This window comes from Dipteris shenzhenensis, chromosome 2, assembly GCF_047967505.1.
Source record: "Dipteris shenzhenensis isolate YYH24624 ecotype China chromosome 2, Dip_SZ_1.0, whole genome shotgun sequence".
Lineage (NCBI taxonomy): Eukaryota > Viridiplantae > Streptophyta > Polypodiopsida > Gleicheniales > Dipteridaceae > Dipteris > Dipteris shenzhenensis.
In genome coordinates, this window is record NC_141597.1 from 63,157,751 (window position 1) to 63,229,839 (window position 72,089).

Here is a 72,089-nt window from a genome sequence, read left to right on the forward strand (position 1 = left end):
TTCTCCATAGATCCATCGTTAGGATCCTCTATAGCAGCCCAACTGAGCTCCTAAACCCTTCAACAAGGTGACCAATCACCTACAGCAACAAACTCGCAGCAACGCCAAGCTCCTATAGCAGCTCCAACGGCTCCATCTCTGCACATCAATGGAATCTTCAGAAGAGTCCATCAGAATCTCAAAAGATTCTAGTCGCCCTCCTAGCGCCACATGGCAGAGAGGGAGGATATCCCTTATCCTCAACCTCACCACACATTAAGGTGTGGTCAGCCAAGTGACACGTGGCCCGTGTGCCACATCATCACCTTATCTCCAACTGCCACATCAGTAGCCCAATGAGGCTACCACATCATCAACTCATCTGAGCTGCCACATCATCAGTGTCGCATAGGTAGGCCACGTCATTCTACCATGTCATCAGGACACATCATCTTACCATGTCATCAAGCCACATCATCAGTGCCACATCATCACAACCACATCATCATTACCACATCACCTTGCTGACATCATCATTTGTGCCACCTCAGTAATGCCACCTCAGTTGTCCAGTCAGCACTGACCCCTGTAGACACAGTTACCTCTTCACAGTCATTGCATGTGACCACTCCTGCCACCTCAGCACAGTTCTTCATAGGTACACCTCTTGCTAGGCACAGTGCCACATCATCACTGCATGTGACTCACAGTGACACATCATCATTGAGCACCATTTGCACTCCTTTTGCCCCTCCACCTAGATCAAGTCATATCTCTTGATCTAGGAAGAATTTGAGGGTGCTCCAAAAAGGAAAGTCGATCGTTTTTTCGTGCTCTATGCGCTCATCACATCACGCACACATTTCGGTGCAAGTTACACTCACATTTAAGCCTTGCCGAAAAAACCACTTCCTTCACGCACATTTGCCTCTACATCGACGCATCTGACCCAACACTTAAAAAGAACAAAAGAAAAGGAATTATTTGCTCTTCTTTCATCGATCGAGGGTTGGTTTAAAAAAAGATCAGAGTAGACTAGATCGCCATAGAGGGGACGCTTTGAATTTTCCCAAGTTGCCAATCTAAGCCATGCCCAAAATTCCCGACTAGTACCTACTCGGACTCAGTCCATACGCTCACATATGGTTTCACATCATTACATTACCTGAAACCTTACGTTCATCAGTTCAGTGAGCAGACTTCAGAGTTCAAAGGCATTGCAGATTGTTTCAGTGGGCAGATAGCATTTGATTTCACACACACATGCCACCATTGTAAAGCCTATTCGGCTATCTCACGGCATCGTGCACATCATTTTAGCCTTATAAAGCCTCTTGGCTATTCCCGGCATCATTGCCACAAGCCTTGTAATATAGATCAAATTTTATATACTGCAGTTCTATCTTCACCGACAGTTCAGAGATTTCACTTGGCATAGACAATGTATTTGCAATTGATTCATACAGAGATTTTCACGACATTTTCGAGTACATTTCTTGCACCATGTCGATGAGGATTACCAAAAGGCAAGCGACAGAAAGCGGGCGAGCCAAAAAAAGCGAGCAATAAAAAACAATAAAAGATTTATAAATCCCCCATTTCAATAGAAAAAAATAATAACTTATTCAAAAGTCTATATGTTTCCTCAATGCTAGAAGGTTAAATATGCATATAACTTTCTGAGCCACTAACACTAATTTCACATCATCCATGAGATAGTTTGTATGTTCAATTTCCAATTCATTATTTGTATTAAAGACAAACCCTATAGTAATTGCAATCAAGTTCTCTCTTTCCACTAGAGTAATTGAGATCATCAATGCAACCTTCCACACAGGTGGGGTGTTTCCAAGGACTCCTTGCATGGATTAGTCTAGATTCCATGCATATGTAAATGCTTAGCTTTTTTAACTCTGTTCACTCTTGGAATGAAACCCATGTTTCTTTGTTACTAGAAAAATATTCTTCCCTAATGATTTATTCTTACCTCCCACTAATCTAACCAATGCAACAAATTAACAACAAATTCATATTTTGGTGCATTAAATTTTATGAGGATTACCAAAAAGCGAGCGAGAAAAACCAAGCAGAGTCATTACACCGTGCGACAAAACCGAGCAAACCATGTAGTTTGAAGCTTTTATCCTTGTCTATCTATTTTCTAGGTTTAAGCATCTTTCAATCTAGACAATCCCTTGTAACAAATTCTTGAATTAGCTCTTCCTTCAGTGCAATGCCTTTTGTTGTTATCTAACCTAACAACTCGTGTTGGTCGGATTCCTTTGGCTTTCATGCAGTGCGATTCATTAAGGCAAAGTTGATCTTAAGAGACAAGTATCAACAGTCTTGTGAGCTCCCCCATCAATAACATCACAATTGACGCAAATGTAAATGATTTGAAAGAAGGCATCACTAGCTGAGGGTTTTCAACGTTGACAAAGTTCTTAGGCTCCTTTATGAGTGCAATTGTATCTGCTTTTCTATTTGCATGAGCAACTATAAGTCATACTGTCTTGCCTTAAGGTTTTGGTTGCTTTTGGCTCAAAGCTGTCAGTGCTCTATACAGCCTCCATTCCTACAACCTACATGCATCTTGCTTCACACTCGTTTGTTCCCAAACAAGAAGCCCATTCCTCCATTCTTTCTTCCTCCAAAACGAAACCAAAACAAGTGTCGGGCATGAATGAAACCAAATCAAATGTACAAGCAAAACCAAAACAAATGTCGGGCATGAAAGAAACCAAATCAAACGTCGGGCATGAAAGAAACCAAATCAAACGTTGGGCATGACCAAAACCAAAACAAACGTCTGACATGGAGACCCATCATTGGGTGAGTAACTTCATCTCGGCGGCAAAACCAAAAAGATGATGCCTGGCATGAACGTAACTTATGGAAGGTAAGCAAAGCTTAATCAAAGAGTAGTCACGGCCTAATTCATGACAACGTCTGTGACGCCATTGAAGAAGGCCTAGTGTCTTACCCTGCGATTCCCTGCACCCTCTTCTTTCTTGCAATCCTGCATATCCCGCGAGCGATTCAGATTTAATAGGAATGGAACATAAGTGCGCGTTGGTCCTGCAGAAATTCTTGTTGATCATTTGTTGCGACTTGTATAAGAGTATTGTATATTTATCAGACTTGTGAAATGAAATACCTCAGTGACCTCACCTTGAAATTGCAATATTTCACGTTGAAAAGAGCTGAAGACATGGGAAGTACAGAAGCTAGCTAGCTTGATTGAACATCCAAAAATTCTGTCATACCGAATGAGCCGTCTCAGATTTCAAAGCATTCCCCAGTCGCACAGTCGTGCGTTGATCATTTTTGGTTTGGTCCCCATGAGAATCAAGTCACTGAAAACCACCTCCATGTCCTGCTCGGTGTTGTCTGAGTTTATTTGCGGAAGGAGAACTATCTCTTCCATGATTGCAGCAAGGCTTTGGTCAAAATCAAGCACACTTTTCATTCCAGTTCTCCAAAGGCTTCAACCACACCAATCCATTCTATCACTCTATCACAGTAGTTTGAGGTATGCAGAAGATACACAGAAGATGCGTAGAAGAATACCATCACAGAGCTACGGAGAATTAGTACGATTGCCCGATTCCATCTCCTCCACTTGCACCCACGCTCCCACTGCCCCTGCCACTACTCCGTTGGCTGCTTCCCTTCCCTAGGATCTCCATTGGCTACGTCTAACTTGCTCATTCGTTTTTGCAGCTACTTCTTAGTCGACCCTTTCAACTCCTCCAGATCCTCCCTTTTGCATCTCGTCGTTCATCACCAGGTAAAGTGCCTCCCGGTGCACCCATATCAGTCTCTGGAACTCCTAGCCAGGTCGTTGTACATCCCTGTAGGACTCCTCTTGCCGACTATCTTGGGCTTCTCCTAGTTCTCCCTCAGGTAAGGCTTTCATGACTTCAGCACCGCATATTAACACGCGGTGCCAAGAGTTGCAAATTTTCCTTTTTCCAGTGATTCAACCCTTAGTTTTCAAAAACAATTTTGCTAGGGGAGGCAATAATTTCACTCCTAGAGCACTGCGTATTAATACGCAATAGTAAACTTTGCAAAGCTAGCTTTTTTTCCACTTGTCTTTGGTAGCAATTTTGCTAGTAGGAGGGAGTGATTTCAATAAGGAAGGACTGCATAGAGCAGAATTCAGCCTTGAAGTGGAGACTAAGGCAATTTTTGCTAGCGATTAAAATGGCTACAAAGGTAACGATTTGCTAGTTGGGACACCGCATATTAATATGGTGCTTCATAGCATAGTGATTTGTTGGCTAGAGCAGAGCGTATTAATACGTGGTTCCAAACGTTGTGATAATTGCATATTTTCCCTTTAGGAAGGCAAGATTACATAGGGCATTAAAGGAAGCAATTTGAAGGTTGTAGCATTGCGTATTAATATATTGCTCCAAAGGTTGGACCTCTTGCAGATTCACGATTGCATTATAGTGTTGCGCCCGTGCCTCATCTTGGAGCCATTTGCTATGGCTCAAGCAAATAGGTGAATTTTGGCTTGCCTTTGATGGTGGTTTCTACTTTTGAAGCACAAGTCTGTATTAATACCATGTTGTGGAGACGTGGCTTTTACAAAAGTATTATTGGTGTTTAGGGAACATAGCAAGACATTGCTTGGAGCTACTCTTGCATGCAAGAACACAATGGATTAATACACTACTCCAAACCCATCTCACACAAGTGAGTTTCTAGAAACAAATAGTGATCAGACAAACAACATACTTTCAAACTTCATATAGCATAGTCGAGGTATCACAAGATAGCATATTTTTACAATTGCTTTCATGATTGTTGCGATAGGAACATGCTTGTAAAATAACTTTCTCTAGTTCTCTCTAGTTCAGAGTGATGGGTTTGTTTTTTAACCATGGATTGTTTTTTGATATCGTTGGGTTTCAATCTTTGAATCATGGTCAAGAAGAGGGTTTTGAAACTTGGCCAAAAGGATAAGCCTCCTCTTTCCACTCTTGCAAGGGCACAAAGACAAAAAAGAGAGTGCCCCCTGGTCCTTAAAGTGGAGAATCTTATGTGATATTGGTCAAACTATGAAGTGCAAATGATAATTTTAAAAAAATTGAAAGTCAAATGCAATGCTTTGGGATGAATACTTGTGATACATATGTTTTGAAGGCAGGAATGGAGCATGATGTGCTTAGGTGTATGGTCTAATATGATTAGAATTCTTTGCTTGCACTTTTAAATGTGAGTGTCTCAAAAATATATCAATAATGTTGAACAATCAAATAGTTATCTTAAATGCAGTGCTATTTGTACATTCATATCTATTTGTAATGTATATTGTGTGGTGAACTAGCGTGCTATGAAGGCTATGAAGAAGCAATGGCAAGGGAAATGGTGAAAAGGGATAAGAATGTTCAAAGGATCAAAGAGAAGAAACAAGTTCATTACATCTTTGTTGATGATGAATGCTCAACAAGTTCGACTTGAGCTGGAGTTTTCACCACTCACTTTTTCTGGCAAGCAATGCAACCTCTCTTGGTTTTCACTGCTCACTTTTTTGCCTCGCTCGGTTTTCCCCGCTCACTTTATCGACTGCCTCGTCTACAAATAGTAAGAATGGTTCAAGTGTTCTACAAAAGTGTTAGGTACCTCTTAGTGGCTAAAGGGAAGGAGTGATGATATCTCAAGTGTTCTACAAATAGTAAGAATGGTCTTGTATTAAGAGGTGATGATATCTCAAGTGTTCTACAAATAGTAATAATGGTTTTGTATTAGGAGCTGATGATATCTCAAGTGTTCTACAAAACTATTAGATACCTCTTCGTGGTTGAAGGGAAGGGGTTGGAAGTATGCGCAAAATCTCTAGGAACTACAGGATGGTTGCAATTTTGAATGTCATAAATGACACTTGGGTTTTTTCAACATACGGGTGAACTATTTTTAAACATTCACTTCTTTCATGGTTGATAACACTTTTAATAAGAAGAACCATTTTGAATGTCATAAGTGTTGATGCAATCCCATGCTATGAAGTCTACAGACAATTTTTTTTCCTCGCATATGGGTGAAGTGATGTTTACATTACTAAGTTCAACATATCAAGCAATGCATTTGTTTTGATTATTGAAGGAGTTGTGATAATAAGACCCATTTCAAATGCAAAAGAATTGTTGTATCAGTAATGGAATCCGCTTTGGAGTGGAAATTCGGTTTCTTTCAAACCCACATACTATTGTTGCATAATGTGAGTATGGCTCCAATTGTAAGTTAAGGTAGACTATAATTCGCAATGTTGGTATAGTTACACATAGTAACATAAGTTTTATTTTTGAGAATCTTCTCAAATAGTGGTTTGCACAAAGCTATGTTGAGTACCGCGATAAGGAAATTGTGGAAAAGCTCGCTCGCTTTTTTGGGCCCGCTCGCTTTTCCTCACTCGCTCTATCGACTGCCTCCATGTCGACTAGCAACCTCAATCTGGAGGCGTCTGCTAAGTTAGACAACTCCAATTACGGTACATGGAAATACTGAATGGAGACCATTCTTGTGCTTCAGGACAAATGGGAGTATGTCGATGGGTCTACACCTAGACCATTGGCCGATCCAACCACAAGTAGCTCTACTCCATCTGTTGTCACAACACCAGCAACGGGATCTACATCGAGATTTACATCTATACAAACAGTTTCCGCACCAGTAGTAGATCTTGCCATAGCCCGAGCTCAAGCAGAATGGGATAAGAAAGACAAGTATGCCTATCACCTGATCAAGCCAAATGTGCAAGATGTCATGCTAGGACAACTCAACACAGTCAAAACATCAAAAGAAGCATGGGATATGTTCGCAGCTCTCTACGAGTCCAAGAACACATCTAGGATTCTCACACTGAGAAACCAAATCAACCAGAGTTTCTGCAACAGTAGTGAAATCGGTCATGCTTATGTACTCCGCATAAAAGACTACAACAATCAACTTGCAACAGTAGGAGAGACTATGAACCTCGCAGAAATGGTTCAAGTAATCCTGAATGGACTAGGAGAGGGATATGAGAATCTAGTCCAGAGTATTGCCATACAACGGCAAATTTCGACACTGGAAGAACTTCAGTAAGTTCTACTTGGTGAAGAACTCAGGTATCAGGCAATTCAAGCACATAAAGGTCATTCTAATGATCAGGCATTCATAGCTTCAAACAGAGGCAGAGGCAAAGACAGAGGTAGATCATACCCAAAAAGTGGTCATCATCAACAAAATCAAAGTCAGCATCAACATCATCCTCAGCAAAGAGGAAATCATTCCAATTGAGGAAGATTCCAAGGACGAGGGAATTTATCCACCAATGTGTCAAACATTCACTACAAATACTGTCACAAGTTTGGACACTATGAAAGAGATTGCCGCAAGAAGCAATACGACCAAGGCGGTCAATGGGTTCACTTTATTACTTGACCTTCATCGATGACTACAGCAGATATTGTTGGGTCTACTTTCTGAAAGAGAAATCTGAAGTGTTTTCCAAATTTCAAGAATTCAAAGCCATGGTAGAAAACCAGACAGGCAGAAAGATCAAGGTCATGAGATCAGATAGAGGAGGTGAATACATGTCTTCAGCATTCATGAACTTTTGCAAAAATCACGGCATACGAAGACAATTCACATGTGCAGATACTCCTCAGCAGAATGCAAGAGCTGAAAGGAAGAATGGGACTTTAGCAGATAGTGCTAGAGCAATGCTTAGTGAAAAGCATCTTTCAAATCAGTATTGGGCAGAAGCAATAGCTACAGCAAACTACTTGCTTAATCGGATTCCTACCGAACCGATACAGGGTATGACTCCTTATGAAGCATTCACTGGACACAAGCCACACATTGGGCATCTCCACATATTTGGTTGCATAGCATATGCCCACATACATGATGATCATCATAGGAAATTGGATGCAAAGTCATGCAAATGCATCATGGTTGGCTACAGTGAAGAAAGCAAAGCATACAAATTGTATGATCCCATCAACCGCAAGGTCATTATCTCCAGAGATGTAATCTTTGATGAGGAATCAGAATGGAAAACCTCACCTACACAGGAGATAGCAGCATCGACTTCACAGTCATCTACAGAACAAGTTGATGAAGAAGAGCAAGAATTGCCAGCAACAACCCAAGCAGAGCCATAGCAGCTCAGACGGTCTACTAGGGAAAGCAGACCTCCAGCCAGATTGACATATGCTCGGAAAAACAAAGCAATTTAGGTGGAAACCACCAACTATGCTCTTATGACTACCATCATGGTTACAGAAGAGCCAGTGTACTTCGAAGACGTAGTCGACAAGCCAGAATGGCAAACTACTATGAATGAAGAAATGGATGCTTTGTATAAGAATAATACTTGGGAATTATGTGACCTTCCACTAGGAAAGAAGGCCATAGCCAACAAATGGGTATACAAAGTGAAGTATAATCCAGATGGAAGTATTCAAAGATACAAAGCCAGACTAGTTGCAAAAGGATTTGCACAACAATATGGTCAGGACTATGATGAGACCTATGCTCCAGTAGCAAAGATGGATTCCATATGGTTCTTGATATCACTAGCGACACTCAGTAAATGGAATGTGTACCAGCTCGATGTCAAGAATGCATTTCTCAATGGTTATCTAGACGAGGAAGTCTACATGCAACAACAGCAGGTTACGTTGAACGAGAAAAGGAGAATAAGGTTTGCCATCTCAAGAAAAGTCTATACGGCTTAAAACAAGCACCCAGAAGTTGGTATAATAGAATTGACAAGTATTTTGCTGATCTGGGATACATGAAATCCAATGCAGATCATACTCTCTACTACAAAGTTCAAGGGGAAGACATTACTATTGCACTTTTGTACGTAGATGATCTGATTGTGACAGGAAGTAAGGATAGCTTCATCAGAAAATTAAAACAAGACTTATCTGCGGAGTTCGACATGAAAGATCTTGGACTTATGCACTATTTTCTTGGAATTGAGTTCTGGAGAGATTCAGATAGCACATTCATGAGTCAGCTCAAGTATGTTGACAGTCTCCTGAAGAAGTTTCATATGGCATATTGCAAGATTGTAGCCACTCCCATGGAACAGAGTTTGAAACTTACTAAAGATTCAGAAAAGCCTATAGTCAATGATAGATACTACAGGCAACTCATCGGATCTCTTATATATCTGACAATCACACGGCTAGATATTTGTTATGCAGTAAGCTCACTATCACAGTTTATGGCAAATCCAAAACAGTCTCACTGGAATGCAGCCAAAAGAGTCTTGAGATACATTAGAGGTACAAGACAGTTTGGGATAGAATACAGAGGAAGTCATCCACGGTTGCATGGATACTGTGACAGTGACTATGTCGGAGATCATGAGACCAGTAGATCGGCACAGGGATATGCATTTTTCTTTGGTCAAGGTGCTATATTATGGTTGTCAAACAAACAACCAATTGTTTCTTTGTCTTCGACTAAAGCAGAATATAGGGCACTCACTACAGGTGCATGTGAGGCTATATGGCTCAGAAGACTATTGTCAGAAACAGATTACTTTGATGAGTCAAAACCAACAACAATATACTGTGATAATCAATCGGCTCAAGCATTGGCCAAAAATCCAGTATATCACTCCAGGACAAAGCACATTGATGTCAGAGAGCACTTCATCAGAGAAAGAGTGTTACTTGGTGACATCACACTGCAGCATTGTGATAGCAAAGAAAATGTTGTAGACATCTTTACCAAACCACTTGGTAAAGAGCTTTTTTGAGAAACACCGATTAGCTCTTGGTTTGATGCAGATAAAGGAGATTCCCATTAAAGGGGTGTGATGGAATGTAATGATCAGTCCTTCTTCGATTCCCCAGAATCATCATCTTGAGGGAAGGCCTACTTCATGATGTTGATCTTGAGGGAAGGTGTTGAGAGTTCACGCTCAACATCATGTGATCATGTGTGCATAGCACCATCACGTGATCATATGTGCATAGAACTAACCTTATAGAGTGCTATAAAGGAAAGGGCTAGATCCCCTAACCCTAACCTTAAAAGGGTTTGTATATATTCTATTTTTTCAACTAAATCTAGTGTACAGTTAGTCATTTGTGGTGTGATCTCTAGCTATGCCCTCTCTCCTCATCTCCACTCTTCTCCTCTCCCCTATTCATATTTTGTCAAGAGTCCTTGCGCGACAGGTAATGGAATCTAGGCTTCGTTGCTATAGCAGATTTCCTCATAAGTGCCACAACTAGGACTTTGTACTCTTAAGGGTATAACCAAGTGAATAGTCTAAAAGAAATGTGAGGTCCTTTGTTCAATGTACGGTCCTTTTAAGCATGAAACGTATTAATTTCAAAGTAAAAACTATATTACCATAGTCCTAGTTGTTTGATCTTACATTAAAGGCCAATCGGAGCAAGGCACTTACCATTAGAGTACGTAGGGGGTATCCAAGGGAGGAAAAAGAGCTCATGTACCTTGGCTCATTAATGGTAATTTGGCACCATTTGCAGACTTACTATGACATATAGTGGAGGACAAGCCTAGATTATAGGTGACTCCTGGAAACATGTAGGAGAGCGAGTTAAATATAAACATTGGATGCCATCAATAGCGAAAAGGAGGATCTAGCATGGTAAAGTAGTGAAAACTCATGCAGAGGATAAGGCATTGAATGCATACTCCCATAATTGAGTGTGTGTGCTAATTAGGTTAGGAATGTGTGTGTGTGTGTGTGTAGCTACTCCCTCCCTCTAATCTGCACCCTATTTACCTACCCTATGTTGGAGTTACCTTCTTGCTATTATGATGTCTATCCCTCCATATTCTCTCTATTACAAGCTCTTCATTGTCTTGCAAGCATGGTGAGTAATAGAACTACAATGCCATGCAATATTGTGTCCTCTTGTTTGTTCCACAACACCAAAATTGCATTGGATGTGTGGATCACTTGCACCTATGGCTTCAATGAATAGATAGTCATGAAAGGATCTACCAAGGGTCCACATAAGCTTCCCAAGAGCAAGATGGATGATGTTTTGCATGAGTGAAAGTGCCAGAAAGGATCACTTGCAAGGTGCAACATGTCTACATGGGAAAAGACATGTGCCTATGTCCATCACTCAATAAATCTAGGATATTATTACATTGAAAGTCTTTCTATTTGTGCACCTTTTTTACCTATGAGTGTCATGAGTACATTTCAAAATTTTACACTAATATTAGACAATCACTTATTCATGGCAGATGTATAGCCTTTGAACTTTGAGTAGTGCAATCCAATTGAGTCATTCATAGATAAGTTCATTGTGATTCATGAGGATTTAGGTAAGTAAATGCATGCTTGAGATAAGTCTTTCTCTTTGCTATAGAGGAATGTGTATTGGTATAACGCAACATACATTATGCAAAGTCAAGCATCAAGCTATGGCCATCTTCAAACAATTGCACGACAACTTCAATACATGGAATATAGCATGGTGGACTCAAGGACATTGTAATCATACAATGACAAGATTGCAAAGGATGTGGGTATGGCAATGAAGTTCACATTTGGCTCCAAATGGGAAAGTTTTCTTCATTTGTGCCTTTACACTTTATTTTCCTATTTTCACAATATACAGATGCATGAAACAATAAGATGTGGTCATGCAAGCGTGTAGATGAAAATATTCTTGAAAATTTACTTGGGATGAATTTGGGGACCCTAGCTAAGACAAACAAAGGGTGATGTGTTTCAATGTCACACATGTAAGGACAATGTGATTGTTGCTAGGTACCCCATATCACCCCCAATATTGTGTTTAACTTTCCAAGACACGTGCTAGAAGACAACATGTGGCTATTGGCTTTCCCTTGATGCTAACAATGATAACAATATAGAAGAAATCTTATCTATTGATGTTGATCAAGGAGGTGTTAAGAATGAGACCATCAAATCACAATGGGCTCTAAGATATGTGTGAGAACACCTATTTGTCATGGAGGATGGCATGTCAAAGTCGTTCAACTTTACCCTGAATGGTGAAATGGTAGGAAGGCATGTAAAGAATTGCATACACAGTGCCGATTTTTCCCTCTTAAAACATTAAAGATTTGTAAACAATATGTTGACTAGTCCAGGCATTAAATTCACGATTTTGGATTCTGGATTTTGGCATTTGCAAGTCCTTGGATCAAGGATTGGAGGATCATTTGCAAGTCCTTGGATCAAGGATTGGAGGACATAGAAAAATGTGGTATAATTTATTTGGATGTTTTTACTACTTGGTCTCATGTCTAAAACTTTCCAATAATACTTGGGATTTATTTTGAAATTTTCATTTTTAAGGTTTGGGTATATATAGAAGTAAGGGTCAGTTTCACTTTCACTTTTCACTTTCAACTTTAGAGAGCCATATTTCTCTTACTCTCAAAATTACCTCACTTTCTCAATTGTAATTTGGATTAATCTTCCATGGATTCAGCAAGATCTATGTTGTATGGCTTAATGTTCCATGGATTTCGACAAGAGCTACATTCCATGATTTCAGACTCCAACTTGTAGATAGGGAGGAGGAGCTTTTTTGAGTGTTTAACAAGACCTAGGTGTCCTAGATATATATATATATATATATGAGAGCCAAGGATGTCCTCAAAGATTCAATCAAGTGCATGCAAGACAACTTCATTTATTTTCATCAAGTACATGCAAGTTTCTTGCGAATAAGCTACAAAAAAGCCCAAGAGGAGGAAAGAGTGCCACAGTAATTTATACTATCTCAAACTATTGTTTAGAGAATAATCATGAGATTTTCCCTTAACTGACATGATTATTGAGGCTTCTTAATTAAAGGGTTTCAAAACCTAATAGAGTAGGTCCACTTGAAACTAACCATGATTCTCATTTAAGCTTGTACATTAGATCACACACTATCACTTGTACTGGACATAACTCGTGATAGACTCCAAACATATGTGTAGTCAAATTTCTCATAACTTTAGTGATTTTTCATATCAACTTGATGAGTCTGCAAAAAGATGATTCTAGTAGATTACACTGTGTACCTTTACTTAGAGGAGCCCAAGTTTGCCAATTGCTTAGGTAATTTTGTGCTAATCTTACACACGATGGGTCTAGGGTTATACATGTTGATGTCCTCCCACAATTGGTTATCATGAGGGACACAAGCATACGTTTTTTTATTGGGAGATGACCTACATCTTCCTTCTCTAGAAAGAAACTTAAAAGAAGAATCCTCACCCTCAAGCACTTCCTCTACAAGCCTTATTGATATCCTTATCCCCAAAGAGTACTATGAGCTGTACATGGAAGAGACTCTTAACCAAGAAAGTGAGAAGAGGGAAATAGATGAGGTGTTTGGACATACTCCAACATGTTTCTATTAAGCCCCCTACTAGTATTAAGCATGCATCTACATCGGAGATGTCCCCCTTTCGAGTGCATCAATTTTACAAGCAAAAACCTATGAGCAGGTTTATCCGAGCGTGTTTTTCAAGATTTAAAAAATTATATTTCTTTAGGAAACATGGTTTTTACACTTTTATTTTCACTAGAACTAAATCCCTTTATCATAAAAATATATAGAATTGTTACTCATTCAATTTTACATAACATAAATTTTCTTCTTCATAGACATCCTTTGTACCCCTATTATTACCTTTAAAAAGTGTTGAAAAATAATTCCTTTAAGAAGCATCCCTCGTAATCACTCTCAATGTAATAATATTATACATATATATTTAAACACATTTATATCAATATGGTGAGCTTTCTAGTGCTTTAATAGCATAAATAACAAGATATTTATGCATATGTTCCTAAAGAAGTTTAAATTAGTATAAATAAGTATTAACTTGGGCTTATATATCACTCTCATAAAATACATGTAATATTTAATTCTATATATGCAAGATTTTCCAAGATAACCCCATAGATGTGCTCAAATGGGGTTTTCTGATCAATTTGAGTGGCTGAATGACTATATTTGGACATTCGATGTGAAAGTTATGCCATGTTTAAAAGTGTTATCCATGGTAGTTTCGCCATCGAAACTACCTTGGAAGATCGCTGGCGAAACTACCTTAATGGCTTGCTTCAATGAGGTTTCTTTGGATGAACCCTTTCATGAGGCTAGGTTGAGAGAGGGTTTTCAATGTCACCCCCTATTAAGTAAAAGTTGTAAGAAGGAACATAAGGGAATTTTCATAGAGAAGTCTATGCTACATGTGGGTTTCTTCAAAAGCCATTGCATTATTCTACTCACCATTCCCAAATATTTGTGTATAAAATAGACATTGCTATAATACTTTGCATATTTCTTAGTGAAACTATGTTATCTTCTAATCTATTTTTGCCATATTTTTACATAGTTGGAAGCTTTTTTTTCCCTTCGCTCAGATGCTCAGAAGATTTTGCTCAAAGACGCAGGCTAGTCAGTATATGACTTGCTTCTTGATATGTGGCCCTTTGATGCAAAAACTTCCATCTCTTAGATGGAATAGGAAAAAGCTTCCACCTCTCCAAAAAAATGGAACAAAGTTCAGAGATCGATGCTACGAGTATTGACCGCCTTTTGATGCAATTTTTTATGGAAAACACAATTTTCTTGAAAAAAACACTAAGGGGGAAGTGTTGATATTTCTGTAGCTATATCTTTTGGAAAAAAATTGTCGATATTTCCATCAGAATTTCCATTGGGGCATAATAGAACCAACATTAATATATCCATTGGCACCCGACAGAAATACCAACAGTGTGGGATTTTGAAAAATGAATAGTGAGACAGAATGGGGCTTGTTACAGCCCCATTCTACCTCGCTATATATTGTATTACAAGGTAGTACAAACATGAATACATGCCATCTAAGCTACAAAATTTCTGAAAACTCTCTCATCATGTATTGTCACATATACAAAAGTTTACCCTTCCAAAGAGGATAGTACAAAAATTAATGAAAGATACAAAATGACAAAATGTCTAAGTGTGGCTGAATCAAGGTAAACTACTACTACTCCTCATCGTCATCTCCTCCTTCACCGCCTCCTTCATCTCACAATATCTTTGTTCCTACCACCTTTGATCTCATCTCCTTGCTCACTTATATCCTCGCTTGGGTCAATCATGCCACTCTAAGAATATTGCATGAAAAACTTTTGAAAAAATAACTAAAGCTTGGTTGTAAGAATGGAAAGTTCAACATGAATTCTCGAACAAGGAGGCTTGAGACTTACATGATGAGCTCCCTCCCTCTCGATCCAACTTCTTAAAGAGGACTCTCAGTCCATGCACAAATGCATAATTATATTCATCATCTGTAGGAACACAGACAATCCTAGCATACTTGTTGTGAACCCAAAAAAAAAACATTAGATGAAGTGCTATGAGCAAAAAAATATTCAAACCAAACTAAATTTATAAAAAAAGTATGCTACAACACACATATACTTACCACCCATGCCTCAATGCCTTTCCTACCACCACTCTCAAGGTTGAAGTGCCTCGAGTCTACATACTATTCATTGGTTGTCCCACATACTTGGATTCTCTTGAAACTCTTTCTTTCATTCTTCCAATCCACCCCAGGTATATGTGGAGGTCTCGGTCTACCCTCCTTCATCACTTTGTGGATGTCTGACCTGTGGTGTTTGAGTACATTGCCCAACTGTCAAAGTATGTATGCATCATCAACCATGTATTCAAGTGGGTTCAGGCACTCTTGCTTTAGTTGGTCTAAGATTTACATTCTTTCTTTTTGTCTTGCTTGTGCCAATCATCAAAAAGCTCCCCCTCAAATGCGCCATGCAAAAGCTTCCTCATGCAACCATCATGGCAACCCCTTTATCATCTTCAATGATTTCCTTTGACTTATTGGTATGATAATACAAGTTCTCATTTGGGGGATTCCAAAAGGGGCTAGATGGGGTTGGGGTGCTAGAAGAAGGGGTGCCTATGCTGATGGGAGGGGTGGAGGTAATGCAAGGGGTGGTGGTGGTAGTGGGAGAAGTGGAGGTGGAGCGTCAGGGGTAGAGCAAGGGGTGGGGTCTGTAGTAGGGTTGGCTATGGAGCCAATGGCAGACTGTGTCTCAGGATCTCTATCTTGGCCAAAATGTGCCATCTCATTTACATCAATCAGCCCCCTGCAACATCCCAGACTCTTCCTAGGACATCAACCCCTCCCATTTGATGATGCCTCACTACTATGGAGAGGTAACCTCTCTCCACTAGGGAGAGGAGGCTGAAGAGGCATGAGATGAGGTCATGCGAGACTAAAGATCGCATTGTAGTGCCTCTAGCTAGCATGGACTCACATGTCTAGGATCATCAGATGCATCTCAAATGGCTTGACTCTGATGCTAAAGATCGATGTGAAGACATATTTATTATAATGGAAAGACACCCCCAAAAAAAAACTAAATTAACAAAATTGAATAAACAAACAATTGAACATATTGAATTAACAAACAAATTAACAAAGTGCACGATGAAGAGAGGAATACTAAAAGCTAAATATGGAAAAGAGAGAAATGTGAAAGCGGAATAGGAATGCAAAGGAGAAGTGATAAGGGAGTACAAAAAGCCAGAATATAGAGTGCAAAGAAGAATTAAAGAGGGAATACAGAATGCAGAAAAGTGGAAAGTGGAATGCAAAAAAGTGGAAAGCAAAATGCAAAAAGTGGAAAGCAAAATGCGAAAAAGTGGAAAGCGAAATGCAAAAAAGTGGAAAGCAAAATGCAAAATCATAAATATATGAGTATTTTTAACTCAAATTTGGTGTACATACTCTTACAATTTACTTCTTAAAATGATCAAGCTTGCAAGTTGTAAATTCCATTGAGGAATGCCATAGTTGATACAGAAGTCAGAATATTAGTCAGTATATGTTTTACTAGAGTCATTATACCACTGATATAACCATCGATATATCCATCGATTATGGACGATTATAACAATGGTAATATCGACAAGTAGTATTAACAATAATACTGATGATTTTTGTATATAAAAACTTACCAAAAAATCATGTAGCTAGGGCACAAACAAAAATTTATAACACCCGCAAAACATTGACAAGTAAGCATAAAAAATAGATGGGTGTGTTGTAGTGTGATCAACATTGGAATAGAGGAAAGAATAGAAGCTAACAATGCTATAATGGTAAGCAATCATGAGCTTTGAATTGAGTGTCTTGGTGGTCTTCTAGTATAATGTGTTTTGTTGGTCTTTTAACCTAATTTTTGTTGAATTGTTGTAGGAGGCATTTGAGGTCTATGAGTTTTCACCTTGATGATCCACTGTTCATGGCACATTTGGATGAGATCACACTTTAGCCCATTTGGATAAGATCACACTTTTAGCCCATTACCTCAAGCAAGTGGCAGGACACATTGTGGTATTTTGTAGTAAATTTTTACCATAACGGCCTATGGAGTTGCTAAAGTGCAAGGAGTCATTGCGTGTTGTTGCATTCTAGCATCACCACTCAGAATGCTGACAAGGTAATGTTGGTCCACCATATGGCTGCCAACAATGCATTTGCCTCAAATATTCATGGCATGGCATTGATAGCAATAGCTATATCCTTTTCCCCAAAGGAGAGGATAGCCTTAATGGTCTTTCTAATAGGTTTAGATCTAGGAACCTGCTCAAGGATTCAAAGGCCCCTATTTTAGATGCATTAGAATTAGCTATGAAGAGAGACATGCTATAATAGAATTTATATACATGACATTTAATTCACGATAATCTTCTCATCAATTTTATTCTCATTCATCCATGGATAAATGGTGAATCTTTTATATGTAAATCTGTCAACTTTTCTTCTTTTATATTTAAAAGTTGAGTTACAGCACAAAGTTATAGTTCTTTTAATTAATCATTGTTGTCAATATTGCATCTACTATTATGTCATATTCTGTGCAATTGAATTTTGTCAATATTTCATCCACTATAGTTGTATTTACATGGAATTGCTTTGTTACAAGAAAACTTGGCTTTGGATATTAATTCATTGGCTACATGCTCTCCAAGGGTAAATTTGTCTATAGAGAATCTGGAGTAGACTCTTGTGATGCTTCTTGTGGAGGCTGTGATGCCTTTGGTGAAGACTGAATCTCTACTTTTTGTAAAGGCTATGATGCTTTGGGCATAGATTAATCTCTACTTCCTCAAGAGGTTGTCATGCTTTGCACATATAGTGAATCTCTACTTCATTTGACTTTCGTGCTTTATTTATATCAATAGACCAGAACTTGATGAAGCCTTTGAGTGATAATTTGATTGACTCTTCTATTTATTGATAAGTTTTCCCAAAACTCAACATATCAAACAAATGTAAAGGTGCTTATACTGGCATAGTAGCAATTGATTTTGGAGCTAGGCTGATCTACTTTCTCTTTTCCTTTTCATGATACTTGCATACCACTATCTGCATTGCTTTGAGGAGATCCTCCTGATCTCAATCTGCCTGTCCATGGCGAAGTATGTGAACCACTGCTAGAGGACACTATAGGTCCACTAATATTTTGTGATTGCTGCTGTGAATTCTGTGCAACATTACCATTTTGTGCATCTACATCATCAATCACATTTATTGGTTTATACCAACTGCTCATCTCATCAAAAACAACATCTCTGCTAGTTTTGGACAAGTTTTTGAAGAAGATGCTACATAAGATGCTATTCTAGCATTTCTGGTTCTTTGAAACTTTCAATAACATCAATACAAGTGTGGTTTCAGTTTTGTTTTGAATTGCTAGACCTGGTTTTGATTGGAAAGTATTCATTTTAGCCACCTCTATGAAGCATGTAAGAAGAAGCATCATTGTTTGAAATTTGGTCACTAGTCTTTGCTACATCAAGTGCTTATATTTTGGAAGTCTTTCAGTTATTTTTTGCCTTGTAAGAGAGATAGACACTGCCCAATATCTGGGTTAGACCCTCTCATGGCTACCCTATTGAATCTAGAGAAGTTCAATGGAAAGGGCTTCCACACATGGCAGATGAAGGTGAAATTTGCATTGATGAGGGAGAACCTATGGGGACTTGTCAAACTGACTCCAACCGCTTCTTCTACTGCCTCCAATGCTAGAGAATCCTCAACTCTGACACGACCGACAAGGGATCCCGCTAGAGAAGAAAAAGCATACGGTATCATTGCTCTTGCTTTAGGAGATGATTATATTTACCACATCTCTGACTTAGAGTCTCCTTCAGAAGCTTGGCAGAAGCTTGACATGATTTTTGGTGCTAGCTCTCACATCTCTAAATTATCACTTAAAATCTCTTTCTTTGAATTGAAGATGGTTAGTGGCACTACTTTGGCAGCTCATGTCAACTACATGCGGAGTCTTATGACTCAATTAGCTTCTATCAACTCTCCTATTACTCCAGATGATGCTATGGCAGTGTTACTTAAGAGTATGCCTAAAGATTATGATCACATAGTTAGCACTTTGAAAAATCTTCCTAATCCTAATCTTGAAGGTATTATCTCTGCTCTCCAAGAAGAAGAAAGGCATATGGAGCTCAGGAAAGGCAATGACACTGTTTATGCTGTAAAAGTCCAGAAGGGCAAGTATACTCCTTGCAATCACTGTGGAAAGACAAATCACCTTTCAAAGGATTGCTTCAAAATTAATCCATGCAAGCACTGTGGCAAGAACCTCGCAAGAACAACCATAATGAGAAGTTTTGCAAAGCCAAAGCAAAGACAGAAAATGCAAATCTACTTTTAGTTAATGAGCCTTCACAAAATGAGGCATCCTTTGAAGATTATGCATTTTAAAACATCTCTATGTATGCTCCAGATCTCTCTTTTTATGTCCAGGTACTCAGCCTCGATAGTCCTCCAAAATGAATGAAATAAACTATTGTGTTTTGTGTGTTTTGTAAACACCTCTGGTCACCTTATGATGTAGGCCATGTGTATGTTTTGCTCCATGGTACCTCCTGCAGACATTGTGTGCATGTACATGCAGGGGAGATAACCATTGGAAGGTCTTTTTATCCCTTTTGTTTACCTTACACCCAAGGGAACCCTTGCTAGCATGAGAACCTAGCCATAGATTTATCCTTGACCACCATGAGATGGCATGAGAAACCATGAGGCTAGATGTATCCTTGACATAGCCTGAGGCATTCCCTTGAGGGGGGGTTTGTTGGGATATCTCAAGGTGTATGCCTCAGGCACACCTTATGTTTCTATGTGTGAGTGCTAGAGGCACAGTTAGGTGCCCACAAGCACAGTTAGGTGGTGGAGAGCCACATAGGATGATTGAGAGAATCTAGGAGCAGATTGAGGAGATGATTGTGGAGCTCTGAAGTCATCAGTGATGTCAGTGAGCATGTATGAGGTGCCTACTTAAGGACCTCACTCTTCTTCATTCCATAATGCAAGTATTCTGAGTTTGTGTCCACTCTACTCTTTCTTTTCAGTTTACCAACACCCCCATCACAGGCAGTACATTGATCCTTCTACCATTTCAAACGGTCACCATGAGACCTAATCTAGTGTCAAAACTAGGATCCTACCAATGTCCAATGCTCACACCATGGCTTCTCCTCATAATGGGCACCTTACAAAAGGGCACTATGGAACATTGGTGGTTACATATGAAAGGTGGGCATTGCACATATACCAACACTTTTTGCCATAGTGCATGCTCAAAAAAACATGGCGTCACTATTTATATGGTGCCAAGTTCGAGATACTATTTGATCATGAGAGTATCAAATGGTTATCTAGCCAAAAGGAATTAAAAGGTCATAAAGCTCACTGGGCTGAGTTATTACAAGAATTTGATTATCAACTCAGATACAGAAAAAGCAAGTATAATACGGTAGCTGACTCATTAAGTCATATGCCGATGATTAATGAGTTGACTTTTACTCGACTTGAAAGTGATTTTCTAAAATCACTTAAGGGCAAGTGCGAACAAGATCTGCAATATGCCCAGGTGTGGAATGTCGTACAAAGGAGGGATTCTTTGGAAAAGAATATAGTTGCCCCCAAAAAATCTCAAGAAATGTCACTCACAAGTGATAAAAAGGACCAATGGAAACATTTCTCTATCGATAATGTATAGTTACTTTACAAAGGTAGCATCTGTATACCATTGGACACTAACATTAGGTGCCGCATATTGTATGAATGTCATATTAGTCCAAGTGCAGGTCATCCTAGAGTCAGGAACACATGTTCACTAATGAAAAGACAATTCTATTGCTTTGGCTTAAGTAAGGATGTCCGAGTCTATGTAGTAAAATCTAAAAAGTGCCAGGTCAATAAAGCAGAATGACTAAAAGTAGGTGGTCTACTAAGTCCACTACAGAGTCTCAAAGGAAAGTGGAAAAGTATATCAATGGACTAAAATGGTTTGGTTTATTCCAACTAAAATGACAGTGAAAACGCTAGAGTTAGCACAGCTCTTCATAGGAAATATATATCGCCTATACGGTTTGCCATCGGATATAGTTAGTGATTGAGATATTGAAGTTTAATAGTCATTTCTTATGAGCGGTGTTCAAGAGGTTGGACACGATGTCGAATATGAGCTTAGCTGATCATCCCAAGACTGATGATCAGATTGAAAGTCAATCAGACCAGCAAAGATATGCTAGGTGCTTGCATAAGCAAGAAGCAAACTGATAGGGAAGAATACTTACCCATACTCGAATTTGCTTATAACAATGCCAAACGCTCAACTATAGGCTTCAACCCATTCATGTTGATGTATGGGTTTCAACCTCGGGCCCCCATGGCTTTTGGACTCGAGAGAAAAGTTCCAAAAAGCAAAATGTTTTCTTCAAGATCTTCACAATATGTTGAAAATCCCCAAAGACAATGTTAAAAGGGCACAAGATCCTGCTAGAAGTTATGCCAATAAAAAGCGTAGGCCAGTGGTCTTCAAAGAAAGAGATCATACCTACTCAAAGATTCTCGAACATTCAGATCTCTAAAGAGTGGCATTATTCAAAAAGTTTTGCCACGGTATTGTGGATCATTCACAATACTCAAAAAAGTTAGAGATGTCACTCATAAGCTAGCCCTACCTCCAAGCTAGAGAGGACATCCAGTCTCATTCCATGTAAGTAGAATAAAAAAAGTTTTCAATGTTGATGATAATGTTATTGATATCGACTATTTAGTAGACCTAATCGAGCCGCCATCTTTACCGCATGAGCCCCTGAATGCATATTAGACTTTCAAGAAAAACAAACTAGACATTTAGTCCATCGTGAATGTCTAGTCAAATGGAAAGAGAGGCCCGAAGAAGGTTCAACTTGGGAAAAGGTAAGAACTACAATTTTGTTTTCGAGGATGAAAACAATTAAACGGGGGAAGTAAGGTTACAGCACTGGTAAGACTAGGGCTAAGACCACCAGTGGAAGTGGCATCATGAACCATGATTGCTAGGGGGTTAAGAATGGTTAGGTGGACTCGTCAAGAGAGATATGACCAACGGTGGATGTACAGTTATGACGGGTGTCCACCGGTTGGGGTTTAGTGGGAGCTAGTATGGTCAATCACATAAGTTGTGCACGCTAAGGTATTGTTAACACTAGGCTACAAAGGACACCCTAACTATGGTAGGAACTATCCAAAACCTACTAAGAAGAGCGTGGGTGGATATTCAAGGGGGTCTAGCCAAGTATGGCTAAAGCATGAAAATTAGAGGCCCAAGAATAGGCCCCTGACCGACTATATAATAGTGTGGCTAGGTGGTGAATCAACAAGCTCTCTGTAGCATCTTCTCTGCAATTGTAATACTTGTTCTTGAAGATTGTAAACTTGCATATGCTTCATAATTAATCCAAGTGCTTCCAATACAAACACCTATGCTAGCATGTATATGCTTTCAACAATAATATCATGGGATGTTATCTATCCAACAATCAATACCACTATTCAACATAGATTCCTGAGTGTTGTTGAGGCAATCCAACGTTCAAAGATATAAAAGATAATAGTTAGAGATCTAAAAGCGAGAGTCAAATATATTGTTATCTTGGTGCAACAATTTACGATAATAATAAGAGCTTAACAAAACTAGAATTGGGTAAAATGTATCCTCGTCAAAAGGCCTAAAACAAGCATAAATTTTCACTAAGAAGGCATGAAAATAATTCAACAGTACATAAAAGCAAATTTAATGAAGAGAAAACATGCACTTGTTTTTAAATCCATCAATCACAAACCTAATTTCGATGTCAAACGAGAGAGAAGAGATAATTTCATTTTCTGTTGCTTTCACAGGGCTAGGAATGAGGCATCTCGCATCAAAATACCCTCATGTTGGGTCTTAAAATTCTTAGAACAGCCTAGTCTGCAAGGCAATGTGGGTAGATTTGGAAAAAATCATCATGTCTAAAAGTCGACGTGCTATGATAGAGGCAGTCCCTATCTTGTATAGCCAAAATCAGAGAATGAGCCATATCTTTTGTATATGGCAACAAAATCCCTCATGTTGGGTCTTAAAATTCTTGGAATAGGCCTAGTCTGCAAGGCCACATTGGTAGATTTGGCAAAAAGCATCATATATAAAAGTCAATGTACTATAAGGGACGTAGTCCCTATCTGGTGTAGCCAAAATTAGAGAGCGAGCCATATCTTTTTCATCTCACAATGGAATACCCTCATGTTGGGTCTTAAATTTCTTGGAATAGGCCTGGTCTACAAGGTTACTGACTCACAAGGCAAGAATCATAAAACAATAGACCACCACATAATTTACTGGAGACAATTACGAACACTTCCCGCCTGTATAGCCAAAGGAATTTTAAAAAACAGAAATAAGTATAGGTAGATTTGGCAAAAAGCATGATATACAAAAGTCAACGTACTATAAGGGAGATAGTCCATGTTTGGTATAGCCAAAATCAGAGAGCGAGCCACATCTTTTTCATCTTGCAACAGAATAACCTCATGTTGGGTCTTAAAATTCTTGGAATAGGCCTAGTCTGCAAGGTGATGCGGCATATTTGGCAAAAAGTATCATATATGAAAGTCGACGTACTATGAGGGAGGAAGTCCTCGCTCTAATACCATGTTGGAAGAAGAGGGAGAGAGGAGTGAGACACAAGATTGCTCCCAGTGAGCATTCATGCATCATAGACATATATATAGTTGAGGACTAGGTTGAGTTAGGGTGAGCTATATATATCTCTATCAATCACGACCTCCACACGAAGCACCATAGCCTCCACACAAAGCACCATAGTTCAACACAAAGCGTCATAGGACTTCGCTCCATTGTCAAGATTCTAGATCACCATATTTTGAAGTAATCATGCATGGCTATGTTCTCGTAAGATAAAGAAAATGTACATACATGAGGAGCATTTGCTCATGATGTTTAAGGAGCATTAAAATTGTTTATTAACACCATTATAAAATACTATGAGAAATTAATAGTGCTTACTTTGCCTTTAATGATGTAAAAGATGTTACGTTAAATTTTAAAATTTCTATTTTTTGCACTTACAAAATTATTATACTTTTTAATATTGAAATACTCCAAAATTATTTCTAAAAATGAATTTGGAGATTGCACATTTCAAAAGTACTTATAAAAATGATTTTGGAGAGTGCACTCGTCCAAAATTAATGAAATTCATGTTGAAGGTAGTTATTTCACATTGTTGATTTGCTCTATGCTTGCAATGTGATGACACAAGGAAAAAGACAAGATAAGGTGAGTGTGCTCTATTTATTGCTTGCAATGCTTATACTATGTTTATAATATACAAGAATATTCTAAAAGATGTTGTTCATGACTATATCATTGAACCAAATCTCATGCTCACTCCAAGTAGGTGGATTGTGGTTGCTTGTAGTCAGTGTGTGTGTGTGTGTTTTAAGTGAATTATTTGTGGAGTTCTTGCTTATCGCTCATGTGTGTGTGTGTGCACGCGCGCGCGTGTGCGCACAGTGCACACACGTGCCTACACATGGGTGTGCACATGCATGCACAGGTGTCTCAGTTGTTGTTTTGTCTTCTTGTCTAGTCTAGGTTTTGCTTCATTGGATTTGGTTGTAGGAGAAAGTATTTAATCACCTTAGTGTTTGCTTGTTGTTATGCCTATTATGTTCATTGTTTTCCTACTTTGTGACATGTAGCATTGTGGTATTCTAGTGTTGTGTTTTTGTGCTTGTATCAAGTCATATCATTCACTCAAATTAAGCTAAAAGGTTCTGCCAAAGCTAAAGTTAAAGACATTGAATTTAAGCTAGAAAACTTATTCTCAATGTGGAGAGATGTCAAGCTAAAAATATTAGTTTGAAGCCCAAAAAAACTATTCTCATATTGGGAAGCAAAGAAAGATATTCACAGTTATGCTAAAGTTTAAAAAAGGACTTTGAAATTGGAAAATGATGTTTTTATAGTTTGAAAACCATTCAAAGATATTGAAAATTCCAAAAGAGTATTCAAGGTTTTGAAGGTTAAGGAAATGTTATGGAGCTAGAAATTTTATGTGAAGCCATAAAGTATTGTCAAAAGCTAAACTTGTGAAATAAGTTTGTAGATGAAAATGATATGACACTTAGATAACTATTTTGAACATTGAAAAAGATGAAGGGATTTTCGAGCAAGTTTTAAAAAAGTGTTCTAAAGCTAGAAAAAGTATTCTCAAGCTACAAAAGTATAGGAAAAACCATTGGGAAGACAATTTGCAATTAAATAATAGTTTTCTAGTTGGTAAAAATTTCCTAGATCTGGAAAGATTTCTTTGAAACCATATTATATTATAGTTCAAGGCTTAACTTTATTAATATTCTTGATAAGATTAGAAGTGAGCAAACTATTCATTTATTGTATGTGCTAAAGTAGGGACTAAGGCTTTAATTATTTGATCTTTTAAATCATAACTTGTATTATGTTATATTTCATAAGGATATTTTGTGTCATTCATGATTGATTGTATAAATTGAAATGAAGCTTTTCTCCTATTGTCTCCTATAGTATCTTATGTAGGATTTTTTGATATAGTATATTTGCACTTAGATGCATAGAAGAAGATCACTTATGCTATGGGATGTGTGTGTGTGTGTGTGTGTGTGTGTGTGTGTGTGAGAGTGAGAGAGAGAGAGAGAGAGATAGAGATAGAGAGAGAGAGAGATTAGAGGAATATTATTTAAAGAATTTAAGTTAGTTTTGATTGAATCCATCTCAACCATATAAGCTTTACCCGTATTATTGAACTAAAGTGCATTCCACTTGGGAATGGTGCTAACAGTGCATTCCACTTAACAATGGTGCTAAGAGCGCATTCCCGCTGGCGCGGGAATGCTAGAAAATGCCAGACGTAGATGATGCCATCTATGTTGACAAAATGCAGAGTCCGCCACACCCGTTTCTGGCGTTTCAACGCCCCGCTGGAGACGGGTTTTCCTCCTCTCCAGGCGGACGGGCGGTGCGGTGCTAGGCTTCAATGCAATCGGTGGATTCGTTCTACCCTTGCAGGCTCTCTGCTTTTCTCGTCACGTCGTTCTCGATTCGTGGGATCTGCTTGTGGGCAACCGGAAGGTGTAGGTTGGTTCTAGGATGCAACAAGTTGCCTTCAGGCGAAGCAGACGGAATCGGGCACGCGAGAAGTTTGGTTTTTCCATGGAATAGCGTGGGAACGAGCTCTAACACAGCTAATCTCAGGATGGACTAGCTTCCATAAGGTTCATAGGGAGAATGGGAGCACTATTACAACCATACATGGTGATGTCAAGTGTGAGCAGCTGCGTGTTGAAGGGAAAGGGGTATGCAAGAAAAAGGAGAAGAGTTAAGGGAGCGACGGCGTTGTTCATGTTTGCCCCACTTTCCACGTTTTCGTGCTCCTCCCTCATTAATATATATCCCCAACCACCATCCCATGTATCGAGGTAGGCCATTCATCAATCTTGGAGATCTTCTTCGTCACAAAGACCAGCAGCAGCAGTTGCTCTTTGACAGTGAGTCGTAACCCGCACCCTTCTTTGCTTTACCGAATGAAAGCTTAGTTGCAACTCTACAGCCAATTTTTGTATAGTGTTTCGTAAGCCATCTTCAATTAAAGAGCAGCAAGTAATTCAGCTAAAAATCGGTCCCAAAAAGGATAAGGGACAGTTAGACATGACAATTCAACCGCTCAATTTCGACTAGCGGTTCACTTGTCACGTAGAAGAGGGCAGCACTTTTGTTGCGCCACAAGAAGCAGGTGTATTCTGAACTCGAAGAAATCTCCCAAGACCCCCTTAACGATGAGCCAGCCAGCTGGAGGCTTCGTTGTCAAGAGCATAAGGGATGTAGTACGAAAGGGCATCTTTACAATTCCTGCATCTCACGCGAGGCTTGCCGCGCAAGGGCTATGTGCGCTAACGTGGTCGTTGCTTGGCGGCGAACGGGTAAGGCTTTCATAGAATTAAATCGCTGCATGGAGTTCGCACAAGTGACGCATGCTCAGCTTCCTTTTAGTGGCCCTCTTCAATGTAGCGCATAGGCGCGTAGGCAGCGGTGCAGCTAGCTATTCGTTATCTTACCCCAAACTTCTGGATTATCCGACATCCCCGGCAGTACCTTGGCGCCTCGACAAAGAGCGTCCACTACGTGAGGAATCAGGACTCGTCTCCTGCCCCCTGCCCAGTCCACTCCTGCGATGCCCATCCAATACATGAGCGCTGATCCCCCAATGCATGTCCGGGTTCCTATCCGAGTATAAGTGGGCAAGTTGGTTATTAGCTCGCTTCCCCTTCTCGGTGTACAAAGGTAACGCGTCGTTCCCCCCTTACGAACTGAACATTAAAAGCTGAAGCGAGTTCATTTAGCCAGCTTGCAATTCTTAATCTGTCGAACCTGCGATCATCCAGGTCCTGGGCTCCCAGGTCACGGTTGTGTTTCGCTCATTCGAGTTGCGTCTGCAGCAGAACTGCTATCGGAAATTCGTCGGCGTTGGAGAGTCTACCTTTTGTATCATTGTCCGATGACGTCAGAAATGCGATAAGGTCGGGATTGATTTACCAAAAGCCGCCCCATTTGCAGGAATAATTTGCTGCGTGCAAAGAAACAGAAGCCATTCCGCTGATGGGCTAGGGTTCGGGGACTCCGCATTCCCCGACTTGAACCCTTGAATCATATAAAACGGTCTGACGACAAGTTTACAGGTCACCTAAAGGAAAATGTTTTTACAGCAGCAATTTCAATCAGGTATGTCACGCGCGATTTTGAGATTTAGGAACCATTTGCTAACGGAATAATTGGTGCAGACGAAAGATCTCAAGCCCAGATAGAATTACCGATGGATAGTGATACTATCGCAACAGGAAGAGTGGACAAGCATGGGGTAAGTCTCAAACATTGGAGGTATAGATGGCTTTTCGTCCAAGCAAATGACCACTGGGATCTGACTTTTCGTTTTGCTTGATCGCGATGATGGACAGACTGCCGCTGAGACCTCTACGTCTTCACGGGATATTGCCGAGTCTCCGACTGTGAAGGTGTAGAGCCTTCCTCTAAGTCGTGATACTTTTGTCGCACGTTCGTACTTAATGAAGTTAATCTTCGCATCAACATGCAGAAGCATCCGCGCTAAATATTGACGAGCGTAGGTTTTGATGGCAGGTGACTTCGATTGGCAGGAATGGACTGCAAATTCATGTACAATGTGGAAAGCGACCTGGTTTACTGGAGAAGCTCGTTGCAACCCTGGAGGAAGCAGGATTGGTTTTATTGGAAGCGGAAATCTCCGCGCAAAATCATGTTATTTTGGATGCTGTTGGAGTACAGGTAAGCTTTTGCATCGGTCTATAAGTCGATGCAGCTGAACATTTGTAGAAGTCGACTTGAGCCTCCCATGGCTTGTGAAAGCGATATAGGATACTCAGTCATTTCCGCTTGCTAGTTAGTGGTAGCTGTCTGCTTGCAGCTGGGAGAGAACTAACGTGTATGTGTACAAGATCTTGCTCTGATACAGGTTGCGTATATCGCTTATTGCTTTAAAACCAAACTATGTTTCGCCGTGGAACTTCAACTTTTCAGTTATAACATTTATTGGGATAATTAAGATCTGAGACATGCATTGTTAATACTCCCAAGGAGAATTGCTGAACCCGATTTTCATAACTGATTCCCGATCCTACAGGTTGTGCAAGAGAACAAACCCTCATATACATAGCTTTCATCGACTGCGTATCTGAACATTTTAGAATTGTGATCTCGAACTATTGTTGTGCAATTAAGGCGTCTTCTCATCTCATATTATCAATAGTCGAGCAGCTTGTAGATTTTGATCCAGTAACCAGACTCTCATGTTGCAGCTGCTCATTTAGATTTCTCTTTCTGTTGGACAGGAGCTCATCAAAGCTAACTAGAGTTCTCCTTCTGCTCGCCTTGTTAGGAGAGAGGAACGTTGATGGAAGCTGCCCCGCTTAAGAGCTTATTGCTAGACGTCATCGGTACTGCCCCTCAAGTACCGTCCGCCACTGGTACTACTACGGCTGATTCCTCCGATGTCTGATCGAGTATGATACTCCCCTTCACGCTCGACGGCTGGCTGAACGGCCATGCCGTGTGTGCAGAAAGTAAGTTTCTATGGACACTCACCTGACGTACTTCTACTCTATGACGTTTCTATGGACACTCACCTGACGTACTTGTACTCTATGACATTTTATTTAGATGAGGGAATACAAACGCTATATAGATTATAATCTGGTAGAAGCACAGATTGGTATATTTTAGAGTACGTTAAGATTTTCAACATGTGAAAAGTTTTGGGGACAGTATTCTTTGAGGAAAACTAGTTAGCAAAGTGCCTTGATCTTGTGCATTTAGTACGTGCGTGGCTAGATGCATTCACGGGCTTATTGCTCCATTCTTCATTAATTAATTTCGCATACAAACCCTGCATATGAACAAGTTCAAGAGCACGAACACCTTGATGAGCACGAACACTTTGATGAAAGACAAACGGGAGAGCATGTGAGGTCCATCCAAATTTTTTAAAGATTGATGGAGGCAAAGAGAGGATGCCTTATAGCAACGAGTTTATCATGCCTATTTTAGAAGAAACAAGTTTGAAGGTAGAAAACAAGTCCATATATTTTTTTAAAATAAAAGAAAGTAGCATAGTGGAAATGGAATAATAAAAGCTAAAATCCAAAAATATGTGGTCTGTGGAATGTTTTTTTTCCCAAAAAAAGAAAGCTTCTATGAATGCTTGAAAAAAACCGTACATCTGAGCTGCCAAAAGGAGCTTAGGAAGGTAAGCACAAGAGAAAGAAGAGGCTGTCAAAAAATAACCAGCCTGTTTCCTAGAGAACCCAACACATTGCCTAGGGAATCTCTGGAACAAGCAGGATGGGGGTTTATACATCCAAGGGATATCTTCGACGTAGAAGACGCTTGTAGGTCAACCCTTGCAGAATCGCTCCCGTCCTTCAATAGTCGCTCTCGATCCTAGAGTATCGCACTCCCAAATGGCACACAAAGTAAAGATAATGTCCTACCAGATGGCAAAAAGGATAGCAGCTGGAGTGATCTGCTGACCTCCCAACATCCGACTGCACTGGACTCTCTCTGTTCTTTGGTGAGGGTGTCGGGTGTACATGGGAAGGTGATGATGCATCTTTCTCAAAGACCTTTGTCCATGTACTCTATATGCTAGAGAGGCTAGCCGTTATGTATAAGAAAAAGAGCATCTTCTCTACTCTACTCGATTGCCCTACTCTGGCTAGCCAAAACCACTCCCCCGGTTGCCATTAAATATCAGGGAGGAGACAATGCTCCTAGAGCCACAAACACCAAACGGATCCTTCTAGGGATGACAGGATTGTGCTCAGATCAATGTGCCATCCTTGCCTGTCTCAATTTGTAATAGGCCTCCAAGTCCTACTTTGTAAAACTTGCAGTGAAACAAGGATCTCCCAAAAAAAGCAAACTCTGAGAGGCACCCTTGTTTGTGAAAACTGCCCATACCAACTATGAGAGGTCCAAGGATTGTGTAGACCTTCCCACCAAGAGGTGAGGATACCTGCGTCAAGAGTTTGCTATCCGTGTACCTGCCCCCCTGAAATGCAAGAGTTTTTATGCTCTGGTCTTTGCATCCCTATGGAGTTGGCTCCAGACTCTGAAAGATCTAGTTGGGCCACTGTCCCACTGCACCCATCCAATATGTGTCTGCTAGCCTAACATACGCCCCTATGTGTCTCGGACCTCTAGGTGTCAAATGATCAGTTGCCTCTCAAACTCCTCCCTGCAAGAAGGGTTGGAGCCCCCTAGCCAGTTGCATTTAGACTCTAAAAAGGCTCTTCATGAGGGGGGATCCCTTTCCTCTGAGGGGCGCCTCTGAAAAGATCCACTACGGGGTTGTTGCCACTATCTATCCATGTGAGGAGTGTTTCGTAGGATCTCCCTATTGAAGAAGGAACTTCTAAGGCTCCACACCTAGAATGAGATCACGAACCACTAGCTTTCTCAAGTGGGCTCTGCTCTGCATCTCTAGATCAATGATGCCCAAACCTCCTTATGTCTACGGCATGCTCACAGTGTGCCATGCCATGTAGGCTCTATTATATATTCCTTGTGCCATCCAAACCTGCCCAAAGGAAGTTGCACACCAACCATCTCAATTGCACCATACAACCCTGTGTGGAAACACCAACAAGAGGCTATATACCACAGGCGATGGCAAGAAGAACCTGATTGATCACAAGTGCTCTAAATGCTAAGGAGAGTTTGTCTGAGCTCTTGCACTAAACCCTCTCTAGAAACGGTCTAATCAACTACTCTACTGAGATTTCCATGCCCACTTGGTAGTCGAGGTATCTCACTATCTATTTCTGTGGAATCCAACAAAAGTTAGAAGAGGCCCCCTAGTCTCAGACCTCCTGACCCACTTCTATGCTCGCGAAGAAGCCAACAGATTTGGTCTAGTTAATGCGGGCCCTAGAGGCTAGGTCATAGTAGATAGCCAAGGCCCCCCTGATGACCTCAAGGCACACGGCTGACCACCCTCCACATTTAGAGTTTGCAGATGAACCATAAACTATGAATCTAGCATTTCCTCCTCTTGTCGCATTGACAACCTCATTCTTGTGAGACCAACCAGCTGAGATTGTAGAAAATAGCCCAATGCCTCCACTACTAAAAGAAAGAGGAAGGGGGTGAGCAGGCAGCCCATCGAACTGAGCAAAAAATAGAGATGGCCTCACCATGTGCCCTCCAATGACCACTTGGCTAGAGCTCCCTACGTATAAAGCCGAGTCCACCACTCTGAGAAATTGAGTCTTCGCATGGTGCCCTCTAAAAAGGCCACTCCACTGAGACCCCACTCTATCATATGCCTTCTTGAAATCTAAGGGAAGGATGGTGAGAGACTTCAACTCCTCCCTAGCCTAATCTAGTGCCTCCTAGAAAGTAAAGATGTCCAAGATACTACGTACCTGAACAAATCCCATCTATGTTGGGGAGTGGGAGAGGAGGAGGACATCATAGAAGAGAATGTTGGAACCAAAGAGTGAAGTGTTCCATTCATTTTAGAGGAAAGCCTCTCATTTTATAGAAAGAGAGAGAGGGTGGCCTAAATCATATGCACCTCTCCTACATCAAAGGAGATAACTCCTACATCATAGGAACTCCTAAATCAAAGGCGCCTCCCCAAGTGGGGGCCTTGCATTACATCATCACATGTGTCATGGTCCAAACACCTCATAGCACTAAGTGTGCTTCACACAATCACAATCTCTCTCTCTCTCTCTCTCTCTCTCTCTCTCTCTCACACACACACACACACACACACACACACACACATACACATGATCATATGACTACTAGAGAAAGCTCTTGATCACACAATTCCCAACAGTCTACATATCATGAATGTTGTCTGGCATGTGGGGTCTCAACTGCGCTCAAGACTTTGGCCAAGATCTTGTAAGTAGTGTCCAATAAGGTGATCGGTCTCCACTTCCTAATATTCAATCTATCTCCCCCCTTTGGAATCAAGCATATCCAGGGTCAACGTTTGCTTGGGTGTAGCCAATTGCGAAACTATTTTCAAGGCCATTTAGGGGCCATGACGCGTTGGTGGGTGAGATTTTGAATTTTGCGTTGACCCGTGCTCTTGTCGAAAGTTTTTTCAACATCATGATTGCCGCACTGGCGTAATACTGAGACATAATCTTATCATTGTCAATAGCGCAGAGCTCGATACATGGCACTATATGCATTTACTCATGAGCACAGAGACTATTGCTTTGCCTCTGGGCTGACTACATCACATAGCTTTTGCCTTGCCACCTGTCATTGTGCAACTTTGCCATCTGTCTCTGCATAGCTTTGTCATATGTCACTGCGCAACAAAATCTTTTGTTACACTGACCATCGTGTTGGTTCGAGCAATGATGTTGGCATGGAGCGACCACCACGTTGGCCTAGCTATAGCACAAAACTTTTTCCTTGCCATCTATCATTGTGCAACTTTGCCATCTATCGCTGTGCAACACAATCTTTTGTTGTGCTGGCTCGAGCAATGATGTTGGCATGGAGAGATCACCATGTTGGCATGAAGACCACCGTGGCAAGTCAATCCCTAAAGGGGACCCCTCAAGGTCCATATTTGCAACCACCGTGCTGGTTGTTGGAGCTATTTTAGTCCTATTACTCATTGTGCAACAATTTCTCAACCACCACACTAGTTCTTCAAGCTATCTTAGTTCCAAGCTAAGGAAAATGTAGACATTTGCAATTTATGATAGTTTCCTTACAACCATTGTGCTGGTTATTGGAATTATTATAGTTCTAAACCACTACGCTAGTTATTGGAGTTATTATAGTTCTAAACCAAGGAAAATATACTCCTATGTTGAAGCTATTTTTGTCCTACTAGTCCTTGTGCAACAATTTTTGCTAGTTCTTGGAGCTATTTTAGTGCTATTTTAGCTCCAAGATAAGGAAAATATAGTCCTATTTTAGAGCTATTTTAGTCCTTAGTAACAATTACTTGTGCAGCAATCGCACCGGTTGCAATGAATCCTAAATGAGGGCATCTGGGAACCATTTGCACTACAGTAACGAGAATTTTTTCAATAGTTTCTTGTGCAACGATGCCTATGGATGCAGTAAAATGTAAACGAGGGCAAAAATATTCCATTTGTGCTTCTTTAAAGCCACTTTCACTACCGAAGTAACAACAACAATAGTTTTTGCGATAATGGTACTACATTGAAATTGAAACAAAAGAAATTACATCTGATAGTTTTTGCAATAATAGTATTACATCAAAATTGAAACAAAATAAATTATATCCAAAGCAAATATTTAACAAAAAAGATTCCATCCAACAATGCTAGCACTTTGTCTTTGTGACACTTAAACACTTTTCGCACTTGAGAGCACCACCGTTGTGGCGGGACCTAGTGTCACTTTTTTCTCTTGTTAGCACTTTCTTACACTTTTGACTTGGTGCCTTGTATGTAGGGGTCAATACGAACACCTCGTAGTGCTATCGTAGTTCGCACTTCCTTACAAATTTGACCCGAAACTCCTCATATGCAAGGGACAATACGAGCACCTAGTAATTGAACATAACCTTCTTCATAGCAACTTCCTTTAAGGCACTAGGAGAGAGAACTCAACTTGGTGGTAAGCTCAATTGAGCACAACCTTCAACAGTGGACAAGGAACTCAATCCAATGGTAGTGAACTCCAGCACACCGATGCATGCTCTCAATGTGTTAGAGCTCATCACCAAGTTGAGTTCTCCTTCCGGCGTGTCGAAAGTTGTGCTCAATTACAAGAGGCTCATCACCAAGTTGAATTCTCTCCTAGTGCCTGATGGAACAATGACGACTGACATTCATAGCTGAGAACAGGATCATATGTGACGGACTTGAAATCCATTTTGCAATCCCCCCCTTAAGACCCGTTTCCCTTGGCTCCCCATCTTGCAACTTACTTGGTCATGGCTATGGTTGGTGGAGTGTTGCAAGATGGAGAGCCAAGGCAAACAATGGATCCCATGACTTGGGCAGCATTATGAAGGGGCATCGAGGTTGCATCCAAAGATTCATTATAGGGGTTGAAGGGGGCTTGGAGAGCGTGAAAGGGGGTAGGAGAGGAATTTACCTGGGTGTGGTGAATCGTTTCTGTGCCCTTAAGCCCTTTATATAGCTAGTTCTTATGTCAGTTTGTGCGACTCTGGGTGTCTATCGCTACTAAGAGCACACAATCCACCCGCTGGACTTTACTCTAGTAGCCCACCCTAGCGCAGGCGATCATATACATCATTGTCTAGCCATGATGTACGATTAGATGGTTGCCATGGGAGAATTTCTCGGTCATTGGAGCCAACATCATAATAATTCAATGGGATGAGGGGGGAGGAGCGGTGGCACATGCACCCAGCTTGCTGGTAGCTCGGCCTAGTATAGGCAGTCATATACATCATCGTCTAGCCATGGCATGCGATTAGATGGTTGCCATGGGAGAATTTCTCAGTTATCGGAGCCAAGATCATGATAATTCAATGGGATGAGTGGGGAGGAGCGATGGCATATGGACCGAGCTTGGTGGTAGCACAACCTACCGTAGGCGGTCATATACATCATCGTCTAGCCATGACGTGCAATTAAATGGTTGCCATGGGAGAATTTCTTGGTCATCAAAAAATTCTAACAGTCTGATATGTTCTCATAGTCTAACTTTAGCTTAATGCTAATCTGAGCGTGCGAATTAGATGGTCCCTCATGCAAAGTCATTGTTATTACAGTCTAATTCTAACTCAATGCTAATCTGAGCTTGTGAACTAGATGGCCCCTCATGCAAAGTCATTGTTATTACAATCAATTGAAGAAAGGCAACAATAAAATAGGACATCAGATTAGCATTGAGTCGGTTCATCAGACTGTAACAACAATAGTTCTCGGTCATAAGAACAAGAACTATTGTTAGTACAGTCTGATGAACTGATTGAATGCTAATCTAGGCTTGTGAACTAGATGGTGGTCCCCCATGCAAAGTCATTGTTATTACAGTCTGATTCTGGCTCAATGCTAATCTGAGCCTATGAATTAGATGGTCCCTCATGCACAATCATTGTTATTACAATCTGATTCCGGCTGACTGCTAATCTGAATCTATGAATTAGATGGTCCCTCATGCATAATCATCGTCACAAAAACAAGCATGGTGGTTTTTTGTGATTAGTATACTATTTGGGATTTACATTTTCCCTTGTTTGGAATTTATTGATTGGGATTTACTAAAACAAGCGCGGTGGTTGTTTGGGATTTACTAAAGGTTATATTTTGTGGGCGTTGTAGTAGTTAATCCTAAACCAACAAAAATGCATTTCCTTGCCAGTGCCTACCTCTTCTAGCCTTAACTATCATACAAATAACCTATCACATTCATCAAGGTAATGTGTGGGGAATCTATCAGTACACGGATCTTCAAAGATGGCAAATATCTCATTGGATTACATCGTTGAGCATGTCAAGATGGCTTGATTTGACATATTAGAATATGTGAACAAATACAGCTTGGATAGCAAGAGAGCAACTAGTTTAAAAACCCAACAACTCTCGAGTGAAGGAACAAAGATGGAAAGCCACAACACCAATGATATTTTTTCTATCGCTTGTCTTGAGCTTGATGAAGCCATTTCGCAAGGGATCCCTCGACAACCCAAGATTATCGTAGATGAGATTGATTGCTTGGAGAAGGAACATAGAGTTCCTAAGAGTGTCATTCACAAGATGGTCATATTGTAGGAGGAGCTGTGGGAAGGCCTTCAATACTATAAGAACCCACAGTTTGCGAAATATGTTGCTGAAGGATCCCATTGTGCGAAGTGTCGAGCCCTTGTCTTGGAATCCTTGTGTAAATATAAAGTCCTTCAAAGATCTCAGACTTGATCTCTTGGAATCTTGGATTAATATTACCCAGGACTTTTTTAGGGGGTAACCACCCCTCTGAAATAGTCGGCTTTTCAATAGAACTTTAGAAAATTGTCTTCTTTTTTTAAAAAAAGAGTAGTAAATTGCCTTTGTATTTATCCATCCTTAGATACGATGGAGGTCTCTTTTTAAAATGTAGAAGAGTAAAACTTGGTTGTATACTACCCGGGTATGGAGCTTTAGGGGCTAACTATACATTTGGCTTTTCTATATAACTTCAGTTTTAAAGTTATAATTCACCATTTATCTATCCTTGGATATGACTGCTTCACTCAGTTGGACTTTATAATTTGAAAATGTTGCATTTAGTTGGATTATTTAGTTGGATTCAAAGCTGGTTCTATTTTCTTATGACTGCTTCACTCACTTGGACTTTATAATTTGAAAATGTTTCCTTGAGTTGCACTTTATAATTTGATGGAAATTTTCCAATAATATAGAACGATTCCATAGAGCGTAATTCATTTAGGACTTATGGTCACCAGACCGATGGTGGCTAAATTCTGATAATAGATAAAGAGAACCAACCTAAAGGGGACTGTTTTACTATAGCACTTTGCAACAATATGATCCATTTTAGCATAGCAAGGCGGTAGTATAGGATAAGTGGTCGCCAGCATAGTGGTTGGTTGCACACTAGGATATTAATTGCTACCAGCGTGGTGGTTTGCTTCTATTATTACAAGATGAATGGTATGCAATTCATTCGTTTAGGATTTGTGGTCATAGCCTGGCAGTTAAAATTTGGCAATATTTAAAGAGAACCAGCCTATAGAGGATGCCATAAACAAATGCATTTTCTAGTATTTCACTACCATGGTGGTTGAAATATGACAATAATTAAAGAGAACCAACCTGTTTGTGGGAGCTATTTTCCTTGTGTGCAACCTTGGGATTTACCAAAACAAGCACGGTGGTTGTTTGGGACACATGATGAGGATCCAAGTGGCCTTTCTTGTGACACATGGTGAGGATCTAGGTCGCCTATAGAATGCACATTCATCGAGGAGACATGGCCATCGATCCCATTGGAGCAATGCTCCAATACGACTAGATCTCAAGTCATTCACAGCTTGCCTGCACAGGTCAAAGCCTATGTGTGTTTGGCAAATCGGCAACAATAAACCTTCCTGACTTTGAGTTTCCTAATGCACCAGGGCTTCCAATGCTCAAAGTCCCTTTGCCTAATTAAAATGTCAGGATTCTAATCCATAAAATTGAGATACAATCTGTCTACTGACCCAACATGCAGGCCCCCTTTTTGCACTACTATGAGGAAAATAATACAAAATACAGTATGTGCAAAAATGCTGTCTAATTAAACTAATCAACCTACATGAAAACAAAGCAATTTCAACCCCTGGGCTGATTTAATGTAGTCATATATAATAAGATAATAGTAAAACAAAACAATTTCAACCACCGCATTGGTTTAGGACAATCACAATTTCAACGATTGGGCTAGTTTAGGACACGGTCACAATTTCAACCACCAGGTTGGTTTAGGACAGTCACTATTTCAACTATCGGACTGGTTTAGCCTGACGATCACAATTAGACAATAACAAGTATATTGCTTTTCATTTCTAAATTTCACAATTAGAAAATAGCAATATATTTCTTTTCATTTCTATACCAATATATTGCTTTTCATTTCTTTATTTCTATTCAACCACAATTAAATCAGATACTGCTATTTGACTTAAAACAGCACCGGGCTAGCTTAGGACAATCACAATCACATTAAGTCCAAGCCATCTCGGTCTAGAAATTAAGTGGTATATGACCCGAGTAGTAGGAAATTAAATTTAGCTAATTTAAGTACTAAGGAACACATTATTTTCAACCACCGAGCTAGTCAACAACTAATGTACGTTCAACAAGACTGGTGTTTGAGTTGAACTAGCCATGGCTGTATGACGTTCAAACCACTGGGCTTGTTTAGTAAAATAACAATATATTTTTGTTCTGTTTGTGAAATATATTGCTGCTACTTTTTGTTCAATCACAAGATAAGCACATAACTAGTATTTGAGCTAAACCAACCACTGTTGCATGATGTGTTGAGATATCGAGCTCCACTCATGAAATGCCAGGGTGACCGTTGTGCATTAATGTCACCGACTTGTTGGCTGCAGATGCGGTTGGTACACCGCCCATGAATAATAGCTGGATGATAGCTATCTTTATGTACTCTAGTTAGTGGCTCAGTTAGTATGCCACCTTAGTTAGCTGAGTTTAGTTTGGGACCCATGACATATAGGGTTCACCTATTCTTTTGTACTTAGAGTTCTTTTGGCTTTCATAACTAAGAAGAGGAAAACTATTTTTAGCCTCCATCTTTGTGTGTATTCCCCCATTGTGTATGTGAGAAAGCCACAAGTGAGACTCCTTCCTTCTCTCCCACACTCTTCACATGGTATCAGAGCTCGGTTCGTAGTAAGGAGCTCAAGAAAGCAAACCAAGTTCACGGTGTCCTAGTAAGAGTATCAGTGTTGCTTTCCTTTTTTTGAGTTTGGGAGCAAATCTATGCAGGTAGCATAGCCGGAAAGTGCAAGAGTGCACTGTCTCAGATTAGGACGTCCTTTGCAGTGTGGCGAGAGGACAGTATGTGCTACGGGTGAGGGCAAAGCCCTTGGTGAAATTATTTTTTTGATTCGAGGCCATTTTGGGGCCCGTTTTGGTGGCGAAAGTTTTCCACAGACACTCAGGAAAGTGCCCTATTTTTATTGTGCGACCACTGTTTTGCAGGTCGGTGAAAAGTTATCACAGAAATTACATCGTATGCCTGTGCGCAGAGATATTGGAAGTGACAAAATCATTCTTATTGGAAGTGACAAAATCATTCTTATTGCTTGTTGATGCATAATCGTCACTAGGAGTGACTGTGTGGTCAAATACCACTCTCGTCAGTTTTGCAGATTTGCCCTTGTGAGGCAAAAGTTGTGTTTTTTTGCAGTGACAGAATATTTTGCAGTGTTTTGTAATGGCGTCTGATGCTCTTTCACAGATTGTCACTGAAAAGCTTGATAAGAACAACTTCCAAGCATGGAAGTTTAGAATGACGAATTTCCTTAAGAAAAAAGGCTATTGTGAGTTCATTACTGGAGTTGAACAAGAACCAGTTATTCCTAATGTTCCCAATCAATAGGAGTTGCAAGCATTTAAAGGCTAGCATGAGAGAGTCAGAAAAGTTATGTACTGGCTGTTTATAAGTATTTTAGATTCTATGATTGTGCATATTCAGGATGCAAGCACGCCGAAGGAGGCATGGGATACTTTGACAAAAATGTATAGCACAAATATGCAAGCTAGGAAAATGCAACTCAAGCAGGGGTTGCATAATGTGCAGAGAGAAAATATGAGCATCAATGACTACCACATGAAGGTGAAGAAGATTGCAGATGCACTTGCTTCTATTGGGTCACCAGTGGAAGATGATGATTTAGTTTATGTAACCTTGCATGGTCTAGGAAAGGATTATGCACAATTCCGGACATCCATTGCCGTCCGTGAGAATTTTCCTGATTTTGAGGAGTTGATTGCTCTTCTAATTTTTGAAGAGCAGAGAAATGGTGGTGCATCTTCTTCAGGAGGAACTTCAAAAGAAGTTTTCTTCTACTCAAATGCTAGAAGAGTTAGAGGCAGAGGTAGAGCACGCCGATTTGGAGGCCGTGGCAGAAATCAGAATATGTAGCAAATTCAAGAAAACCAGTCCTATGGAGGAGGACATGGTAACTTTAGAGGCAGGGGGAGCCAAAGAGGTCGTGGTGGATGGTAGAGAGGCCAAAATGCAAATAGCAATGTTGAATGCTACTACTGTGGTAAAATGGGTCATATGGTTAAAGACTGCTATAAAAAGTAGAATGACATCATGACTGAAAAATTGCAGCAAGGCAATTATGCATCCTCTAGTAGATAGGGTGATGACAAAAATGAGCATCTGTTTATGGTGCAGCACATGACCAATTCTGTGACAAGTGCAGAAGAAAGCAATGATGTGTGGTATGTTGACTCAAGTGCATCAAACCACATGATAGGTCACGTAGAATGGATGCAGGATGCAAGGAAAATGGAAAGACCAGGATTTGTGGAGACTGGTGATGATACTGAACATCCTATTGTGCAGATTGGTAAAATTCATTTGTCTATGCAGGATGGGAAAAAGAAATACCTGTCTAATGTATTTCATGTCCCGAATATCACCAAGAACCTAGTTTCTGTTGGTCAAATGGTTGAGCAGGGCTTGCAGGTTAGATTTAATCCTCATGGATGCTTTATTGAGGATATGAAAAATAAAGGTCGCTTGATAGCAAAAGGGAAGAAGAAGGGCAGGATGTTTACGTTGGATGCGAACATGCCTGAATTGAGTACATCAATGTTTGCACATGGGACCGGCGTAGTTGCAGATATTGATATCTGGCATAAACGCATTGGTCATGTTAATGTACAGCGACTTAAATTAATGCATGCCCAAAATATTATTGAAGGATTGCCTAAGTTCAAGGTTGCAGAAATGCATAAGGTATGTGAAGCCTGTCAATTTGGAAAACAGGCAAGGAAACCATTTCCTAGACATGTTCAAGAGAGTAAGACGCCATTGCAATTAATCCACTCTGATGTGTGGACTACTAAAGCTGCATCTATTGGAGGCTGTCATTATTTTGTCACTTTTATTGATGACTACAGCAGAAAAGTTTGGGTGTATTTTATGAGAAAGAAAAGTGAAGTGTTTGGGCATTTCAAAGCTTTTAATGCTATGGTTCAAAAAGAAACAGGCCTGCAAATAAAATACCTAAGGTCAGATGGAGGGGGAGAGTACCTCTCAAATGAGTTTGCAAGGTTTCTGCAAGAGCATGGCATAAAGCAACAATATTCATGCAGTCATACCCCATAGCAAAATGGACTTGCAGAAAGGAAAAACAGACATATTGGAGAGGTATCTCATGCCATGCTCGATGAAAAAGACCTGCTAGATTATTATTAGGCTGAAGCAGTTACTACAGCAGTCTACATAATGAACAAGACTCCCACTGCAGCAATACATGGCATGACACGAGAGGAGAGGTATACTGGTAGGAAACCAGATATTTCTCATTTGAAAGTTTTTTGTTGCATTGGCTATGTTCATGTGCCAGATGAGTTGAGATCTAAATTGGATCTAAAAGCTGAGAAGTGCATCTTTATTGGTTATTCTCTGCAGCAAAAAGGGTATAGATGTTATAATCCTTCTACTCATAAGTTGACAATGAGCAGATATGTTGTTTTTGATGAGATGAGTAGCTGGTATAAACCAGTAAATGTGATCGATGATGTAGATGCACAAAATGGTAATGCTGCACAGAATTCACAGCAACAATCACAAAATATTAGTGGACCTGTAGTGTCCTAGCAGTGGTTCACACACTTCGCCATGGATAGGCAAATTGAGATCAGGAGGATCTCCTCAAAGCAATGCAAATAGTGGTATGCAAGTATCACGAAAAGGAAAAGAGGAAGTAGATCAGCCCATGGTTGATGTGAATGCAGGTCACTCTTATGTGGATGGTGAATCCAGTGGCTCAGAACAGAGCCTTGATGATGAGTTGGGTATTCCTTCTATTGTTACACCTGGAGTAAGGAAGACAAGGGATGTTTTGAGAGCACCTAGTAGTGAACCTATTTTGTGTAAGTCTACCAGAGCAAGGTATCTTGTGGATAGGCTGAAATTTGATGGATTTACAGCCATTCACTATGCCTATATAGTCAAAGTGATACATGAACCAAAACCCACTTCTTTTGAGCAAGCCATGGGAAAAGAAAAATGGGAGAAAGCCATGGATGAAGAAATGGATGCCTTAGAAGCAAATGCTACATCGGAATTGGTGCCTTTGCCTAAAGACAAGAATGCAATTGGCTCTGCAAGTGCATTTATAAGGTGAAGCACAATGCAGATGGTTTTGTGAATAGATACAAGGCAAGATTAGTTGTCAAGGGGTATGCACAAACATATGGCATTGATTATGAAGAAACATTCAGTCCGGTTGCAAGGATGGCAACCGTAAGAGCAATCATTGCTATGGCTACATCAAAGGGATGGTCTTTACATCAAATGGATGTAAAGAATGCTTTCTTGCATGGTGATTTGCAAGAAGAGGTCTATATTTAGCAACCACCAGGTTATGTTCGTTTTGTTCATCTTGAGTTTATTTGCAGGTTGAAGAAAGCCTTGTATGGTTTGAAGCAAGCACCCAGAGCATGGTCTGACAAGATAGGACAGTATCTTGTCACTATTGGCTTTCAGATTTCCAAGGCAGATTTCTCACTTTATGTGAGAAAAACAGAGAAAGAAAGGCATTATGCTGCTTGTCATTTATGCTGATGATTTGATCATCACAGGTGATAGTGATGAAGATATCCTTCATGTGAAAATGCTATTAAAGCAGAAGTTTGAGATGAAGGATTTGGGAGAGCTGCGTTACTTCTTGGGCATTGAGGTGATTAGATCCACAAGTGGGATATGGCTCTTACAGAGGCAGGATGGATTGGACATGCTATCCAAATATGGGATGACAGGTTGTAAGCCTATTTCAGTTTCTTTGGAGTAGAATGTGAAGTTGAGCGCAGATGCAGGTGAGCTTCTGGAAGACCCTACTATGTACAGACGCATAGTAGGAAGTTTGATTTATATGACTATTACCAGGCCAGATTTGAGCTATGTTGTTGGGTTGGTAAGTCAGTTTATGCAAGCTCCAAGGAAACTGCATTTGGATGTGGCTAGACGCATACTAAGGTATGTGAAGTCCACATTGCAGTATGGACTATTTTATGAGACTGGGTTTCAAATACACTAATGCTGATTGGGCTGGTAGTATTTCTAATAGATGATCTACCAGTGGATATGTGTTCTCTTTTGGGAGTGCTGCAGTCTCAAGTCCTACATACCTGTTTGCTTTATAAACATTTGCATTTTATGATTTTGTATGTTTCTATAGATTTATTGGATTAAAATACCCCGTATTATTGGGCCCACATTATATGGTTACATATTTCTAGGTAGATGCCTTGGGTGCACTCTAAAAATAGATATTGCAATTAGACTATGAAATTAGATATTGCAAAGATCTAAGAGACCTTAGATCTATAGAAAATAGATTACTCTCTGAAGGTAGGCCCATAAAGTTGAGTGACTTTGTAGATGTTGCCTCGAAAATGAGTCGAAGTATAATATATTGCATATATCACAAGAGAACACAAAGGATAAGTACCTTCAATGAAGTCAAACTTTTAAAGGCAAAGAAACGAGTTCAAATGGGTAGTGGTATTATATAAGAAATTGATAGAAGTAATAATGGCCCGTAAGGGGCCATTGTAGTTCTCTTGAAGTTATGCATTAATAGTAAAGGAGGAAGTAGAATTATTCAAGGAAAAAGGATTCCCAAAGTCAAGATTCTCTTGTTCACATGTAGATCCTATTAGTTTTGCCAAGGAAAAAGGAAAAAGGAACATAAAAAAGTATGGAGAAATATTGGGGTTCGTGAATCAATAGAGGCAAAGATAGGGGGTAGACATTAATATAGGCAACGAAAAAGGGTAGAGACCTCTCCAAGGAGGGGACTTTTTAGAAACACCTTTGAACAACATGTATTCAACTGGTAATAACTATACCCTACTAATATACATGTCATGCATTTCTTTTCTTTATAGAAATTTGCTTTTTTAAATTTTGGGAATCAAAAAATACCTTATGTATGTATATTTTTGTGAATTTATGGGATTAAAAAATCCCCTATACTATGTACACACATCATATGATTAAAGATTTTTAGGTGCACCCCATGAGGCAGAGACCATGGAAAAGCTTAGCAAAAGGGAAATAGATCACTCAAACTTAAATCCAAGGCTAAGTCCTCAAATAAGGTGCAGCAATAGTTGATAAACCAGAGCAAAAAGTAAAAGGCAAAAACTTTGTACAAAGCTAACTAATTCAAGATGGCTTGGTTGAGGTTGAGAGGCTGGTAAGCTAGATGAAATGCTTGAGCCTTGAAATAGGGAAGGCACAATCTAGAAAGAGGTGGACACGAATTTGGAAAGCACATGCAAGGATGACATGTGGAGAAAGATAGATTTGGCAAGTGCAGCGAAAGGGGGTTTCCACTTTCTGAGCGAAAACCCCCGAGCGACGAGCGGACAAAAGGTGGGGTTCAAAATATATAGGCTCAAGTCATTTTTGGGAAGCACAAAATTCCAAATTATGTCAAGGAATATGTAAGTAAATATGAAATATTGATGAACAGAGATAGATATAAATATACCTTTATATAAGATACATATATAATGTCCAAATGGCAACCTATTTTATGACTTTCAAATATCCTTTCTTTTCCTTTCACCATTGGTTGGATCGTAAAATTTTGAGCAAATATCCTCTTTACAGCTCCTCGGGATGAGCTAAGAAAAATATTTAACGCCTTATTAATAGACCCTCTAAGTGTATTCTGCTAGAGCAACAGTGGTTTGAAGAGCTTGCCCCAACACTATTCCACCGACAGAATACCCTTGGAGGACCTACAAAAGAATGGGTCATAACTTTTTCTCCTTAGCTTAGATTGAGGAGTTGTAAAAAGGAAAAATATTCAAAATTCATAATCTATGCAATGGTAGGCTTCAAATTATAATTTTTATAGGTATAGAAGAGATAAATTGGAAATTTCAAGATGTATATGAAAGTTACAACTTTTTTCTAATTCATATTATGGTAGGAAGGAGTGCAGTAGGGACCACATTTCCTTAAAAGTACTTAGGTTTGGAGAATTGGGAATATTTTGAAAATACCTCCCTTTCCTTCCCATATTTGATGATTAATTTATGATCAATAATAATGGCTTCAATTATGAGATTTTCAATATCCTTTTCCTACTCATCCAAGAAATATGGTATACATTGTTACATGAGATCTTCTCAATACTTCAAATATGGGATTGCTAAAGCTAAGGGAAACCCTTTTAAATTGATAGAATTACCATAATCCTCAAAAGAGAGTATGGTAGGGAGGGATTTATAGCAATTTCTAAAGTGTTCACTATTTGTTCTCATATAGATGATGTTCTCTAAAATGAGGGTTATAATGATAAATAAGTACGTATATGGTTCCATAAATGAGAAATTAAGAAACAATTGTATATCCCTTTGAGAAATTTACTAGCATGGTTGGTGTCAACATTATCGCTCAAACTTTTCTACTTGTAAATTTTTGCTCAAAAAATGTGCACATCTCGAAGCGAAAGATAGCTTGTAGGCCACATAGTTCACTGAAGAGAAATGGGAGTCTTTATGCCATAAAGTCCTTAAAAGGTACTCCTAAATGTACATTTTGAACTTGCTTTTAGTGCTAGAAAAGAAAAGTACGCATGATCTAGAACATGTATTAAAAGAGGACCGATTTGTATTCAAAGATATTGCTAGTCATATCATAAGCATGGTCTGGAACATGCATGCAAGGAAAAATTTAGGAAAAATTAGGGAAAATTTAGCGAGAACATAAGGACATAAGGAGCCAGATTAGGGGTAAGTTGGGAAAGGGAGAGGATTTGGGGTAACTTAGGAGAAAGAGAGGAAAGAAGGGTAGAGAGAGGGTGGGGGGGGAAATCAGAGAGAGAGAGGGGGGAGTTTTCCAAAGGGGCATAAAGGGAAGAAATGTGATTTGCATGGATAGAAGAGAAAAGAGGAATGTGTGTGTGTGTGTGTGTGTGTGTGTATGTGTGTGCGCGCGCGTGCATGTGTGTGTGCGCACGTGTGTGTGCATGTGTGCATGCGTGTGTGTGTGTGTGTGTGCTACCTACTATTTCAATGAATCTAAATCTCCACTACCCAACATCCTTAGTCATAGCTTCGAAAGGCCCCTGGCAGCCATTGTTTCATCATGACTATAATTACATCTATGTTAAGATTTAAGGGTGCAGCAAAGAGAATCCCTGAGTAAGAAGAATTCTATCTAATTACTCTAGCTACATTTCTAATCAAGAATCCAAGAGAGAGATTTCTAGCTGCATCTCTAATCGAGGATCCAAGAGAATAACTCCTTATCAATTTTCGCAAAGTTAAAAACCATAACATAGTTTCCAAATTCAACAAGTTACAAGGTGGTTCAATTTTCAGTTCTCATTGTTAACAGATCCATTTCTATAAGTGTGCATGATAGGGTTGAGAGTACTATATCTTTCATCATAAGTCTCCCAAATGTATCCTTCAAGGTAGCCAACATCCTTTTTCACAATACGATGCCCAAGACTTTACTTGCAAATCCGATGGAGAGGTGTGCCAACTCACCTGCATCCATCCACAAGCACAGCATGTTAGAACATGAATACAATGCACTGTGGGATTGCAAGCTTCAATGTCGGCACATAGTTGTTGTTACGAAAAATATATTTCTGATATATATCTTGTTTTGGACATTATTATTTTAGTCAAGTGTGACTATGGCAAAGTACTCCATAGGAGCGCACCAGATGTGACGAGGGTCCTAGTGGATACTTTGTGTGGTTAGTTGGGGACGCCTAACTAGCTTGTGTTTTGCCATGCTAGATGGTTGGTATTGTGGGTGATTCCATGTTAATACTGATGTCACTAGTGTTATTGGTGTTGTGCTTGATTATTGTGCTTTGAGAGCGGTTATGTTGGGATTGGTTGATTCGATGATTCGTTCAATCGATTGTTAATAACTAATGTAATTGGCGGCTTGAGTATAGGTGATGGAACTCATAGCGAGGATTGGAGTTAGTGCGAGGGTACCAATTGAGGTGTCACACAGTGCATTATATATGGCCATGGGCCAATTTTGTATTTGTTTTATTATTGCAAGTTTGAGCAATATATTTTGTTGAGGACATAATTCATTTTGGGACCTAAGATGGCTATGTAAAGCAAATCCCTCATTTTTGGATGAGAGTGATAATTTTGGCTCCTTGGTGCTTTTATGGAATATCATAAAATACTCTAGATGAGGAAGCATGAGCCACTCATCTAGGGGGGGGAGATTGTACCCAGTCTAGTGTCGCTTTTGTGGTGTGATTATGTTCTTCTTCTCCAATTGATTAAGTGGTGAAAATCTTGTTGCTCAACCAAGTAGCTAGGAGACCGATGAGAAGCAGGCTGGACAACAGTATGGAGAGGCTCATAGTATAGGGAAGGGTAGGCCAAGAGTTCGGGTGCTAGGAAGAAGAGGAGTCCTAGGCAACGAGCATGTGTTCCAAGATAGAAGAAGAAGGGGGAAAAGGCTATGGGCATGTGGCCACCTCTTTTCCCACTCCCAAGTACTAACTTTTTACCCTCATCATTAATCTCCATCTAGGCATACTTAGTACCTTCAAAATGCCAACCAAAAATCAAGAACCACTATTCAAAAAATCTTCTTGTCACAAATTCTTCTTGTCAGGACTAAGACATAATTGCGGTGTAGTATCCATTTGTACCTCACTTGTAGTATTCACAATTCTCTTCATATCTTATAAGTGCAAAATGCATGTAACATATCAACTCCTTATAAATATCTAATGTTGTGTGGGCATGGTGGTCCAGTATCAAGATGTAAGCTTAATATCCCAGTGGTCCATGCATAGTTCCACGACTCCTAATAGTCCATTAGAGTGGTCCTTGGATACCCTATGATCATAGGGGGTCACAAGGGTCCCCAACGGGAGGAGTTTGTGTGTGTGTGTGTGTGTGTGTTTAAAATAAAAAACCTTTCAACAATACGGCACACGAAGCTGAAATAAGGGTGGATAAAAAATTATTTATTACATGGTTGTTCATACAAAGTGTAAACAAAAATTATAACGCCGGTGCAGTTTTGACAAGCATCTTACTTATTGAAGAAGAGAATTTGCATACTTGCCACGATCCAACAAGAAAACATGATAAGAACTAGGTTAACTTAAGTTGGGAAGACAGGCGTCATAAACCCTCCTCCCTTGTTATCAGGGTCAATATAAATTAGAAGCTTAGCCAAAAACTTAACCAACTTCATGTAAAATTTTCCAAGTGTAAAAGATGGGTAGCTTTGAGTGTGGATTTGGTAGAGTATGTGGAAGGGGTAATCTTAATGGAATAGCTAGGGATAGGGTAGAGTGAATAAAATAAAACAAGAAAAAACTAGGTGAGAAACGAAATTAATAAGGTACAAATTAGGAATAGGATTGCTAAGGTAAGGTAGATACTGAAAGAACATCAATTAGTACACGATTAATTAACCAAGAGATACTGAGTGTAATTGTAAGGAAATTTTATTTTTTTGATTAGAGGAAGCGAAACTATATACATGGAGAGAAGGGGACATAGTCATCTATAGGGAAAGAAAGGGGTAGAAGAAGGGCTTTTTAAAAAAAGCAAAAAATAGAGGGCAAATGAATAACTCAAGGATGGATTTTATAAGGGGGGAAATAACGAGAAAGAAGGGGAGAATATCATAGGATAAATTCACCGGGAATTTAGGGGGGACGCAAATTGATTTAGAAGGGGATTTAGAGGGGAATGTAGAGGGGGGAATTATAGGAAAAAAAAAGGGGGGACATATCTTATTAGAGAGGGGGTTATGGAGCGAAAAAACCTTATATATATATATATATATATATATATATATATAGATATATAAATGGAGGGGGGTGTTTTACTAAAGCATATATATACATAGACTTAAAGGATATAAATACTAGGAGAGGGGGCGGGGGCGCACGTGGAGGGGACAGTGTACGTGTAATTGGAGGAATAAATGAAGGTTTAGTGGCAGCGGGCAGAGCTTGGAGATGGTTTGCTTAGTAGAAGGACTTTTATAGGCTAGGAAGAGAGTAGTCGGGAGGGTCACTTAGGAAAGGGGGTTGAGGCTCGAGGTAGGTTAGGATAATAGGTGGACATATGTAGTTTAGGGAGGCGGGTCAGCTAGGTGAGCATAAAAATGCGTGTAGGTAGGAGGTTTAGAAAGTGCGGGGAGGGGGTCTAAATAGGCATAGAAGGTCTTAAATAAAGTAGAACGTTTTTTAATACAATTTAGGATTAGGATTAGGGGTTTAGTTAAAGGGGTAAATAGGATTAGTGGTTTAATTAAAGGGGTTTAGAAATAGAAAAAGGATTTAGGAGTAGTTTTAGTTAAAGGGGTTGGGAGTAGATTAAATCAAGGGGGTTAGAACTTAACGAGAAAAAATATTGGAAAAAAATAGGTAGAAAAAGGCGGGTAATTAGGAAAAAAATTTAAAATTTTAGAAAAGAGACGAAATAAAGAGAGAAAAATTAAAGAAAATAATTAGAAAAAATGAAATAATTAGAAAAAATTATGAAATAATTAAGAGGAAGAAAGGAAATTAAAAGAAAATAATAAGACAAATTAAGGAGAAATTAAGGAAACATTTAATAAAATCCCAGAGAGAGAGAGAGAGAGAGCAAGCGAGAGAGAGAGAGAGAGAGAGAGAGAGAAGGGGGTCAAGGTCTAACAAAAAGAGCGGAAAGTGTAGGAAGAGTGTGTGTGTGTGAGTGTGTGAGTGTGTGTGTGTGTGTGTCGCAGAGAGAGAGAGAGAGAGAGAGAGAGAGAGAGAGAGAGAGAGCTAGCATGGGGCCAGGGTCTATATATAAAAGAGAGGAAGGGGTGTGTGTGTGTGTGTGTGTGTGTGTGTGTGTGTTTCCCACCAACCGCATTCCCGCACGTCTGACACACAATCCAAGTGAGGGCAGCAGTCCGCCCATCACAATGGATTGGGTCAGACTATTGCCCTAGATAAAATCACATCATTTATAAGAAATAAAACTTGAGGGTAAATTTCCACTGGAATACATATCCCATTGTCGTAGTCGTGTATATGAGTGGCTCCTTAGAGTACTATTAAAGTAAAAGGCAATGTCAAATCTTTCTGACCAGTCGGTGGAAGATGTAAAAATTCCAGTAATGGGCCAGAAAGGCTCCAATACTAAGGGTATAAGAGTGATAAGGGTCAGGGACATCCATATAATATATCATGTGAAGGTCCCTTGATCAATTGGTCGAGGTCATGAGTAAAGGTTATTTCAAATGTTCCCATTGTACATATAACATTTGGTTCCATTGAACAACATCATGATAGCCCGGTATGCCAATGATAGGGGCAATAATGGATCCTCCTAGCCAAGTCTGGCTAGATCCTCATCAAGATTGACCAAGAAGGGATCTGTATGAGATGAAGCAAGTCCACCAAGTTAGGATCTTTGAAATCCAAGTGACCTTGCAACGGTGTGTGTTACCTACTATTTCAATGAATCTAAATCTCCACTACCCAACATCCTTAGTCATAGCTTCGAAAGGCCCCTGGCAGCTACCTAGATGAATCCAGGAACATTCCCAAACTCATCCTCTAAAAACACAACATAGTGCAGTTTCAATCTCATGATAGTCACTCACAAGGTTGAAAACCATAAACTCCATCATGCATAGCAGGGACTAGCTACTATGACATCCCCACTGACGTCATCAGCGCCCAACAGTGGGTGTAGACCATAGCTTCGAAAGGCCCCTGGCAGCAACCATTGTTTCATCATGACTATAATTACATCTATGTTAAGATTTAAAGCTGCAACAAAGAGAATCCCTGAGCAAGAAGAATTCTATCTAATTACTCTAGCTGCATTTCTAATCAAGAATCCAAGAGAGAGATTTCTAGCTGCATCTCTAATCGAGGATCCAAGAGAATAACTCCTTATCAATTTTTGCAAAGTTAAAAGCCATAACATAATTTTTAAATTACAAGGTAGTTCAATTTTCAGTTCTCATTGTTAACAGATCCATTTCTATAAGTGTGCATGATAGGGTCAAGAGTACTATATCTTTCATCATAAGTCTCCCAAATGTATCCTTCAAGGTAGCCAACATCCTTTTCCGCAATACGATGCCCAAGACTTTACTTGCAAATCCAATGGAGAGGTGTGCCAACTCACCTGCATCCATCCACAAGCATAGCATGTTAGAACATGAATACAATGCACTGTGGGACTGCAGGCTTCAGTCTCGGCACACAATTGTTATCCGTGTCACTCTATCTAGACTAGCAATATCAAATCTTGGCATTCTAGTATTCGAAAAAGATCAAAGGTTCGCTTTTAAAGAGTTAAAGAAATGCGTATAAAATGTTAAAGTGATTCTCAAGGGAATATATGGAATAATCACAAGCCCTGTTGTCCTTTATTTTCAATTCTTATCCAAGCATAACATTGAATCATCTTAGACCTACAAATAAGAACCCTGAAAAACTGATGCATAGAAACCTGCATAAAAATTTCCATGAAGTATTCATAGCAGGCTAGAAGAATTCCCAAGGGAGTAACCAGATTTTTCAAAATTCCTTGGGACCTTAAGGAAAAGACATTAATCATGAAATGGAGCCCTCCGTTTTCCATATCAAGGTTATCCATGTTCCTAACCCTACAAGATAAAGTCTTAAAAGGGTCTCCATATCAAGGTTACCCATGCTGCTAACCCTGGAAGATAAAGTCTTAAAAGAGTCTCCAGTACCTACATCCCACGGTGAATCTATTTATAAGTAGAAAAGAATATCCCCGCTAAGGGGTGTTGCAATGGATTCAAGCTCAATAGAATTATGTATTAACTGATCCATGCAACATAAATACCACCAATTAAACTAATTGTCCCCATATCCATCCATGGGATCCACCTTGTCCAACCAAGGTTAGTGAATCTGTTAGGACACCATAGTCTATTCTAAAAAGAATATGCTAGGGGATTTTATAAGTGTAAACATTTTTAAGGGGATCTTGCAGGAACCTTAGCGTGTATGATCAATTCCTCCCCAATAACTAGGTGAGGATCAATTCAATTCCCTGACAAGTACAAGTGGGCAATCCAATTATTAAAGGGGACTATCCAAGACCATCCTATGAGTGCTATCGGAGTACCATAAGGTCCAAAAGGGGATTAAAAGCTAGTAAAAGGCCTTATAGTCTATGTATAAAATAACCCAAAATATTTACATTAAGCTATATTCCCCTTACCATTCCTTATCGGCCAAAGGGCCGTAGACCACATCCTACAAGTTCCACATAAAAGCTATCCGTTGCGAAGACAATCAAGATATAGGATCTCCACGCTTGTTCTTCAATAGCACATGCTATGGCCATCTGTATATAACATGCTCTAGGATTTCATATCCAATTCCATGCAAACCTTAGAAAAGATTTTTCTCCTCTTCTATAATCAGTCCAAAGTTCAAGCGGCTAGGCCTTATGCTCAACAAATGTTTGCAAGGATATCGACCTGTTAGAAGCTTTGTGACTACCCCACCGTTTCTCCTTGCATGCATCTCTAGTCAATTAGATATCTTATAGGAGTAGTTAGCACAATAATGTGGCAGCGTATATACTTGCATGAGAGAGCGAAATGCTCTCTACCATGGCAAGTCCTTCTTCATAGCAAAAGTGAGTCATGGAAGGTCAAAAAATGGCTGCTCCTCAGAGTCCGGTTGCTCCTCCAAGTCTCCCTGTGCGAAAGAAATAATAAGTAAGCTTGGATGCCAATATATAGACTGTGTCTTGGGTTTTGCTTCTGTGTTGGTTCACAGAGAGTGCTACGGGAGAGTTGCTTGAGTGTAAATAGCAAGGGGATCGTCATTGTGTAGGCTCCTTTTTTTTTTAAATCTCTACTCCCTTCTGGGTCGTGACCCATTCCATTGGGCCGAGTATTCCCCGGAGGAAATTATCAAAGGAGAAGAGACTCAGAACTACAATATTCAAAGAGCGGCTTATGTAGCATGTATTTGAGAGGTGACTCCAGCCTGGTAGGAGCCATGGCATAAGAAGTTCACTTGCTAGCTATAGAGCTGCAGCAGCGACTATAGCAGGAGCTATTGGAGAGCTCTAGCTTTATGGACTTTAACTTGTATGTGAAGGCAAGGAGACTAAGCTCCAAAGCATATGATCTAGTACAAGGAATAAAGATCGCAAACCTGAGGGGATGCGCTTGCTTGTCCCTCGAGTCTCTAGAGCTGTGTGCCAGCCTTGAATTTGTTTTGCTTCTCTTCCCTTGAGTCTCTGGAGCTACATGCCAATCTCAAACCCGAGTCTTCCTAATTGTTCTGAAAAATCTTGTTGCTCAACCAAAGTAGCTAGGAGACCGATGAGAAGCAGGCTGGACAACAGTATGGAGAAGCTCACAGTATAGGGAAGGGGAGGCCAAGAGTTCGGGTGCCAGGAAGAAGAGGAGTCCTGGGCAACGGGCATGCGTTCCAAGATAGAAGAAGAAGAAGAAGGGGGAAAAGGCTATGGGCATGTGGCCACCTCTTTTCCCACTCCCAATTACCAACTTTTCACCCTAGGCGTACTAGTACCTCCAAAATGCCAACCAAAAATCAGACCACCATTTAAAAAATCTTCTAGTATTCACAATTCTCTTCATATCTTATAAGTGCAAAATGCATGTAACATATCAACTCCTTATAAATATCTAATGTTGTGTGGGCATGGTGGTCTAGTATAAAGATGTACCCACTAGCTTAATATCCCCCACCATTACATGATCCTAGTGTTCCATGCATAGTTCCTCGACTCCTAGTAGTCCATTAGAGTGGTCCTTAGATACCCTATGATCATAGGGGGTCACAAGGGTCCCCAATGGGAGGAGTTTGTGTGTGTGTGTGTGTGTGTGTGTGTGTTTAGAAAATAAAAACCTATTAACAACATGGCACACGATGCTTAGATAAAGATGGAAAAAACTCTTATTAACATTGATATATGGATTCTCATGAGTACAACTGGTAAAAAAGTGTCGAATCCATTCGGTAGTCTAGGCTCCGAGGTCGGGGTCGACTTACCTGCCACCATCCAAGAGAAACTAAGTGTTAGAACATCATAGTTTCGTTTGGGTAGACAGGTAATGCTTGTTTACCCCGGCTTGTTATCGCTTTTACCAAAGAACCAAACTCCCTTCTAGATTCAGAATATTGTCAGTGACATGTGTATGAAGTAAGATGTGTGTTTAGAGTGGGGATTAGTATATTTGTGAAGGCTTATCCTTGGGAGGGTGATCCTTGCACTTATGTCGCATCATTGTGTTTAGCAACCCTTAAAAAAGACCTATAATGACCTCATTAATTAAGTCCAAAACCAAAGTTTAAGGTATATTTTTAATCAGCCAAGTGTTTCATAGTCTAAAGAACATTTAAATGGAAGACATCTATTTGGAGAAATGAATAGAGTCCAAGGAAGTTTCAATCAGAAAAATAGAGGGGTTTTATGGTCAAATAAACTAGGAGGATTAGTAGGAAAAAAAAGATTAAACAAGTAACACGTGGGGGAACTTAGATAGAAGACTTAGATTAGTCAAGAAAGAAATTAGTTAAAAATTAAACTTACCCATATACATATTAATGTATAATAGAGTAGTACATAAATATTTTGACATATTACCAAATAAATGACACAAAAGACACCAAATTATTACAAATTTTAAATTTAACTAAGCAAACTACAGGGATCTTATAGAAATAATTATTTGAGCCATTAAATATGTATAAATAGCCACCCTGGAGAAACAAAAAATAGGTCTATAAGACCTACAAAAACCTTTTAAATCAAACTAAAGAGAAATATAGCTCAACAAATGGGAACGTATATGTATGAAAAAAGTTAGAGGCCATGTCACTAAATGCAATAATTGAAAAGCTCCTCGACATATGATCCTGTGTGGACCTATAGGCATGGTCATGGTACCAAACATTACTTATTTGCATAGAACCAAACCGAAACATAACCCTACCCATTACTTATGAGCTAGGGACTAATGTGCAGAGATCTATGTACATGATCCTTGTGCTCTAACCAAAACCTCAAAACTATGTGAAAAAAAGTAAATGAGGGACCTTAGCAACCAACTTTGCTTGTATTACCTTAGTCGTAATAACTGTAGAGTTAGAAGGCGAAAAGGCGCACAAGGCCTTTCACTTGCACGAAAATTGGAAGAGGAAGCACGGGCAGCCCGACCGTCGAGGCGCAGTGTAGCAGCAATCTTTAAGGCGGGGGCGTGCAACAAATCAAGGTGGGCATTGGGCAGCAGCCAAGGGAGTCACCGGGCATTAATGCACTGTAGGCCAAGCCGATACACAGGGGCCAAAGACTCAAGGAGTAGTAGCTTCCAAGATTATAGAGCTCCACACGGTACACAGGAAGGCTTGCAGTTGTAACGTACCTTTCATCTAGCCCGCATACAGTCTAGTGATGAAGAGAGAGGTATGGATGGCATTGGAGGCTATGAGTGTATATAGTAGCTAGCGATGCATAGTATGACTAGGGTATCAACGCTATTTTATAGGCTAAGTAGTCGGGGTAGTCGGGTAGTGGGTAGCTAGGTATGCAATAAAAGTCCTAGGGAGGCCGGTAGGTAGTCGGTTGTAAGGGAGGTAAACACCCACGTGCCCTGTGGAGAAGGAATGCAACAGTTTAAATTAATAGAATTTTTGTATAAATTTCGTAGGTTAGTAGCAAATAGAAGGGTAGGTTAGTAGAAATTTTGCAAAAGTTAGAAAGGTAAATTAGGATAAATAAGAACCATATATATTCATCTAAATATAACAAAATGGGTCATAAAAGGAGCAACAATTAAAAAGTAAAAAAAGGGGGGGAGTTTAAAAGAAAATTAATTTAAAGAAAGAAAAAATTAAAAAGAAAGAAGGGGGAAATTATACATGATAGTAATAAAATAGAAAAAAACTTGGATTTAAAATATAAAATAAAATAAAATAGAAACGTAAGGGAGTTACTCTTGGGGGGAAGGACCACGAGCAGGGGGGAAAAAGAGAGAGATAGAGAGAGAGAAGGAGAGAGAGAGAGAGAGAGAGAGAATAATATATATATATATATATATATATACCTACATATCTATATTAAGGAGGGGAATAGCTTTGACTAGTAGGGATCAATTAGGGCAGAGATTAATTGGGGGGGGTTTTTCAAAGATCAAAGAAGTAAGAGGAGGGGGGTGGGGGGAAGGGATAATGTGAATGTCAGTGATTAGATGTGTGTAAGAGTGTAGAAAATGTGTGTGTGTGTGTGTGTGTTTAGATTTAATAATCCCATCAATAAATGAACCATACAATTAATTCAATCATTTGGATAATAATAAAAAAAGGTTGCATATAATAAATGGATTGAAATTTTTAAGAAAACCGAAATTGACATAACTTTAACCTGAGTAACAAGATCGGCAATATAATTTTTCTTTATATTCAGTTTGCAAATTTAAGCAAAGAAATAATACAAACGTGTCGAATCCATCAAGTAGTCCAAGCTCCGAGGTCAGGGTCTACTTACCTGCCACCATCCAAACCAACCAATAGTTAGAACAATGAAGTTGAATTTGGGTAGACAGGTAATGCATGTATCCCCTAGCTTGTTATTGCTTTACCAAAAAACTTGAACAAACCTTTCGGATTTCTAAGAGAAAAATGAAAATTTAAAGAAATTAAGCAAGAAAATATGAGGGGTTTACAATTTAAAGAAAAAAAGAATTTAAAATATAGTTCTAGAGGCTAAATAGTGAAGGGGACAAAGGGTGTTTATTCAATAAAAACTTACAGTAGTTATACAAATTGGTGCCCAACTATTTAAGGGTGGAATCCACTCACTTTTAATAAAATCCTAACAGTAGTTATACAACTAGGTGCCCAACTATTTAAGGGGGGAAAACCAAAAGCTTACAGTAGTTGAACAACTAGGTGCCCTAATATTTAAGGGAGGAATCAAAAAAAAGCCTAACTTACTTTGTAAAAAATAATTTGTCAAGGAAATAAATGAGGAACACATAGTTTGACAATAAATTAAATGAGGAAAATGACGATTTAAATATAAAAGAGAATTTTTTAAAGAATAAACTATTGGAAATTAATGAAAACTATTATTGAAAAATATTGAAAGGTAGTGGGGGTAGTCCAAGCCCAAATGACAAAACTTAAATCTCAAAAAATAAGGAGGGTAGTCCACATCCTCAGTTAATTAAATAGAAAAAAAATCAATTAAAGTCATGGGAGGTATTCCAAACCCATGCTCTAGACAAGGTAGTAGATCCAAACTAGCTAAAGCACAAAAAAAGAAAATGAAAAGAATAAACCAATTAATTTAATGAAGGCAATTTCCATTAAAGAAGATATAACCAAGGAAAAACTAAAGGAAAGCAACAAAATTTGAAAAATAGGATAGTTCTAGTGAAAGAAATATAGTTATACATAAGAAAATTAGGAAGAAGATCCTCAAAGATTAGCCAAAAATAAATGAATAAACAATTACTCTACTTATGCATGTGTGTGTTAGCACAATTTTTTTTTAAAATTAAACTCTAGTAAGAGTATTATGAAAATATTAATTAGAATAAAGTCAAGACAAGAATTCACCACATAATTAAAGAAAGAAGTACAATTTGAAAGCTTAAAAACATACAAGGGCTAAGAAACTATAAAGTAATTTTGGGGGTTACTTATACAAAAAAAATATGTAAATTTATATATATGGTTACCTAAAAGAAGAATGGGGCCTAAAGGACAAAGAAATAAACGACGTAATGTGAACTATATGAGCTATATATATATATATATATATATATATATATGTATATATGTCTATATATGTATATATGTCTATATATGTATATATGTCTATATATGTATATATATGTCTATATATATGTATATATGTGTGTATATATATGTGTATATATATGTATGTATATGTATACATATGTATGTATGTATATGTATACATATATATGTATGTATATGTATACATATATACTCTATGTATATATATATTAGTTATATAAAAGGCCATCAGGATAGCAACGAAAAGCTTTGAGGAAGTAAAGGCTCCCTTGAGCTCTGACAGCTACCAAGAAGTTGAAAGGCTAGAACATTATGAAAAAGCAGAAGGGAGAGAAAGGGTATGAGTAGCCAAGCATGCTGTCGCCCATGCAAAAAGGCCTAAGGAGAGCTTGACTTATAAATGGGTGGCAATCTTTCTAAGGGTGTAAGGTGAGAAAAGACAACCAAATGCACGAGCAGCTACTACGCACAAAGAGGAACGTGCAAAGGAAAAGGAAACAAGTGTGCAAGCGAACGAGCTTATGAATAGTACGAGCAAGAGAAGCCGTAGAATATGAACTATTTACAAAGCCAAGATCTAATGGCGTATACCACGATCTAATGCAAAGTTTGCAAGGGATCATGGGCGGAAGACTAGACTAATGAGGCAATGGCAAAAGGTGGTAAGAAGGAGCCTTGTAAGTTGAATGAAGAAGGCAACAATGAAGTAATCCTTGCGAGGCTCCAGGTACGTAGAAGCCATGAGCCAAGATAGTATGTAAGCAGAGAAGCCATCACACATCTAACTAAGCATAGCTATCAGATACCTGCAAACTAAAGAGCAGGGACCAAGTGGTGTAATTTAAGGAAGCACAAACACTAGAAGAACATCGCATAGCCATAAAAGTGAAGGTATTAGATAAGCACGTAAGCAAATGTTAAGGAAAAGCAAGGAGGCGCACAAGTCTTGTGAACAACGATGGAATGATGAGGTGGCACTGAAGAGAGATGAGGCACATAGACAACCAAGTACCATGCAATAAGTAAGGAGAGGAGCCATCACGGAGAGTGTACCAACATCCGAGAAGTTGTCAACTGTGAAAAAGTCAAAAAAAGGTTGCTGGAGCGAAGTAGAGAAAAGCGCAACACCAGCTATGTACCCAGTCCCAATAACTTAAAGGTCATAATCAGAATAGCCAGTAGGCACAACATGAAGGCTATGGCTTGGGAGAAGGTCGTAGACCCACAACAACGTAAGTACGAAGAAAAGCAGAGAGTTGTCGTCGCCAAGCAAGAAAAAAGGTTGAAGGCGAATGCTGTAGATAAGACACCACCAAAGAGGACAGAATGAAATGCCAAGAGAGCTTTGTGACAAAGCAAAAGGCAATGAAGCCATTAAGCATGGCGGGAGCCAAGTTCAACCTTATAGAGCAGCACAAAGAGAAGCCAAGTGTGCGCGAGAAGGAAAAGGTAAGTTGACCTGAGTGTAGAGTGTGGCCAAGAGGATAGGATCGCTTGGGTGCTGGCGAGGGACTTGAAGAAAGGTCAAGGAACGTGCAGCCAAGGGTGAGGGTAGAAGGACAGAGCAGCTAATGCATGCAAATAGATAAGTATGGAGAAGAGAATGTTGCGCAAGGAGGCGGTGCATAACGCCATGGATAGGGTTAGGTAGAATGAGGGAAGGGTTATGTAAGTTAAGGGTTTGTGTTGTTAGGGGGTCGGTCGTTTTAGACAAGATAAAGGGGTTATTTGTGATTAAGTACATAATAGCGTATTAACTAGGAACATTTTAATTATTACATAAAGGGTTAAAGCATAAATGAGGGGAGGGATAATTTTAATTATTATATAAAGGGTTAAAGTATAAATGAGCATAAAATCTACCAATCTTAGTCGATGCTAGGGAAAGTGGTTAGGGAAATTAAGTAGGTCTATATGTATAGGATTTAGGGGGTTAGGGGGGTCATATAACAACAAGAAAGCAAATCAATAAATATATATATACATACAATAAAAAGTATTACTAAATATAAACCATTTAGAAGGCATCATTTAGAAGGTTTGTAAGATGACGAGGTGGCATATTCTTATTAATAGGGGGAGTTATTTATATAAATAAATCTACTACCAATAATTAAGAAGAGGGGTTTTAATGTATAAATGTTTGTTAACCCTGTGGCAACAAGGGCCAGAAGTGCAGTCTAGGACGACAACTATGAGAGCATTGTGTGTGTAGAGTAGCGGCAAAGCTCTGCTTGTAATATATTGATCCTGAAAGATGGTATGATAAATTTGAAAGGATGAGAATAGCCAAAATCCTATCTAGAAAAGATCTAATCATACTTGCAAAATCAGGATCTAGAGAGAGAAAGACTAAAAGCCTACACTTTCTGAGGTCCCTCCACTTTGTGTAGAGACCCAAAAAATCCCTCCACTTTGTGTAGAGACCCAAAAGATCCCTCCACTTTGTGTAGAGACCCAAAAGTTCCCCACCAAAAGTGGAGGGACTCTTGTCCAAAAGGTCTCCTACAAAAGAGGTCCCACCACAGAGCTACCTACGGATTGTCTGGAGACCAACATGTATAAATATCTCTCAATGGAATGAAGCTCCCACTCTTTGCAGTGTAGAGTAGTGTAATCAGAATCTAGAGAGAGAAAGACTAAAAGCCTACACTTTCTAAGGTCCCTCCACTTTGTGTAGAGACCCAAAAGGTCCCCCCCAAAAGTGGAGGGACTCTTGTCCAAAAGGTCTCCTACAAAAGAGGTCCCACCACGGATCTACCTACGGATTGTCTAGAGACCATAAATATCTCTCAATGGAATGAAGCTCCCACTCTTTGGGGTTCAGTGTTCAAGCTCACTATTGTGTTCATGCGATTAATCTCCATTGCATCCATGCTCTCTTACACTATCATGTTCTAGCATGCCCTGACCCTTGCACTCTCTACCCTTGTACTCCCTCCTCCTCGTCCTTCCTCCCTCCCCCCTCCTCCCTCCTCCTCTTCCTCCTCCCTCATCCTTCTCCTCCATCTCCTCCTCCTCCCCCCTCCTCCTCCCTCCCCCTCCTCCTCGTTCCTTCCCCTCTTCCCATCTCCTCCTCCTCCCTCCTCCTTCCTCCCTCCTCCTCAAGAAAAATCACACCTTACTACCCCAAGGGAATGGACAAGCCGAATCCACCAACAAAATATTATGCATTGTCCTCACCAAGGTAGTCAAACCAAAGCATTATGATTGGGTAGAGAAACTAAATGCAGCCTTATGGGCATACCGAACCACACTCAAGGTCAGTACAAGAAATACACCTTTTCAATTGGTGTATGGCCTTGAAGCTGTGGTCCCAATGGAATTTGTAATACCCAATCTACGCATAGCATTACAAGAACGTAAGGGAGGTCATGCATCGCTGAAAGAAAGACTCTACCAATTAGAGAAGCATATAAAGACCAGATTAGTTGCCTACCATGCCATGACAACATAAAAACAAAGAAGGAAGGCATGGTTTGATAGAAACCTCAAAGACAAAGACATCAAGGAAGGTGACTTGGTTTTATTGTACAATAAGGGCAAGCTCAAATTTCTAGGTCAAGGACCTTATAGAGTCAAAAAATGAATCCCATCAGAGTTGTGCTGCTAGAAACACTCGATGGAGTCCAATTCACAACAACAATAAACGGGAGCAGACCGCGAAGCGATACTACATCAACATGCAAGCCATCCCCAACAATAATGAATATTTGGGGGGCCCAAGTCTTCTAGAGTTAGGACTAGATTGTATCACGAGCACTCACTAGCACATGTACGCCTTCGCACATATAGTTAGTTTCAATCGATTTCAACCTAGGGCTCAGAGGTGATGACTGAGTCCTAGCTGCCCTATGATTCCCTTAGCAAATTAAGCATATAGGAGGAATTCCCACCTCACTAGTCATGCATAACGCACCCACACGTTTCAAACACCACGAATAAATTGCACAAATAAAAGCCCCAAGAGATACTCGTTTTGATCCACACACACGGCACCCTCATCACAAAAAGAGTAAAATGCATCAGCCACTCACATAAGAAAGAGGCACTCTTAGCACATGGCACTATATTGGCAACTGTCAAACTGGGACCTGATTCATGTGTGCAATGCCAGGGTGAAGACAGTCCAATAAGATGGGAAAAAGGCCTACAACACCATCGACAAAGCGATACCATGCCAAACGGCTCAAGCCTCAACCTCAACAGCCCTCCTTAAATCACCAACCTGAAGAAGGACACGGTCCATAATCACCAACCCAAAGGTCAGCACTAAAATGACCACAACTAGTGGTTCTGGATAGTGATACTGATGAACAATTAAATGCAACATGCCAAGAAGAAATGCCACTGAACCAAAGGTTCCTAGAGGTAGGAGAAATTAACATACAATTGACTATTCAGGATGCAGGTGCAGAACACCTTGATGACCAGATTAACAAAGAGCTAGCAACAAATGGAACAATATAGCTTGTATGGCCACGAGTCTCAACGTTTGCCATGTCACTCGATGCTTACAACTTCTTGTAGTCAAAGGGACTAGGTAGTCTTTTGAGAAGCTAAAATCCTTCTTACCAACAACTGCTATGATAGAATACATTTGTCAACTCATAACATCATATAAAAGTAGAGAGTTGGAGAAAGATAAGTATGGCACAGTAACATATAAAGAAAAGTCCTTACACATCTACCTTAATAAATCCACTATGCAGGACGCTTTCTCATTTCCAGAGGCACAAGAAGAATATCCAAAGAAACATTTGGATGCAAGATTCTCTGAAATTCAGGATTTATTCCCACCTAACACAAAGTCACAAAGCAGGGGAATATGCCATGATATGATTCTAGATCCCATATGCAAAGAGGCAGCTAAGTTTTTGGCTGACATTTTCAATCATACAAGAGTGAGAAAAAACTATATGTCAGTAAAAACTCTTACACTCCTTGGTAGAGCAAAACTACAAGACTGGGCTCAACAAATATCCTTACTGCTAACCAATTATGTATCCACTACACATAATGGCAAAAGCTACATTGCCCATCTATTGGCCATAATAATTGGGTTTGCAATAGAGCAAGAGGATGACTCTACACCCCTCTCAATACAAGATATAGAGGACTTTGAAACACTGATATTATCGCGAGAATGAAAATTAGACCCTCCACCTACTCTCAATGCAGATAGCATGGATGGGCAACAATCCAAACAAATTCCAAAGAATGACAATGTGGAACTCTGCCAAAGAATACTATAACTCAGTTCAGTCTTGCACCCGCAACATAAGGAATCGAGCGTGAAAATCCAAGAGGATACCATGCCACATAATGACTTTGTAAGAGAGCCAAATAGCATGCCTCTCCAGGAATCACAAGTCACCAACATTGACGACTCCAGGACTCTAGAGTCACAACCCCCAAATGTCTCTAGTGGCTCCATACAACATACTATTGTTCAAGAAATAGATCAAAATTCCACATGGGCACATGGGTGTCAACTGTATGTTCAATACAAGCAAGACCATAGTACATTCCAAATCATACAACATCACAACCAACAGTTACAACAATGGTCTCAATTATTTGCTACCATGGCACTAGATGAGCAAGAAAGAGAAATGGAAAGATAGATGCTCCCATCACTCCAAAGCAAGTTGCAAAGTGCCAAGACTGAAATTATTAAGCTCAATGAAAGCATGGCAGACCAAATGTAGCAACAATAGCTCTTTGCATAAAATGCTCTAGCAGAAAGTAGAAAGGATTCCCTACAAGCCATGGTTTCTCTCCAAGAAAACACCTACATCTATCTGATGCCTTGAACCAAAAGGAAAAGGTCGAGTTATCCCTCTCCCATATGCAAGCCACTTGTGATGATATCAAGAAGGAAATGGTGCACTTAAATGAAAGATAACTACTTAAAGAGGATCAGCTCCATGCCACATTAGACACAAACAATGAGTTATAGAACAGCCTCAAAGAAGGTAAACCTCAAATTCAAGCACTAGAGAAGGAATGCATGGCATCAAGAGAGATACTTATGCACACCAAAGCAAAACCGGACGCTCAAGAGCAAGAGATACTCCAACTCCGTGTGCTTAATGATTAATTTATAGGGCATCCAAAAGCAGCTCAACAATTCAATAGACTAAAGTTGGCATACACCTCCACATTGGGTAAGTATAAAGACAAGTGCATGGAGTGGCAAAATCAAAAGGCAATAATTTCCAAGTTAGAAATTCAACTACTAGGTCAAGTCGATGACAATGCACAGGGTCAGCACAAGACCTTCTGCTACAAGGCACAAGACCTTCTGCTACAAGGCATCACTACATTATACCAAGAGCTTGTTGCAATCCTCCAACAAGAGAATCACCTTAAAGGAAGAATACACATACTTTGGAAACAAGCCTTGCAAATCAAAATGTTACATGCAGTATCTTGTCTTGATTGGACCAGACCAGTAAGCACCAAGACTCTCCAAGATCTATGCCAGCATATGGATGAAGACGAAGAATGTGTTCTATCTCTCTGTGCATGCAAATCTCATACGGATAAAGGCTAATGCAATACTACTATATGAATGCTTGATGGGAAGCCCCCCTCTTCGGGTGGTAGCCCGGACTCCTACCTTTACTACAATAATCACCAGCAGCTTTCATGGGATATAACTCCCAGAAAAATCCAAAATTAAAGTTGTCAACGCCTACTAGAAGTGACAAGGATCTGCCAAAGGAATATGTGGTCTACCTTCAATCTAGTCTCCCCTATCTTGCCACTCTCTATTCTGATCTACTCACATCCCTCCCTAACTCCAATACTATCCTCCATATCTTTCCAGAAATCCACGCTAATCCATATTCCTTGCCATGCCTCTTTGCCCATGCCTCTTTAACACTATCGCCTAATCCAAGAATCTAACTCCTATCATCCAATTACACCTAACTTTTTTCCAACACTTGACAATCCATCCCTTGAGGATTATCAAGTTGCTAAATCAATTTGCCCTGCTCTCCCTCTACTTTCCACAAACATTCCTACTTCTACCTTCTCAAATTCACTACTTGCTTCGACCTCAAGCTTTTCCCCTATAACCTCTTCCTCTCCCCCAAGACCACATGTTCCTCCAATCTCCCTTGAGTTTTCAATGGAAGACACCATTAATGATTCCATCAATGAGCTTCAAGAATTGGATAATCCAATTTGCACACCCACAAGGGACTTACAACAAGATACAGATAGGATTCCCATGCCCGGTAATCCCATAGGTGAACTTTGGAGGCAATACCCAAACATGCAGTCAAGAGGAGGATGGGATCTCTTCAGAATTTCAATGAGTATCCGACGAGCACAAATCACTCTAGACATCAGCATGAAATTGGAGCCACATCCTGCTTGGCGCAGACCAAAGTTGCTCAATGAAAAGTATCTCCTTGAATACATACAGGCTCCATCTTCCTTTCGCATGCATCCCACATTTGATGCGGTACCCCGTCGCTACTGGTGGGATGCCAATCATCATGATCCAAATAATGCAGATGCTCCTCGCAATTGGCCGTTGATCAATAGAAACTCTAAAATCAAATGGACAAGCCAGGAAACACTCATCTGAGCCTTGGACAAACATGCATCAAGTATGCAAGGCAGTTATGATAGTCACATCAAGCTGACTCTACATAGGGCAGGGTGTAGGGCGGTAGGAGGAGAATGTACTTTGCAAGGTGGCAGGATGAGGATACTTTCATATTCAAAGCTTTGCAAGGCAAGAGGTGAAAATTTTCAAAAGTACGTGGGGATATAAAAAATTTCAGCTACCACTCATGATTTTCCCCCCTTAAATGAACACGTTAGCAAAATTGGATATACCGGTTTCCCTTAAGAAAGTGGAATGTGTCCCAAATTACTTCAAAATGCAAATAGCCCAAAGGGCATGCTATCGGGTTTGATGCTGTATATTATGAAATGCAATGACCTTTGACATGCTTATGATCCATATAGCAAGCAAGTGCATGGAAAAAGAGTGTTGGATTTATTAAAAGATCTTCTACGATGAATCTAGATAACAATATCACCAAGTATTAATGTTCCTATACACTTCAGGATACATGCTTCACATACAACATAGCACTTGTAATGCTTTAATTGCCTTGTTCCAGATCAAAAATGGTTAAACCCAAGCAAACATTGACCCAGAAGGGAGGGTTGAGAAAAATAGAAGGCCAAAGCTAAAGGAGACCATGAAGCTAAAAAGGAGAAGTAGAGGACTCAAGAGAGCCAAGTTGTTCAGCATGAGAAGACTTGAGTGTGGTCAAAGAAGTAACCAAGAGGCTATGAAATCAATAAAGCACATGGCTAGCAAAGCCAAAGAGAAAAAGGTCGAGAAAGAAAAGAAATAGGATGTCCTTGAAGCAAAAAATTAGGCAAAAGAAGCAATGAGAAAGCTAGTCAAAGAAGAGGCCAAGGTACAAGAAGCGCAAGAGGCAAATGAAATAAGTAGGCAAAGAGGTGTGGCACACAACTTGGGTAGCACAACAGAAAGCAATATGTGAAGTTGAATAGAATCAAATCACGGGGCTATGAGAGCAAGAACGTGCATGAGTAATCCTTAAGGAGGAGCCTATTAACTTGGATGCTAAAGGTTGACCAAAGTCAATGACCCCACACTAAGGATCCACCAATACGTGATGCACCAAGTGAGGCTAGAGAGGGTGGTGTGCAAATGGGGTTAGCCATCTCCCCCATCTCATTTTTTAATCCGCTCAACTCAAAGAAAGAGTGGAGGCATGCCATAAAGCTAAGGCTCAACAAGGCAAAGAAAATTTGGTAGTGGTGGTGAACCATAAGACTTTATTGGTAGCCACCTTGCAATCATTTCAAGACACAAAGTGAAAGAATGAATTCATTGTGGGCCTCTACATGAGCAAATATATCTAGTACCGAATGAATTCCATTATGGTGCATGAGGCCATGAGGATATACGGGTTCTTCTATGAATGTTGTACCCCCATCAACTCCCCCATGGCAAGGCAAAGACATCCAAGCCATGAGGATGTGGCTTGAAGCAAAGTTCTAGCCAATGTTGAACCCCAAAATTAATGTTTTAGGGGTTCAACTGCAATCAAAGGATTGGAATGGCTAAAGCTCAAAGTTAACATATGAACTTCGCAATAAAGATTGAATCGAATGACTGGGTAAAGCAAGGAGCAGTTTGTACCAACATGTCAATGTTGTGTACTAGATGCCTAGTCCATTGTAGACAACACTAGATTACAAGTGAGGTAGTACTACATGACAACTCAATGCTACACTAAAAGACAAGTGAGCCAGTGCTACAACACTGCTCATGCTCGAAGAGACCACCACTAGACTGTGTGTCTAGACTACCTCCTAGGCTATAAGAAATTGGGGGGACTCCTACTGAGACTAGAACAACCATTGGTCAAAAGCAATGATGATCTTTAGAATCTCTGAAGGGTCTAAGTGCATCTAGCTACTCTCATTACATAAGCATTATAACTATATCCTTGTTGATTAGGATCAGGTTGTCTAAAAGAGCTTCCTTGTCATCTTGTCCCCCTACTAGACCTAATGTACCTTGGAGAGTGGTGGGAGAACTTAGCCCTATGTATCTCAATGGGAGAACTTCCTTGTCATCTTGTCCCCCTACTAGACCTAATGTGCCTTGGATATTGGTGGGAGAACTTAGCCCTGTGTATCTTAGTGGTCTAGAGGCCTAGAGTTCAACCTGTGTGCTCTCCTACCAGGCTATGAGCCAGTAACAAACTGGGTTGTACTCCCTTAGATGCTCCATGGAAGCCAATTCTCATCTCAACTCTCTCTCTTGCTCTTGAAGTGAGTGTTGTTAATGCAATGCATGGGGGTTGATATGCCTGAAGCTTTTCATTGCTCCTCTAAATTGCATCTACAAAGCAAATAACCCAAATCTTCCTAAGAGAGACTAGTTAGCTACTATCAAATCATTACTAGTGCCTGTTGCACCTCCCCCTCCTATAGCAATGCATTTTAAATGCAAGCCCTCTTTTATGAGAGTCCATGCCATGGTTGTCCTAGATGCATCATCATCGTGGAGTGATATGACATCATCATCCCTACCAAAATATATGTCATTCCCCCTCTATGCATTGTCTAGCTCCCCACAGAGAATATTTCCAGTCTCTCTAGCAATACATCATGTTAGCATTCACCAAAGAAATAGCAAAGACTCTCCAAGAGTCTAGAGAGCTTCGATTTGCTTTAGGGTTAGTGGCCACTAATCGCAAAGATGAACTACTCCCAAGTTCTGCACTTGGCTAAAGGCATCACTGAGAAGGAGGCTCCATCCTCCTCATCCTCCTCAAACTCTAGATTATTAAAGTCTTGTCCAACAAAACAAGAGAAAACATTTGGGGAGGCTCCCTGCTAGCACCTCCACAAAGAGGGATGTTGTTGTAAATAATCTAGGGCATAAACACTCAGGATCCCAGAGCACCCACCCCCTATAAGCTTACCTAATCAAGCACATCCAAAGCAAAAGACTAGGTATTTCACACTACTCGGGACCAAGCCTCTGGTTCTCTCCCTAGAAGGAGGTAGTGCCATCATTTGATATTTGTGGTCGTTCAAAAAATACGTGCTCTTGACTTAGGAGGATTTATACTAATAATCATCCCATCACAACCCTCTATACCTCATAACAAAGAGTGAGATGCTGCTATGTGGCTGTTAACATGTCAATCATGAAGACGATACACACCTCAACTCACTATGACCCGACTCAGGGGGGGTGGGGGGTGGAAAACAATCCTTCATATGCATGGAATCTTGTGTAACACCCTTAAACTTCTATGATTTTAGTGGAGGCTTGGATGGAAATAATCCATGTTTATGTGGCAGTGTGCCAAAGGCACAATTGACTAAAAGCCCACCTTTAGTGTCCACTATCTCTAGAAAAAGTATCCACACCTAGCTAATTAACACGCTAGTTTAATTTTATTTTATTTTTATGGGCAAAAGCAAAACCTTGTTGTATTAAAGTCAAAAGATATATACAATCATGTTTTTGTCATCCCTCCAAAGAGATATACTCAGACATAGCAGAAAATAACATGCTAAAACAGGCTGGCAGCATATGAAATGTGGTCTGATTACTCCATAAGTTCTTCCTTAACAGGGGAAAAAGGGGACCGCATATGAGCTCGCAAGCCCTGGGGGTAATGTCACATCTTGAGAAGAGTTGATGATGCTCTTGTACCTCCAAATGCAACTGAGAAATCTCTTCATTATAGTTGTGAATGTCCTAGTCAAGCAGAAATTTAGCTTGAAGGAGACAACAAAAGAGTCAGACATTAAAGCAGTCAGTATACCGTTCCAATTGAATGGCTCCCCTAAATGTATCTGCACATTTCCAAACTCTTCTAGCACTAGGGCATGAAAAGAAAAGGTGAAAGACATTTGCCTGTCTGTCAGGGCATATCTTACATGTCGCATCTCCTTTGCCTATCCTTAGGCTCTTGCAATTTGTCTAGACTCCTTTATGCATGATGAGCCATATCAGTGTGGACATTTTCTCAAGAATTTTCATGTCCCCTAACAAGACAAATCTATTACTCCACTTGCAAGCCAATGTCAGCAGCTAACTTCCACCTGTGATTCAATGTAGGATAGAGTTCCTCAATGCTATTTGATAGTGTAGGTATGGGTAGAAGGTGAAACTTCTCCCTATCAGCTAAATTCCCTATCATAAATTAAAATTCGGCCCCCCGAGGTCACTCTCCCATAATTCTAATCTACCCATAATAAGGGCCTAATCTTGATTAGAAAGTCTAAATTCTCTTCTAATTTTGTGCCACTCTTTCCACCTAAAATTTTCTATGCTCCATAAATGATCCCAGGTATGAAGTACTTTTTTAAAAAGATGCCATGCTTTTAGAAGTTTGTCATTATTTAGAGGTTTTTTCCCAAAAAGATCCAGAACCTAAATAGAGTCTAGTCCCATGAATAACCCTTTACCCCTAGTAAAAACAATAAGTCCTTTGATTTGTTCAAAAGCATACCAAATGGATTTACACAGCTGACTCCCCTTGGTTGTGCATGGTTTCGAGTTATAGATGGCAGAGAGCATGGAGAAGTCCCTCCATTGGGGGCCCTTACAGATCTAACAAACTTGAAATTCTAGAGTAGTAAATTGGCCCAGTTCTTGTTAGGATTAGATATTGCTTTTATAATCCAAGTAGCTACTAGTTTATAAGCAGCTTGTTGGAGTTGATGACACCCAAGCCTCCCTCACTTTTGGGTCTTGTACAATAGGACCATCTAACTTTAGTTATCCTTCTTCTACTGTTATTGCCCCCCCACAAAAAAGATCTGCATCATTTGATAAACTTTTCCAGTCCAATCTGAGAAGGAAACTAGCAAGATAAATAAAAAATAGAGATAGGATAAATATAGTGATTCAACACCACTCTTCTTCTTGCAAAATTAACCTGAAACCCTCTCCATCAATCCAACTTGTTCTAAACCTTTTTAGAAACTAGTCCCACCTTGCTTTCATGCTAACATTGAATTCCATAGGTATTCCCAAGAGTCTGAATATTTGTCCTTGAAGGATCTACTTACACCCTTTTGCTTTTAGTTGCTCTTTTTCTTTACCTAAAAGGACAGTATAACCCATTTTTGCATGATTAACCTTGGACCCACAAGCGAGACATAAAATGTCAACACATTTTACAACAATCTCTATGTGTTGGGGCATATTTCTAATCGTGAGGTTGGTATCATCTGCAAACTGTTGTGTTACCAAGTGTTTCTTAGATGGTAGTTAAATTCCTTTTAAAGCATATTTATCTACTTGATCCTTAATTAATTAGCCCAAGGCATCTACAAAAATTGCATATAACAGAGGGGCAAGAGGGCAACCTTGTCTAATAGAACACTTTAATAGAAAACACTAAGACATTTCTCCATTAATACAGAGCTTGGCAGATGCATTTGTAAGAAGTAGTTTCACATAGGATGTGAACTTTGTCTGATGCCCAAGTCTTGGATAGATTGTACTAGGAAATCCTAATTTAATCTATCATTAGCCTTATCAAATCCAATCTTGATAAAACATATATCCTACCGTGTCTCTTTAGCATGAGCACAACCCTCCCACAAATGTATAATTGCTTCCAAGTGGTGTCTACCCTTTATGAAGCCTTTCTATTCTTGCAGAATCCATTTATCCATTTTGTTCTTTAGCCTCAAAGCTAATGCTTTTGCAAAAATCTTGTGATAACAAATGATATTGTCAAGGGCCTCTAGTTTTTTAGCTTTGTCCTCTCACCCTCTTTTGGAATTAACTTGATCACTTTCTTGTCTCTATTGACATTTTTGGTGCATTTCTAGTATCTCATCATCAAAATTATCAGTAATGCTCAACTTGAAGTGCACCAAAAGTCAAATTATCAAGATGTTGATTTGGGCAAGAAAGCGCACCAAAAATAATCCTCATTTTTAGTGCGCTTCTAGTATCTTATTATCCGGATTATCTTTTGAAAATTGTCAAGGATAAAAGCCATGTTTTCTTCAACAAAGGAGACAAAGGATATCTTA

At 39.7% G+C, this 72,089-nt stretch overlaps 1 protein-coding gene and 1 long non-coding RNA gene across 4 annotated transcripts; one reads left to right on the forward strand and one right to left on the reverse strand.

Moving 5' to 3' along the window:
- The first annotated feature begins 27,071 nt into the window (after positions 1-27,071).
- Positions 27,072-29,729, forward strand: LOC147905144 (uncharacterized). 3 transcript variants are annotated; one of them, XM_087396896.1, is made up of 7 exons: positions 27,072-27,360; positions 27,530-27,721; positions 27,823-28,116; positions 28,219-28,295; positions 28,393-28,449; positions 28,574-28,738; positions 29,349-29,729. In XM_087396896.1, the coding sequence occupies exons 4-7, from the start codon at positions 28,251-28,253 to the stop codon at positions 29,466-29,468; spliced, it is 387 nt and encodes a 128-aa protein (XP_087253022.1). In that variant the 5' UTR covers positions 27,072-27,360; positions 27,530-27,721; positions 27,823-28,116; positions 28,219-28,250; the 3' UTR covers positions 29,469-29,729. The 3 variants fall into 3 exon arrangements, with proteins under 3 accessions (XP_087253022.1, XP_087253036.1, XP_087253028.1); XM_087396910.1 differs by lacking the exon at positions 27,072-27,360 and having other exon boundaries at positions 27,378-27,721; positions 29,302-29,431; XM_087396902.1 differs by lacking the exon at positions 27,072-27,360 and having other exon boundaries at positions 27,381-27,721; positions 27,995-28,116.
- A 21,046-nt stretch (positions 29,730-50,775) lies between these two features.
- On the reverse strand, positions 50,776-54,215 carry LOC147905145 (uncharacterized). The gene is made up of 3 exons (XR_015543633.1): positions 53,865-54,215; positions 51,434-51,843; positions 50,776-51,228 (listed from the first exon to the last, which is right to left on the reverse strand). It is a non-coding gene; the product is annotated as an uncharacterized LOC147905145 (long non-coding RNA).
- Between the last annotated feature and the right edge of the window lie 17,874 nt (positions 54,216-72,089).

What these genes read in the sequence shown, in the direction of transcription:
- LOC147905144 (XM_087396896.1), top strand. Translation starts at nt 28,251, where the DNA reads ATGGATAGTGATACTATCGCAACAGGAAGAGTGGACAAGCATGGG. An exon ending in GAAGAGTGGACAAGCATGGG is followed by an intron (nt 28,296 to 28,392) that starts GTAAGTCTCAAA and finishes GATGATGGACAG; the next exon opens with ACTGCCGCTGAGACCTCTAC. An exon ending in TGGATGCTGTTGGAGTACAG is followed by an intron (nt 28,739 to 29,348) that starts GTAAGCTTTTGC and finishes TCGCCTTGTTAG; the next exon opens with GAGAGAGGAACGTTGATGGA.